Source organism: Lytechinus variegatus, chromosome 9 (genome assembly GCF_018143015.1).
Source record: "Lytechinus variegatus isolate NC3 chromosome 9, Lvar_3.0, whole genome shotgun sequence".
In the NCBI taxonomy this organism is placed as follows: Eukaryota; Metazoa; Echinodermata; class Echinoidea; order Temnopleuroida; family Toxopneustidae; genus Lytechinus; species Lytechinus variegatus.
The window spans coordinates 674,066-746,154 of NC_054748.1; the positions used below are offsets into that span (position 1 = coordinate 674,066).

A 72,089-nucleotide genomic window follows, 5' to 3' on the forward strand; every position below is an offset into this window, starting at 1 on the left:
AAGATACGCAACGAGCACAAACTTTACACAGGCACTACATAGACAGGTATTCATAAAAAAATCCGACTCAAAATGGTGGAAAAATAATGAATTCAGGGCATTTCATGTGACAGCCTCAAAATACAGCTTTTGTCATCAAAATCCTCGAATCGTGTGCAAAGTGAATGAGTGCGCAGACATGGGGTACCATTTTTTTTCAATCTGAAAATGACTGCCCGAGATTTTTTCCAAGAAAATTATATATTTCTTTCAAATTTTTGTCTCACCTGCGAAGCAGAGTGAGACTATAGGCGCCGCTTTTCCGACGGCGGCGGCGGCGTCAACATCAAATCTTAACCTGAGGTTAAGTTTTTGAAATGACATCATAACTTAGAAAGTATATGGACCTAGTTCATGAAACTTGGCCATAAGGTTAATCAAGTATTACTGAACATCCTATTAAAGTTTCATGTCACATGACCAAGGTCAAAGGTCATTTAGGGTCAATGAACTTAGACCATGTTGGAGGAATCAACATCGAAATCTTAACCTGAGGTTAAGTTTTTGAAAAGTCATCATAACTTGGAAAATATATGGACCTAGTTCATGAAACTTGGACATAAGGTTAATCAAGTATCACTGAATATCCTGCATGAGTTTCACGTCACATGACCAAGGTCAAAGGTCATTTAGGGTCAATGAACTTTGGCCGAATTGGGGATATCTGTTGAATTCCCATCATAACTTTGAAAGTTTATGGATATGATTCATGAAACTTGGACATAATAGTAATCAAGCATCACTGAATATTTTGTGCAAGTTTCAGGTCTCATGATTAAGGTCAAAGGTCATTTAGGGTCAATGAACTTTGGCCGAATCGGGGGTATCTGTTGAATTACCATCATAACTTTGAAAGTTTATTAGTCTAGTTCATTAAACTTGGACATATGAGTAATCAAATATCACTGAACATCCTGTGCGCGTTTCAGGTCACATGACCAAGGTCAAAGGTCAATGAACTTTGGCCGATTTTGGGTTTATCTGTTGAATTACCATCAAAACTATGAAAGTTAATGGATTTTATTCATGAAACTTGTACATAAGAGTAATCAAGTATCACTGAACATCCTGTGTGAGTTTCAGGTCACATGAAATCCGCGAGTTGGCTCAAGGTCAAAGGGATGTTGGGGTTTTTTGTTGAATAACCATCATATCTCTGTAAGTTTATTGGTCTCGTTCATAAAAAGTGGACATAAGAGTAACCATGTATCACTGAACATCTTGTGCGAGTTAGAGTAGTATTCAAAGTCAGCACTGCTGCTATATTGAACCGCGTGATGCAGGTGAGACGGCCAGAGGCATTCCACTTGTTATGAGATATATGGCACACTAACTCATTATGATGTAAGGAACATTATCAACTGAAAGATTTTGTAAAATAAGGAGAAATTCATGTTAAATCTGAACTCAAATTGTTAGGTGCGCAGACTTGGGGCCCACCATCATATCACAAGCAATATTGTTGCTGTTTTGCTGCTTTACTATCATTTTTCTCTGTCAAGACCAATCCCCTCCTCATACATAAAATTGAGAACAAGGTACATAGAAAGCTATTTGGCAACAAGTTCCCATTTGTCAACTTTTTTTTAAACGGAAAGCATAGTAGAACTTACAAATGAAATGTCTGTCCACATCCTCTATAGTACCAATTAGAGCAGTTGAATGCCGCGCATGTAGGCATGATTTTATTAATCTTTGAAGCCCCTCTCATGAATCTCTATTTTCTTCTGATGTCATCAGCTGAAATTCGTTGAAAGGTACCGCTTATTTTCGGAATATTCTTTGTTGATGAGGAACCCTACTGGGTTCCTCGTCTATTTCACATTCGGCAATAATAGTGAATAGTTCCAGCAGGAAACGTTCCGAATGGCTTTATTTGGTCTTCCCATCCACTTTCCTTTCATTATCCTACTCTTCTATGACCGCTGTTGTAACACATGTACATTGGCTATTAGTAGTGAATCTACACGTACCTACACGTACCATCTCCTATGATCTTGTGGTCCTTTCATTCTCTTTCCATTCATTGTCCCATTCCAACTTGTATATTCTTTCCTGACTGAAGTTGCTTCTACCAAGGAGATATCTCCTTGCTTCTAGCTAGTATATTTGGTAATGATTATGATCTTGGACAGGTCTACTCTAAACCCAAATGATGTGATCTTGAGTGAGTTAGATCTAAGGTTTTCAAAATTTTTTTACTCACTCCGTGACTTGTCCCCTCAAAAACTTCATCCACACGGTGGATGCACTTATCCTTTTCATGCCTTGAGTGGTGGCAGTGGAGTCAAGCATAATTCTCAAGATATCCATGGAGTATGACGCAGCAATATAGTTCAACCTTGTAATTAGATACTACTTCATTACATCAGCTATTAGCTCCAATACAAATGTATGGTGATCAGTGAAAACAATTCTATGGATTAGGTGTTAAGGTTTAACCACTTTTGTTAGGTGATTAGGTTTAACTACTATTGCACTTATTCTTCCTCTGATTTTTCTCCTGTGGAAGGTTTACGTCCTTTCTTATTCATCATCTCTGCTACCAGTGTAATGACCAACACTACCTGTCCTCATAGTACTTCATTACATCAGCTTTAGGCTCCAATCCAAGAATGTGGTGATCAGGGAAAACATTCTGTGATTCAGGTGATCAACTAATGTCACTTATTCTTCCTCTGATTTTTTTTCCTCCTGTGGAAGGTTTACTTCCTTTTCTTAATCATCATCTCTGCTACCATTGTTACGGCCAACACTACCTGTCCTCCTTTCCGACCTTAATTTTGAGCTAAAATAAGCTTGCTCTCAAAAGTCACAGACTGGGATGAATGATTGTGATCTTGCAGTGGTTTACTCTTGACCCAAACAATGTGATCTCAGGTTTTCCAAAGTATTTCACACACTCCGTGACTCGTCCCCTCGAAAATTTCAGCCACATGCTGGATGCACCTTCATGCACTTAGATGTATCCTTTCCATGCAGTGAGTGGTGGTTGTGGAGTCAAGCATAATTCTCAAGATATCCATGGAGTATGACGCAGCAATATAGTTCAAAGTTGTTATTAGATAGTACTTCTTTTTAAAATTATCTCATTATGAGTTCACTTGTTGTAGCACGATGTACACATATACACTGCATGTTCGCTACAGGTAGGTTCCCCACACAGTTTGCACTGGCTCCTGATCTTTGGCATCACTTTCTTCATTTTGTGTCCCTCCCCGTGCCTTTCTTCAAGACACATCCTGCATCTGCGGCGTGTTTCAACGATGGACTCCATCAGATCTGGCTGTGGTGGTTGCTGCTCTGGCATTCCCAGCATTCTGTGGATTTTTTGCGTGACAGAGGTAGGCAGTCCATTCAGTGATTGCTGCTGGATGAATGGCCTCGTCAGCTCTTCGGCCAGCGTAAAACCAAAGTCAAACGAGTCCACCTTTCTTGGGTCATTTCCTTGGTTGAGGGCTAGGATTGTTGACGCGTTTACCCTGCAGGTGTCGAGTAGGAAGGAAAGGGCAACAATGGTCCAGTGGTTCATCTTCGGCTTGCAGGTATAACTCATGGCACGCTGATCGACAATATCAGTTCCACCTTTAGTGTAGTCGTACAGCTTCAACGCTGCCGGCTTCTGCTTTCCATCGTCTTTTGTCACCCCCAGGATTGGCTTTATTATTGTGACGAGGAGGACGTTCTTTGTGCCAGAGGATTTAGTGTTCACAACATAGGAGTGAAGAGTTATGTTCTTGTTTTCTTTCTGCCAGGCAACTTTGTATGAGTGCTCATCCCGCCCTTGAGTGCTTTTCATCTCCGCTGGGATGCCTTTCCTGTTCTGTGAGTATATGCCTCTGGATAATGGTGCCCATCACTGAGTGAGGGGAAGCGACGTGTACAATCTATCAATCGTCAGATTGCTACCTCGTAGCTGCCCATGCTGTTCCATTTCGGTCACCAAGTACTTTACAACTTCCTCTGGTCCAGTGATGTAGTGTCGTGTGGGTTCTCCCGTTGGTTTTCCAGAGTACACTGAAGTGCAAAATGTGTATGAGTACCTTGCATCATTCAGGGATCGAAAAACCATGCCATACTTGGCAGGCTTGCTTCGATTGTACTGGCGAAAACCAATTCCGGTGCACATGGGATAGAGGGTCTCATCCAAGGTGATGAAGTCATTGGGGATGACTGCCTGGGCACAGTTCTTGTTATCATGTCGTGTAGCTCCCGGAAGGCTGCAAACCAATCATTTTGCCACCTTGCTGGTCTCGTGTCTTCGTCGTCAAACGAAAGTTTAGTCATCAGAAACTTGAAACGGTTTTTGCTCATTGTTGCTCCAAATATGGGATGACCCACACACTCACCAAAGAGCCAGTTTACATGCAGAAGATTCTGGCCAAGCATTCCCCGGGCGTACAGCATTCCCATGGTAGCACGTATTTCACATGCTGTAGTCTCATGGAGGTAAGTTATCTTGTCTGAATCGAGGATGTTAGGCGAGAGAGTTGCGCGAAACTTATTGATTTTCTTGTTTGTGTTGGTGACGACCAACTGGAGCATTTTGTCAGTAAAAAGGCATCCCCAAGCCTTTACTGGAGTGTCAGCATTCCTCGGAGGGCCATTCACACCAGGAACTCCTGCCAGGACATTTGCGATATTTTGGCGCCCTCACTGCTGTGGCGGTGCTGTTATCCACTGCACAGTTTTCTCTGGAGTGTTGCGTTTTGGCTTCTCTACCACAACTGTGTACTCTTCTGTTTGGTTGGGGAGATTCCAGGGGTCGTAATTGTCAGGGTCCAATGACGTATCAATACTCCTGACTGCTCTGTGGGCTCGTTTCTGACGTACAGGAGGCAAATCTTCCGGGTCTTGTTCAGGGGGTTCCAAAGGTTCAGAATGATCATCATCGGACTCAGACTCTGGGTCAATCATGCCCATTAGTTCATGCAAATCATCCCCTTCATCGCTCTCCGTCTCGAAATGCTGCAGCAGCTGCATTTCAAAGTCAAGTTGAGGCTGGGGGTCAGGCTCGAGCTCGGACTCAGGCTCGGGCGCAGGCTCGGGCTCAGGCTGAGGTTCCACATGCTTCCTCTGTGATGAAAATGGAAAAAAAAAAATGTTTATTCATTCAAAATTTACCTCCAAAATGCAAACAAATATTAGCAATGGGGAAAAATATATAAAATATATTATAATGGTGTCAAAATAGGAATATAACTTTGTTTCAGTATGTTATAAAATAACTGCACAATTACCATATTCACACATGTATATACTTGCATGTAAATCAGAGTTTTATACGCTTCATGCATGATAAAAAAGTCATTAAATAAAAAATCAGGCAAAATCAAAGTCATAAAAAGGGTGAAAGAAGAAAGAAAGAAATAAAGACACTCACCTTTGAAGTTCTCTTCCCTGAAACACCAGTAGATGTTGAAGCCGTGATTCGAAATACAATTATCAATCAACAATATTAAGATTTCTAAATGCTCCTGATATAAAGAAAAAGATGACTGTTGTCTATCAGCACTAACTGTATAATGAAGCAACACTAACTTTTGTTTCAGTGCACTGTCATAGGGAAGAGACAATGCAAGTTCACCTCCTGCACACAGCAATGAATGGGGAAGGGGATTAGTAGAGGATGAGGGGATCCAACAAAGACTTATAATCTAGGGTACAAATAAACACCACTAAACCTAAACTGTTTTCTCCTTACTGCAAAAGAATTCAAACTTTAGGACATTAGATATTGCATATTGCAAATTCTTGAGTATTCTAGATATATTTTGGGTTTGTGTAATATATAACTTATTCAATATCAATTATAGCATAATCAACTAAAGTGTGACATTACTTGTCTATTCAGTGTTTCCTGCACCCAAGAATATAGTTGTGCAAGCGATTCTGGTATTTTGCACTACTTTTCTTATTTTTTTCTTTGATTTTAATTTCTTATGTATTTCTTTATTTTGCATTTCTTATGTATTTCTTTATTTTTTTATGCAATGTTTTTCATTATTTTCATATCCTAGAACTGCTACTTGAATTCACAAGTGACATAATATAGAAAGAAACAAATAAAAATGTAGTTAGAAAACAATGTGTATAACATTCAAATACCATACACTTTACACACAAACGAATACAAATTTCAATTTTTTACGTGACATGTGATACGAAAATGTTACGTAACTCTGCAACCGCGGCATGGGGGTATACAAATTTGGTATCAAAAGTTGCGCAAAACTCAAAGAGAAAAAAGTCATGAAATGGCTGCGCGAACGCTTCATGCACAAAAAAGTTATCGCGATTTATGTACAGGGGTGGGCCTAAAAGGCTCCCCAAGTCTTTTTAGGGTTAAGGGTTTCCCCTCTGCCCCGCATGACATCATGTTATGCATATTCAATACTAACGTTGCGACGTCACGATATGCATATTCATTGTTGACTTGCAGGTGCGGTCCTTATGAGGCTACCTATTACTATTGATTTTTAACCCTATCTAGGCCGGGGTATTTTGGGAGTTCATATGGCCGGGGGGGGGGCCTCCCAGGCCCCCCCTTAAGATCTCGGCCGTCGACCGCGCGATCGCGCCGAAAATCGGCACGCGGATTGCCTGGGACATAATCTACAAGATTGTATAGTTAGATTTTTCATGCGAATTGCTATTAAGTAATTATGCTAATTTATGCATAATTAGTATGCGAAATCATTCTTTTTCCTCTAACTCCCTAAATAAAGCTCCAAATGTACTAATTTTCGGTATAGAAACTCTTTGTGGTGTTCTTAGCAAGTGTACATGAAAAAAATTGCGATATCAAATCATTTTCTTATGTATTATATTGTTTTTTGCAATTTCTTATGTATTTCTTTGTTTTTGTCTCACCTGCGAAGCAAGTGAGACTATAGGCGCCGCTTTTCCGACGGCAACGGCGGCGGCGGCGTCAACATCAAATCTTAACCTGAGGTTAAGTTTTTGAAATGACATCATAACTTAGAAAGTATATCGACCTAGTTAATAAAACTTGGCCATAAGGTTAATCAAGTATTACTGAACATCCTATTAGAGTTTCATGTCACATGACCAAGGTCAAAGGTCATTTAGGGTCAATGAACTTAGACCATGTTGGAGGAATCAACATCGCAATCTTAACCTGAGGTTAAGTTTTTGAAATGTCATCATAACTTAGAAAATATATGGACCTAGTTCATGAAACTTGGACATAAGGTTAATCAAGTATCAATGAACATCCTGCATGAGTTTCACGTCACATGACCAAGGTCAAAGGTCATTTAGGGTCAATGAACTTTGGACGAATTGGGGATATCTGTTGAATTCCCATCATAACTTTGAAAGTTTATGGATCTGATTCATGAAACTTGGACATAATAGTAATCAAGCATCACTGAACATTTTGTGCAAGTTTCAGGTCACATGATCAAGGTCAAAGGTCATTTAGGGTCAATGAACTTTGGCCGAATTGGGGATATCTGTTGAATTCCCATCATAACTTTGAAAGTTTATGGATCTGATTCATGAAACTTGGACATAATAGTAATCAAGCATCACTGAACATTTTGTGCAAGTTTCAGGTCTCATGATTAAGGTCAAAGGTCATTTAGGGTCAATGAACTTTGGCCGAATCGGGGATATCTGTTGAATTACCATCATAACTTTGAAAGTTTATTGGTCTAGTTCGTTAAACTTGGACATTAGAGTAATCAAGTATCACTGGACATCCTGTGCGTGTTTCAGGTCACATGTCCAAGGTCAAAGGTCAATGAACTTTAGCCGAATTGGGTGTATCTGTTGAATTACCATCATAACTTTGAAAGTTTATGGATCTGATTCATGAAACTTGTACATAAGAGTAATCAAGTATCACTGAACATCCTGTTCGAGTTTCAGGTCACATGATCAAGGTCAAAGGTCATGTAAGGTCAATGAACTTTGGCCATGTTGGGTTTTTTTGTTGAATAACCATCATATCTCTGTAAGTTTATTGGTCTAGTTCATAAAAAGAGGACATAAGAGTAACCATGTATCACTGAACATCTTGTGCGAGTCAGAGTAGTATGCAAAGTCAGCACTGCTGCTATATTGAACCACGTGATGCAGGTGAGACGGCCAGAGGCATTCCACTTGTGTGACCTTTTGTTTTTCATTGTTTTTTCAATGAAATTTGTTGGGGACTCTTCTGTGATCATAAAAAGCATAAAATAAATACATTTAGACCAGCAAAACTAAAAATAATCATGCATTTATGAATTTTGGTTGAAAACACAATTTGCATTGACTTTGTACACGAAATCACGTTTTTGAGCAATTTTTGGTCTGACATGCACTTACATAATGTTGCGTAATTTCGGAACCACGTACCCGGGTGACGCAAAATTGGTCTCAAAAGTTGCGCAAGACTTGAAAGTAAAAAGTCAGCGAGCGGCGCGGTCAAAAAAATTTGCGCGGTGAAAATATCGCGCGATTCGTTGAGGGGGGGGGGGCCTCCGAGGCCCCCCCCCCCCCGGTCTAGATAGGGTTAAAAGTAGCCATTCTTGACAGATGATTTCTGATTTTCTGTCCATGGATATTCATGAGATTAGGAAGCAACGGCATAGTTCAACCTTCCTTTATTACATCAGCTATTAGCTCCATACAGCTGCCATATTCTCTGCAATGTTGTCCTTGACATTGACCTATCGCCTATGTACAGTGGCAATCACTTCATCATCTGCTTTCCTTCTAGGTCCTCAAACAAACCATTCTTTCCTATCTCAAGACCAGCAACCATCCATCGTCGTAGAGCTGCTCCATTCTCAGCAGCTCCTGTGACCCTGATATTAGATTTCAGTGCTTCATTCTGCTGCTAGTAAATTTGGTCGTGGGAGAAGAACCAGTATTAAGACTTCTAATAATAATCATTTTTTTATTTTCCTTTTAATTAACATCAGAAATAAATATCCTCAAAAAGAAATTTGCTCAGTTGATGATGAGCACGGCAACCACTGAGCTGTGCCAAATTGATGTTGCTCTACCCCCTATAGGGGAAGTTCACCCTTGGGATAATGGTCTTAAAATTCCGGAATAAAATAATAAGTCATAGTTGTAAAGGTTTCAAAAAATCCATCAAAGATGAAAGGTGTTGGAATTTTAAGCTTTTGATTGAGATGTCATATAGTGTAAAAGCTGCTGCCACATAATTATGTTATGTAATATAAAATACTTAATTTCAATGTTAAAGGTTCATTCACCAATGGCAACAGTCCTCTAAAACCAGTGACCAAAACCTGCCTGTATGCCTAAAATGCAGTGCCTAAACTTATTCAAAATTATTTTGCAATCATTACTTTGTTGGTATGTTACAAAAAAAATAAAATTTACAATTGAAGATATTGGTTTATTATATCATTTCAAGCTCAGCAATACCTTTCATTTGCTACCTCATTTCACCCAATAGCCTCAGTAATAAAAACGTTATGCCAATTTAAAGCTCGCGAACATCATCAATATAATTCTTATGTATTCCTTTGTTTTTAAAACAAAAGCTGTGATCAGAACTGTGACCAAATTGTGACCAAATTACCCTTTTGAGAAGAAAATTTAACATATTTCTTTAGAATGAAGATTTTTGCATGAAATTTTCAGCAATGGTAGATAAGTTTATGCTGAAACAGAAAAATATATTTTAGCAAGGATAACGACATAGTTAATTAATCAATTAATCAACAAATTAATAAATATAAACATGATATCACTCATTAAATCTGTATAACTCTTAATTGCAACAAAGATCTCTGAGAAAGTTTACAGAAACATAATTATAATTTTTCTACAATTACACCGGATTGGAAATAAATTTTTGCCATCTGATTAATCAATTAATTAATTATGCTAAAATTTACAAATGTCTAAGCACTAATCGTATGCAATTTTTTTTTTTAGATTAGATATTAAAGAGTTTTTTAGGGGTTGATTAATTGATTGAATTAATGATAATTTACATAATAAAATCACATTTATTATGTAAAGTTCTGTCAAATGATTAAAATTGTGTTAGATCAACTACAGTATTTGGTCTTTTCCATGGTACGGTAATACAAAATGCTTTTTATATAATCAATTGTGAATTAACTTTTTTTCATTTCATGATATTTTCAAGTCATTGCATTTACATTTAGGAAATGTATTAACAAATACATGTACATGAATAACAAATCAACAACCTGATTATTATATTAACCTGTCTGTTTATCATATTCTTATACCTTTCATGCAAAAATAAGGTCGCCATGAAGCAAGACAGCAGCCAGCTGGAACATGGGGATGTCATAATCCTCGGCATCATCATCATAACATTCAGCTTCTCCTCAATAGGCAACTGTGTACACTTTATTGTTTTTTAGTTTTTCAATTTTTCATTTTACACTTTCAACTCATGGTTTTCATACCAAGCACGGCAGGCTTTCTTCCCAACCACCTTTCAACCAATAATGTCTTGTAGGTCATCCACTTTGGAATAATCCAAGTTTGGATACTCTGTGCGGATACTGTCAAGATCAGTTTCTTTAAGAGCCAGAAGCTCTGCCCTTGATGATGACATGAAGAGCAATCTTTTTTTAAGTTTCTGTTTTCTAGATGTTAATAACTTTGAGCTCCTTCTTGTTGGTATTGATGATTTATTTGATGATACAGATGCTGATGGAGTTGAACTTGTTGAAGGTGGATTGTCCATAATTTCTGTTTCTGTTGATGTTGAAAGTGTGCTTTCTTGAGTTTATTTAACTTCATTCTGGTGGCCTCAAGTTCCATTGCCACATCATTGTCATTCAGTTGATTTTGCAGCTCTTTGATCTTCTTATCCTTAAGGAGTATTTGTTTCTGTTTCCTTTTCAAGGACTGGTTGATCACACGTTTGGGTGTCTTCAATTTTGCTTTGAGAGCAGTGTGCTTAGCCAGAAGCTCTGCCCTTGATGATGACATGAAGAGCAATCTTTTTTTTAGTTTCTGTTTTCTAGATGTTAATACCTTTGAGCTGCTTCTTGTTGATATTGATGATTTATTTGATGATACAGATGCTGATGGAGTTGAACTTGTTGAAGGTGGATTGTCCATAATTTCTGTTTCTGTTGATGTTGAAAGAGCACTGTCTTTCATGTCGGTTGATGTTGAAGGAGAGTTGTGGTCTTGTGGAACTTGAGCAGCAGGTGATGGAGTGTGTTTGTTGCTTGTGTTCTTCTCTGGTGGGATGAATGATTCGTTACATATTACTGAAAAGACTTGAAATTCCTTGGGATTGGTAAGTTTTTTGTATTTCTCAAGAGTTCTGTTGCAAAGACCCTGCACCCTTGAAATGGAAATATCACTGGAATATCCATCCACATCAGACAGCAGATATTGTGCTGACAAACGTCTCTCAGTTTCTGAGCGATTTTTGCATGACAGAATGTACAAATTAAGGACATGTCCATTACGCAAGTCTTCCTTTGAAGGTGGCAAAGTGGAGAATTCAGCTTCCAGGTGAGCCCTCGCTATTCCTGGCTTGGTATTTATACTCAGCGGACGTTTCTTCTTCGGAGGCATCTTCATAAATTAATGAAAATTTTTTTTTAGCTCTTTTGAACTCAATTTTAAACTCTGATTGAGAGGAAAAAACATTTACATTGCACTATTGTATTTTTTGTTTGTTTGTTTGGGGAAGGGATGTAGATCAACAAATATTTTGATCCCTGCTTCTTTCAATAGGCTAAGGTTTATCAGATACAACAGACATCCACTACCCCCCCCCCAAAAAAAAAAAAAAATCCTCTTTTTTTGTGTTTTGTTGAATGATACAATATTTTGTAAATGTTTTGATCGATTGTAATTGATTTGTTAATCAAAACATATTTAAAAAAAGAAGAAAAGAAAAATATCCTGAGTCTCTGCATTTTTATCAATCTTTTTTCTTCCTGTTTTTTGTTTTGTTTTGTTTAATGATGCAATGATTTGTAAATGCTTTGATTGATTGTAATTGTGTGATTTGTTTTGATTTGTTCAATAAAACATATAAAAAAGAAGAAAAAATATATTGAGTCTCTGCATTTTTATTAATCTTTATTTAACTGGTGTTTGTATGTGTGCGTGTGTTTTTAAATGGGGGGGGATGAAAAAAATGACACCCCCAAACAAAAGGTAATCACTATCAAATCGTTCTCATTTGTTGAAAAAAAATGACAATTAAACAAAAGAAAAAAAGTGTTCACTATTTATCGATGTCATGTTCCAGGGAAATTTTGAAAAGCAACAACAACAAAAAAATAGGCCGGGCCCCTCATTAAAATTAGGGAAGGGGGACGCACGGGCTGGATGTCCCCCCCCCCGAATCTGCCCCTGAACTCCGAAAGTAAAAAATATAATCAGATCTGATAAAAAAATAAATTCAATCACGGCACGTTCATTCTAAAATCATTGCAACACACTAGTCTAATACATGTATATTACAGCATGTAATTCAGATTCATATGCCACAGACCATCACAACATTCAATCAAAATCCACCTTCATCCTTTCTATTTCAATTCATATCGATTCGGTAAGTGAAATTTATTTCAGAATACTAATTATAAAATTAATATTTTCCACTTTTGTTTCGGGAGAACAAATATTTTTATGAAAATATTTACTTCGAAATCGGGTATAACTTATCATTTTCGGTCACTCACAACACAATACACGACTGTGCCATAACGCAAGGAAGATGGCAAGTTGCAGCGGCAGATTCGGACCAACATCTCACTTTTTGCAACCAAAAAAATACATTTCGCAGCAATAGATTTCGCTAAAATTTCACACAACACAAGAAAAGATGTTAAAAAATCATATTACATACCGTTTTTGTCCCTATATGGTATCCAGTGGTAAAATTTCTTCAAATCCGACTTCTGTATAAAGTTTGCAATAAAATCTGGCTCTCCAATACAAAGCATAGCATGATGTTGCATATGAAACCAAAGATCGTAACTTCATCTCCCCTCTCAAAAAAAAAGAAGAAAAGTTGATCAGCCAATCAGAAGCCCACATTTTCTGGGCCGGTATTCCCCATATACAGCCTTACAATCCCTGCACAGTGGTGCGGCAGGATTCGCTGCAGCGCGAGCGCACGAATTGCAACATACCTATACTCTGTGTTCTTGCAATGCACTTCCTACGTCCATTTGAAATTGCTTAACCAATATAGGTTGGTTGACAATGGTTTTGTCTCACCTGCGAAGCAAAGTGAGACTATAGGCGCCGCTTTTCTGACGGCGACGGCGGCGGCGGCGGCGTCAACATCAAATCTTAACCTGAGGTTAAGTTTTTGAAATGACGTCATAACTTAGAAAGTATATGGACCTAGTTAATAAAACTTGGCCATAAGTTAATCAAGTATTACTGAACATCCTATTAGAGTTTCATGTCACATGACCAAGGTCAAAGGTCATTTAGGGTCAATGAACTTAGACCATGTTGGAGGATTCAACATCGAAATCTTAACCTGAGGTTAAGTTTTTGAAATGTCATCATAACTTAGAAAATATATGGACCTAGTTCATGAAACTTGGACATAAGGTTAATCAAGTATCACTGAACATCCTGCCTGAGTTTCACGTCACATGACCAAGGTCAAAGGTCATTTAGGGTCAATGAACTTTGGCCGAATTGGGGATATCTGTTGAATTCCCATCATAACTTTGAAAGTTTATGGATCTGATTCATGAAACTTAGACATAATAGTAATCAAGCATCACTAAAAAATTTTGTGCAAGTTTCAGGTCTCATGATTAAGGTCAAAGGTCATTTAGGGTCAATGAACTTTGGCCGAATCGGGGGTATCTGTTGAATTACCATCATAACTTTGAAAGTTTATTGGTCTAGTTCGCTAAACTTGGACATTAGAGTAATCAAGTATCACTGAACATCCTGTGCGCGTTTCAGGTCACATGACCAAGGTCAAAGGTCAATGAACTTTGGCCGAATTGGGTGTATCTGTTGAATTACCATCATAACTTTGAAAGTTTATGGATCTGATTCATGAAACTTGTACATAAGAGTAATCAAGTATCACTGAACATCCTGTTTGAGTTTCAGGTCACATGATCAAGGTCAAAGGTCATTTAGGGTCAATGAACTTTGGCCGAATCGGGGTATCTGTTGAATTACCATCATAACTTTGAAAGTTTATTGGTCTAGTTCGTTAAACTTTGACATTAGAGTAATCAAGTATCACTGAACATCCTGTGCGCGTTTCAGGTCACATGACCAAGGTCAAAGGTCAATGAACTTTGGCCGAATTGGGTGTATCTGTTGAATAACCATCATATTGTCGTGTTGGGGGCTGGATCGATTGCACTTTAACTTTCAACCAGACTTAAATGAAGGAGTCAATACAAAGCCTGTAGAGTTCATATATACATTTATTGAAGATGATAACTAAGGTGATGATGATGACAAATAATACAGGAACATGAGTAAGTATGATGGTGACTATACTCTGCAGTATAAAATATAAACTCTTCTGTAGCAATCTGTAAAGTAATCTGCAACCAATCTAACAATCTCTGAAGTAATCTCTAACAATCTCTGAAGTAATCTCTTACAATCTCTGAAGTAATCTATAACCGGTCTCTAACCATCTGATTTTGGTTCAGAGGTGAACCCCTTTTATATTGGTCTGGTCTAGACTCTTTACGATCAAACAGGTGTTCGTCAACCTTGGACGCTTGACCAAAACAATCTGTACGTCATAACTTTACTCTGATATAAGGGGTGTGGTGATGCTCTGTGCAAGTGACTGGGGCTGGAAGTGTGAGTCATACTTCTTCCATGAAGTTAGCTGACGTCACTGAGGGTTGGTCTTTTTATGGTCAAGGCTTAGCAGTTAAATGGTATTGGGGGTTTTGGGATTCTAAGATGACATTGGGGGAGTTTGTTTGTTTCAAAGTGCATAGGTCTGCACGAGTTAATGTATATAGTATCATTATTGGTTGATCAGTTGATAATTTACTTGTGTGTTACTTTATTTCAATATATTTATTGAATGTATTCAATGTGTTAGTTATATCTTTGGTTTAAGTTGGAATTAGTTAAGATGTAGAATAAGTTTAATCCTCTTAGTATAAATAGTACGTGTGAGAGAGAGTGAAAGTACAGTGGACAATTGAGATACACTATTCTGGTTTCACTCACTTTTCAAAATATCCTTTGTTATCTATTTGTATACATTTTCCCAAATGAGGAGAGGAGCCTCATTTTCCAAAGAAAGGGGATGTTATGTAGTATGAATATAACTTCCTGTTATCCTTTCAGTCATTCACCCTCACTTGTTTACAAACTCTCCCAATGTCATCTTAGAATCCCAAAACCCCCAATACCATTTAACTGCTAAGCCTTGACCATAAAAAGACCAACCCTCAGTGACGTCAGCTAACTTCATGGAAGAAGTATGACTCACACTCCAGCCCCAGTCACTTGCACAGAGCATCACCACACCCCATATACCAGAGAAAGTTTGATAGACAGTGAGCTGTAGACCAATCAGATCAAGTTTAGATCACTCCCACCTTAAATAGTCACACCCCCAAAACTAAGGATATAAATAAGACTTCTTGATGATTAGAATATAGAGAACACCAACGATAGAATACTAGACCCACACTCATCCAGATAGACTGACTGACTTCAAGACTTAGACGTCCATCGAATATTATATTAACTTCACTCCGAATCTTAATCTTATACTTCGAAACTATTATATTCATCGTCTCCTGTTATCTCTGAATCTTATACTTCGAAACTATTATATTCATCGTCTCCTGTTATATCTGAATCTTCATGTACTTCGAACTGTAGCTGAATATTGATGATTAAATACTTTGTGATTTGAACTGTATAACTTTCTGCAAAGTTTTCTTCATTACGCTTCCCTAATCACCGATCCCAACACGACAATATCTCTGTAAGTTTATTGGTCTAGTTCATAAAAAGTGGACATAAGAGTAACAATGTATCACTGAACATCTTGTGCGAGTTAGAGTAGTATTCAAAGTCAGCACTGCTGCTATATTGAACTGCGTGATGCAGGTGAGACGGCCAGAGGCATTCCACTTGTGATTGTAAATCGTTCACTGTCTGACCTTGTTTATCATTTGTACAGTGTTTTGATAAATAAAATAAAAAGATCACAAATCCGTTTGTATACGTTTATTTTATAATGTGCAGTGTTTGTAAAGGACTTGAATGGCAGATATCTTGCAGAGGGATGTGTTTATAAGTTTAACCCTAAATAGACTGGGATATTTCGATGCCTATAAGAAGACGGGGGGGGGGGGCTGATTCCGCCCCCCCCCCCCTTATGATCTCGGCCGTCGATCGCGCGATCGCGACGAAAATTGGCACATGCGTTACCCATGGCATTATCTACAAAACTATAACATCAAATTCTGCAAAAAATCTCATGTCTCATTAATTATGCTAAATTATGCGTAAAGTTTGCTCTAATTAATAAAACAATGCCCCTGAAATGCTAATTTTTGTTTCACATTCTCTAGATAGGCATTTGATCAAATTGATTTAAAAAAAAATCAAAATCACATTTATTTTCTTATGTATTCTATAGTGTTTTAAATTTCTTATGTATTTCCTTGTTTTTTGAATTTTTGTTTTTTATTGTTTTTTCAATGGAAATTGTCGGAGAGTTTATTTTGACCATAAACAAGATAAAAGATTTTAAGCAGTAAAAGGAAAAATAATGATACATCTATGAATTTTGGCCAAGAACACTATTTGCATTGGATTTGTACACAAATTCACGTTTTTGAGTAATTTTGGGTCTGCATGCACTTACGAAATTTTGGAACCGCATACCGGGGGCGCGTTTCCGTTTAACACCCTGGCGAATGCATTCTCCGCAAAAATAGCTAAAAAGCGACTAGTGAAGAGTCTAGATCTACGTTTGTTTACATTATCGGCTGGGCGCGCGATGCAAATGTCCGCACCGAAAATAACCGAACATTTTCAAATGCAGCTGTATCCAGGTTCAACACGAATGTTTGGCTTGATCATTTGCCTTTGCCGAATTGCAGGTAATTTGCACCCGATGGACCTATTACAACGTAGTGGTATAGTTCAGTGGTAATTTGCCCCCTCACATCATGGAAGAAGATGATATTCAACATTGTATTACACTGCATTCTATGAGTACGATGTAAAATAGACATATTAAAGTTAATTTTTTGAAAAACAATCATTATAACCTATAGGGTACACGTAAGACAATGTTTGTTGATCACTGCATTATTAATGTAAGATTAGGATTTATACAAGCTTGATGAATACAATATGTCCAAACAATTCATTCATATATTATCTATTCACTTGTTGGCAAGGAATTCTTATGTTATTTTTTTAACTTTGTTTGATGTAAAGTACTGTATACTTTGTACCTTGATTTGACGGTGGTACACATGTATTTGGGGCCGTGTATTAGTGATAAAAGACATATAAAAACTCAATAGAGTAAAATTCGCAGAGCAAAATGATGGAAAATTGATCAAAATCGGATAACAAATAACGAAGTTATTGAATTCTAAAGATTTGCATCATTCTTGTGAAACAATAAGCCAGTTCGTATTTCCTTTCTGCGCATGATCAAAAGATTCTACGCATGATCAGAAGAAGGTCATTTGTACTAAAGTGACATGGTGCTTTAAAATCTAATGATATAAGCATCAACTTTGATGTCTTGATCATTTATATATTCTTTTGAATTGTCGTTTTCATTTACATCCACAAAAAACAACAATGCTTCCACAATCGACTGGTATTTCACAGTTTGTCAAGTACGATTGTGCAACATGCTAAGATATGCATTCATGTAGGAATGCAACAAATACCTTCATTAAGTGTTCATTGGTGTGCTATTCTGTCTATTCAATTACTTCATCCTGCTATGTAAGGCAAGCTTACGTAATATCTTGCTTTGAAATCTGCCTATCATGATGAAAGAAATAAAAGGTAATTTGACCAAAATTGCCCATGAAGTAACTACGAACTGGTCTATTCTAGGCATGTCTTCATGAATATTCATTAGATGGCTGATGATGTTATATTTTGTATTTTATTTCATGAAATTAGGTTTATTCAATTGTTTTTTTTACCAAGAACTGAAATAATTGGATTGACAACTAAGTGCATTATTTATTTATTGCCGCAACTTATTTTATCATAATGGAGACAAATCATTTACAGATTTATGAAAAAATGAAAAAAAAAATATTTCATGTATAATAACATAAGTAAAAGGAAAGTGGGGATGTGACATCATCAGCCCACCTTGATGATGTGCATATAATTATATAACTGTTTTCACAAAATATTAATAAACTTCTAAAACTTGTCCTATTCTGATAAAATTGTCGGCATTGCCAAATTTTACTCTATTTCTTGAGATTTTGCCTGGACGATTCATTTAAGGGGAAACTAACTGGACAAATTATACTTTGTTGATTATAAATTGCTACAAGTAGTTTTTACTCTGTTTTCCAAATTATAACTATAATTAGTTGTAGTAGTAATATTAGCAACCGCCGCATCGTCGTCGTAGTAATAAAATCAAACTAGAATTTTAATTCGTCATGAGGACGAATTAGGTGATCTGTCTCTGATTTTCATGATCATGAATACAATCACCATGTTTATTGAGATCAATATGATGCTCATATTGAAAACTAAACTTTTATTACGAAAAGAACATGTTGAATACTCTTGAAAAGAGAGAAATGAGAATATGTGAAATACATGTAGGTGTAGGCGATACACATTGTACATGTTATAGGCCTATTAAAAACGATTTTAACCTACTTTATTGTGCGATATTTGAACTAATATACCTTGTAATGGTGATTAAGGAACATTTGCGAAAAGTTGAAAAGAAAGAAAAAAAAATATGCCCACTTTTGGGTTCGAACCCTCGACCCTAAGGATGCAAGTCTGGTGCCTTACCTATTGAGCTGCACTGTATCCCATAGACTTTCTACACAAGCAAATTAAGAGGATCTCAAATCCAATTTTGCAAGTGAAATACGGGCATGATCCCGGCATCTGATCGGAAAACGAAGACCACACTTGCGATAGCTTACAATCTCAGCTACAACATACTTCAAGCTCAGAGAAAACCAACCAATAGAAATGGAGATATGGCTCGCGAAATAGAGGAATGTAAAATCCAGTTTTGAGAAAAAGTCATTTCCCATAGAGATTGCACGCAAAATGAGCGAAAATGACATGCCTCTATAACTTGCCATTTTTCAGGATGATCCGTTCCTTTAAAAGTGAATAAAGGCATCAAATTAGAAAGAGTATGTCCTCAGCTACAACATATTGAAAACTGAGCGAAAATTGACCAATATCTACAGAGTTAAAGTCAAATTTGCATAATTATAATGACGTCATAAGTAGCAAAATGGGAATTTTGAGTTCCGACGCCATTTTGATGACGTCATGATATAATTTCGGGGATAATGACGTTAATGAGAATTATTAAAGACATTTTCACCCCGGTGAGTAATAGTGTACATGATATTCTGACATGAATATACACCGATGGTATATCATTAATTATTGTTAGTGTATACCAAGTCCCTGTGATAACTTGATCAAGTGGATTACCGGGGGTAACGGCCTGGAGTGGGTTTCTTTTCGCGTATAAAAGATGGCATATTTTTCATTCCAGGAAAAAAAAATTTCCAGGTATAAAAACTCATGTTTTGTACCAGAATGCAAACTATGAAAATACTTACCATGATTTTCTTATTTACGAGATAACTGGATATACCCATTTGATTTGCTAGTTCATTACAATGAACCTGCGTGCCGAATATAGAGTACACAACTTTTCCTGCGCGCGCGCTGCATCTCCCTACCAACGCACTATCCCAAGATCGTCGCGCAATTTGGCGTCCATTTCCTCTCATGAGCCTGCGGGCAAGACATGTCACACAAGGCGAGGGGTAGGAGGGAGGGTTCAAATGGGTATATCCAGTTATCTCGTAAATAAGAAAATCATGGTAAGTATTTTCATAATTTACATCAATAACTGGGATATACCCATTTGATTTGCTAGACCAACACGGATTCAACGTGAAGGGAGGCATGTCTAGACTAAGAAGTGCGTAAAAATAGGGAGATGAAGACACGAAGGCCGTTGCCTTAAGGACAGGGGAGGCGATAAAGCCTCATGTGAAGAAGTCCTTAAGAGCAAGGAGTGAAGGAAAGAGGAGCGTCAATAGGCGGACCTCGAGAAGTCGTGAACGACGATTCCAAGAAAGAGCCCAAGAAGAATGATACTAAGTATCATGGGCCCTCGGCCTAGTGTCAGGAGAACAACATCACCAGCTGACTAGAGCGTAAAATTCGGAATTTGTTGAAAATTTCAACAAGAATCGTGATCGGAAAACTGAAGCTTTTAAGGCTCAGTAAGTGATCAATCGAACAATCTGAGAAGGCGAGATATCTCAGAAGCCTCCGCGTGGGAGAAAGCACCCAGAATTCGATATCTGTCTCAAATGCGTGAGGGCAGAACATCTGCAGAATTCTGATAGAGAGCTGTGGCAGAACGTTACTAGCGGTCCGAAGGGGACCAGGAACGACGGAGAGTAGGGATTTAAGAAGAAAACCACTCGTAAGGCAGTCAAGGGTCGAGAAAGCGACTGAGTGCCATCCTGTTAATAAGAAATGCCGCGGACCTGCTGCCTATGTAGAATAAGGCAGTCTGGTCAAAACAGCTCAACCGGGCGTGTCAGAGAAACAGCGCGGTACACATCACGACAAAAGTGTGATAGACCGAGTGATCGAGAGAGAACTCAGGATCCCCTTTCTCCCGTACTGATTGAAGCACCGTGAGGCTAGGCTGCGATGGATGTCCGCTGGGCGGGGGAATCCCTAGCAGCAGCAAGTGTACGCCAGAGGGAGCTGGCGAAAAGTCTCTGTCATGATCTTACGTGAAAGCGACAATCAAGAGATGTTCTAACGAACAGGCATCGCCAGATATGATACCTCAACAGTTACGTTCCCAACGGAATCGAATGAGGTAGCAACGGCCCTGTCCTATCAAGTTAGGGACGGAAACTGGCTAAGAGTGTCGATGTCCTCGCTTGAAGAAACAAGCGAAGGAGGAAGGAGACTTGAGGAAAGTAATCACAAAAATTTCCATCAGTCTGCGGTGAGAACCAGTTGTTTATGAAAACAGCCACAAGGCCTGGTCTCTCAGGTGATCGTAAGAGCAAGCACCGCCGGCGCCGGTTGCGGCAGCGTGGAACAGTCCGATATCGGAGAATAAGGAGTTCCAAAAAGCTGCGGGGGGCGGCAAAAATGACGCCCTAAGCAGCGGGGGATGAGCATCTAAGTTTCTAAAAGAAGAACTCCAGTGAAGTAAATCACTTACATGGAGAGACTCATCCACAGTCGGCCCGAGAAAAAGCGGGTCGTAGTGATCGTGGTTAGGTAGGCATAAGCATACATACATCCACGGTTACATCATCCTCGGTCGTGCGGTGACCATGGCCACATGCATTGCATGGAGGGAGGATGAAAGCAGCATGCGAGGCGACTCGAGTGTGCCGAGTGAAAAGCTTCTAAATAAGAAGACGGTTCGACAAACGGGCACGGTAAGACATCCACCGTAGACCACTCCACACAAGGAGGAAACGGCGGAGACGCCCGCAAGCTTGACCAACATAGAGGGCAGTCTATAAGATAGACTGTTAGAGCTCGACCGATGGTCTGGCGGGGTACAGTTTGGTGTAAACTCGCCGACCCGGTACGGTGGGTGTGCCCAGAAAGTAGGCATAGAATGCCGACAGAGAAGTCTGGGGCTTTAAACAAGCTTGAACGCACGTACATAGCCAACAATCTCATGAGATGTACGGCGGTTTCTTTCCTCCGAGATGATGCTTACCCGACCGGGAAGGACTCGGGGAACAGCTGTGAATGTCAACAGGAGGGATATCTAGCATATGAAAAGCTGATTCCCTCCAGGTATTCGGTGCGGGTGCTGCCGGCGGTGTCCGGGGGGACGACCGGTGATGGCAGCTCGGGCAGGGCTCGAACGAGCCGCCCGAATACGAGACAAATAGGTTAACATAACCATAATGCACCGGGTGGTGAAGGCGTAGCGATTACTAAGCACAGGAGAACTTTTAATCGCCGTGACATTCAGATCCGATATACATACTCATAAGTTCGGAGAGCTATGAGGTAGTGAGACATACCGCTGAGCGGTGATGGTGCTCATATCGGAGTCGCCCTCTCTTCAGCGGCGATCGCTGGAGGACGGGTGTCTGTACTAGCCCTGACTCTGGCCTTGCAAGGGTAGGAGCTAAGTAAGACAGGGCACCCTTACTTTCGAATAGAAAGTGAGGTTCAGGCCAGAAACCGACGGTCCCGTCGCCTGGGCGGACGGTCCGCGGACTGATAGGTTGCCCTCTCAAAGCAGCCAAACATTCTCACGAGAGAAGTGCGGCATGCGGTATGTAAGAGATTCTTACCTCCAATCTACGGGCCCGCTTAGGGGGTAGAATGGAGAGAGTTACCGCTGAAGGAGTCGTCGCCGTACGTGAGCTTGACGTAGAGGGCGAATTCGGGAGTACCTGCATAATAAGGGGGAATACCCATGCAGGTAACTCGCCGATGGCTCCCCGGAGTGCGGGTTGGCGAGAGAAGTCTCAATCCGCTCAATACCCGACACCGGCAATAAGACCGCGGCGGTCTTATAATGACGGAGAACACGAGGGTAAGAACCCGTAATGCTCGGGGACGCATAGATGCAGCCTGAACGGATGCAACGTCCAGCCGTCGGTCACCGAGAGCTTGCCGACATATTGATGCTTGAAAGCCGTATGTCGGAAGCACCTGCATAGAAACGGGGGTCACCGTGTAGGTGAACAGCGTTTCAATAAATGCCCGGTGTGAGAGGACAGGTGATTGCTTGAGCCGCACAGTGCTTAGCAAGGCGGCTGAAGCTGATATGAAGCGTGGGTGAATTACCCGCACTGCTCATGGGAGTATGTGCGACGCCTGACCCACAAATATCGGGAGTCTGGTGACATAATGGAGGGCGATGCCCGTATGTCGATAACACCTGTGTATTAGCAGGGATTTCCCTTGCAGGTGCGTGAGCCGGCGAATCATGAAATCGCCGGTGACTCTCCGAGGTGCAAGATGGCGAATATCTGCTTAACCTGCCCGGTGCTCGACACGGCGGTTTTAGCTGACAGGGAGCATGAGGATAAAGATCCGTGATGCTCAAGGGCGTTCTGTTGTAACATGAAGTTACGACGCCTGGCCATCGGCACAAGAATCAGAAAGAAAGCTCTGCCTGCAAAGCGGGATTAGCGACCTAGACTTTCTTCTTGTTCTTCCTCTTCTGTGCGGCCCCCGCCGGGGGGCAGAAGAGGGTACAATCATCGGGAGTCTGGCGACATAGTGGCGGGCGACGCCCGTATGTCCATAGCACCTGTGTATTAGCGGGAATTTCCCTTGCAGGTGCGTGGGCCGGCGAATCATATTGCCGGTGACTCTCCGAGGTGCGAGACGGCGACTGTCTGCTTGACCTGCCTGGTGCTCGACACGGCGGTTTTAGCTGACAGGGAGCATGAGGATAAAGATCCGTGATGCTCGAGGGCGTTCTGTTGTAACATGAAGTTACGACGCCTGGCCGTCGGCACAAGAATCAGAAGGGAAGGTCTGCCCGCACAGCGGGGTTAGCGACCTAGAATTTCTTCTTCTTCCTCTTCTATGCGGCCCCCGCCGGGGGGCAGAAGAGGGTACAATCATCGGGAGTCTGGCGACATAGTGGCGGGCGACGCCCGTATGTCGATAGCACCTGTGTATTAGCGGGAATTTCCCTTGCAGGTGCGTGAGCCGGCGAATCATGATATTGCCGGTGACTCTCCGAGGCGTGAGATGGCGACTGTCTGCTTGACCTGCCCGATGCTGGACACGGCGGTTTTAGCTGACAGGGAGTATGAGGATAAGATCCGTGATACTCGAGGGCGTTTAATTGTAACAGGAGGTTACGACGCCTGGCCATTTATTTGAGGGCCGGCGGTTCGTGAGAATCGCTAGAGGCACCTCGGTGTGTTGGATGGCCGGTGTCTGCTTGATCCGCTCGGTTAGTAGTACCGTCGGCTGAAGCAGGCAAGCCTGGGGGTAAAAACCCGCAGTGCTGGAGGGCACTCTAGATTAGCTTGAAAAGCTGAGAGGCCTGGCCATCAAAAGAATCAGAGGACAGACCGCCCGACGGAGCGGGGCTTACGTCTGTGGTTCTCCTCTTCTTCTTCGGTTGCTCCGGCGCCGGAGCGGAAGAAGGGACAAGAGGCTGGGCTGCGCCTGTCTTCCTCTCCTTAGCTCTCCCACGGGGAGAGCTAGCCGAGCGAGAGGAGGCGTCGGCCGAATCTGACGGCGTCAGATTGAATTGAGAGTCCGACACGGTCGGACTCAGGTGCCTCTTCCGACTAGGGGCTGGTAGCCCTTTGCCGACGCTCCCTAGAGGGGTCTTACACGGCATCGAGCCTAGTCTTTGCCGGGTGGAGAGACCCGTGCTCTCCCCCCGGACTTTAGGTGACCCGATGGCCGGTGGGTCTGACAGCCCTAGAGGAGTCGTCATTTTCTGTACTAGTGCGACGCTCCCCGATAAGGTTCAGGTTCCGGGACGGAAGCCTTGGCCATCACCGTGCGGGCACGTGGTCGCAAATCCACGGTTCCACCCTTATTAAGCGGGGCACGTGAACGCGCGTCCACGGTTCCACCCCTTTGAGAGCCCACGGGGCTCTGACTCTGTTCTCGCTATCTATACTACCTGTGGTGGGGGATAAGACCCCGGTGTCGGGCCCCGAAACAGCAGTCGCCTGAGGCTCTTCAGGAAGAGAGTCCGAAAGGCTCATTATTGCCGTAGGGTGATCTAGTAGTAAGATAAAAAAAAAAAACAGAGAAGCAAAGGGGGTAGGGGGGGGGGTAACAAACCCCAACCCAGAAGACAAGGACCTCAAAAAGCGGACTTTTGAGAATCAAAAACGGATCTCACAGAAAAATTAATTAATTAATTAATTATTTGATTATCACAACAAGAATCTGCTTCCGCCAAATTTCTGAAAAGAAGGAAGGGGGGAAGCATCTAAAAAGAAGAAAACACTAAGTTTTTTTTTTTTTTTTGTGTCCACCTGTTCAAAAGAAAAAATAATTTTTCTTGAGGTGAGGATCAGCTAAGGAAAAAAGGGAAACAAGATTCCCTTTCTTTTTTTTTTATAAACAAGAAGTTTAAGAAAAAAAATTTATAAGTCCGGAGACCGGTAGCTGACCTGAAAAGGAAGGGGGAAAAACAAAGATAGCTTTCCCGAGAAGGAAGGCCGAGTCAAAGGCGACGAACGCTGACAGGAGACGGCTTCCTAAAAAAAAATTCTAAGTATTCTTGTGAAGGAAAGAAAAGAAAAAAAAAATTTAAGACAAGGTCAGAATTTTTTTTTTTTTAATTAATTGAATTAATCAATTAATAAACACAAGAACAAAGGATTGATTGAAACAAAAGAACAATCAACTAACTCGAAACAAGAGACAAAGAACTTGAATCGAGGCAAAGGAGCAAGTCAAGAATTAAAAGAATCAATTAATTAATTAATTAATTAACCAATTAATTCAATTAATAAATACAAGAACAAAGGATCGATTGAAACAAAAGAACAATCAACTAACTCGAAACAAGAGACAAAGAACTTGAAACGAGGCTGGAATACGACGCTCCTGACGTCCTACAGAACCTATCTGTGGAGAAATAAATCAATTAAATTCACGACGAGTCGTATAAACGAAGAAGTCAGTGAATAAAAAGAATTAAAAAGGAGCGAAGACAACGCCCGAGCAGGAAGGCGCGGAGCTATGGGGCGGAGAGGTGAAGACAACCCGCCTGTTGAGAAACGTATCTTAAAAAAACAAACTCACGAAGAGGGACAAGAAACGTTAAAATAATATCACGGAAGCTCCGCGCGACGTGATAATCCTACAACAATCTTAGATGAGAGAAAATAAGATTGAAATAATGGAAGAATTGCACAATAAAGTATCCAAACGGAAAACAGAATTGCAATTTTGAGAGTGTACTTAGCTTGCGACTGCACTCGACCGCAGGCGAAAGTAAAAGAGGAAATGGACGCCAAATTGCGCGACGATCTTGGGATAGTGCGTTGGTAGGGAGATGCAGCGCGCGCGCAGGAAAAGTTGTGTACTCTATATTCGGCACGCAGGTTCATTGTAATGAACTAGCAAATCAAATGGGTATATCCCAGTTATTAATGTAAATCTCAGTTTGCGTTCTGGTACAAAACACAACAAACGAAAAAGATAAAAATGGTTCACATGGTAACAGCGTTCTTGTCCCTTGAAAAAAAGAGTGCGAAACCCAATTTTTTAATACTCACGCCTATTTAGTATATCTTCTACAACCATGCCAATTTTGTGAAAATTACTTGGGTTCTGAAAAAATGCAGCATGTACTGTGCTTCTTAACTTTGTAATATAAATTGCGATTTTTTTTTTAGATATGTTTTGTCAATTTTCACAACTTGTTTTCAACATTTAGGGATGGTCTCATACCACTTGGTCTACTTATAAGTTCGTCCAACTTCACATATTCTAAACTCATTTTGACTACAAGTTCGTCAAATATAAAATTCTTTTAATTCCCGATTGGTCTAATATCCAATTTGTCTAATTTCCATTTGGGCTAGTAACCAGTTGGCTAATTTTCACTTGGTCTAATATCAAATTCCTCTAAATTCCACTTGGTCTAATATACAATTTGTCTAATGAGCAGTTGGGTTAAAACCTTTTAGTCTAATTTCCAGTTGGTCTAACACTACTTGGTCTAATTTCCATTTCGTCTAATTTTCACATGGTTTAATGATCTTGTTTTTGTTTTATCATCCCCGCGTATTTTGACCCAAAACACGTATATTTTTCTGAGCGAAATATATACCTTTTCAATATTTTTGTGTTTTTGACACCCTTATCACGTTACGTACCTACACCGCGGCCCCTCAGCCATCCCCTCAAGGACCTGGTGACCTGAGATATGGGGGTAGTAACCCCACCTATCAGGGCACTGGACCGCAAGGAGATGGACAAGGGGGCCCGGTAGCAAATCAGTACCGAAACCCAGCAATGCCATCGGTAAGTCCGGGATACAGGGAGCTGCCGACACATAGCCAGCCGCCCCGCGTTACCCGGCTTACATCGGCATCTGCTGACCAATATGACGATAGGAGGCCTCCATATAGACCTACAATACTGCCAAAGACAATTTCTTTTGACGGCAAGGGAAGTTGGGCGGCCTTCTATTCGAAGTTCGTACTCTACACAGAGAGACACGGCATGTCAGAGCCAGACAAGAAGTATCAGCTGTGTCTGGCGTTGGAGGCAGAGGCGAGTAAGTTCGTGGCTCTCATAAGGGAGAGCAATCCGACTATTTCCTACTCGGCCCTGGTTGCCAAATTGAAGAAGCGGTATGCTCTCCAGGATGAGCCAGAGGTCACTTGCATGCAGTTCCAATCGGCCTTCCAACGCTCTGATGAAGATCTATTAAAATGGGCGGATAGGCTTCTGACCCTGGCAGGTCAGGCCTTCGTAGGTCTACCTGACAAGTTTGTCCAGGAGCTTGTTGTGGCAAGGTTCTGCCAGGGCGCCCAAGACAAAGATGCAGGGCACCATGTCCTGACTTCGCGGCCTGGGACGCTGGATGAGGCCATGACCAAGTTCAAGTGGTATCAGTTTACCCAGAAGACCATGCATTCGCATGGCCCTAGGCCCAAGAAAGAAGTGAGGCAGCTCTCTTTAGGAGACGACGATAATGACCTTAGGGTACAAAAGTTGTCTCCTCAGAAGGCTGCCAGCAAGGGAAATTCTAGCCTTGAGGCTAGAATTAGTGCTCTCGAGGCTCAGAACACGGTATGGGCCTCCAAGATGGATGCGATGGTCTCTGCGATCACGGATCTGTCTCGGAGCACAAAGGAACTTCTATTGGTGTCAGGAGGCCAGTCAAGGTACCCCCCCGGCCGTGCCCCTGTTACACCAGACAGATCAAAATATACCTCTGGCCGGGAACCAGCAACACCAGACAGACCAAAATACACTTCCGGTCGGACTTCGGGTACACCGGACAGGCCGAGGTATAATGCAAGCAAGACTCCAGATCGGTCAGTAGGTAGCAGGAGGTCATTTTCAGGCCCCCCGTCAACCACACCTGACCGCCAACGAAGTTTCACAGGTTGCTTCAATTGTGGGGAGGAAGGCCATTTCAGTAGGGCCTGCCCCAGAGGCAGATCACCTGCAAACAACAGACAAGTGAGGGCTGTCACCTTCGAGGAAGGGGGAAATGGTCAGGGATCGGAGGAGATGGGGAATCCCCGATCCGCTCACGGATCCCCGTCCCAACCACCTCTATTCCACTAAAGGACAGTCAAAGTAAGGAAGACCATGGAAGCCCAAGGCCACTGGACGCGAATGCAAGTCTAGGGGGCCTGGAATTCTCCGAGGTGACCGAGGTCCCTTGGAGGAATCCGCCATGGCCACCAGACATTCCTGGTGAGCGTAAAGATCAAGAGGTAGAAGTAGTCGTTTGTAGGATTGCTTCGACTTCAACATTAAGTGTTCAATTGACAGTTGGCAAAGAGTCCATTACCTCTGTTCTGGACACGGCGGCAGCTGTAACTATTATATCTGATAGGCTATTCCATCGCCTCCAGCCTCGGCCGCCCATCCTTAAGCGAAGAGTTCTTAAGGGGGCTGGCCGAGATATGACAATGGACGGTATTGTGATAGGGCCTATAGATATCCAGCTGGGTAATCAAATACTCAGCGAGGAAATCCACGTAGCTCCGATAGCAGATGAGATGCTATTTGGTGTTGATTTACTAAGGAAACACAATGCCAATATTAGCATTCCAAATGCTATTTTAACCTTGAATGGTGAAGATATACCAATCATACAACGTGACGGTTCGGGGAACACGGCAAGGGTGTGCATAAGTAAGGGCGTCTGTGTTCCTCCATGTTCGGTGCGGAGGCCCTGATAGCAAAAACTGGGTAAAAAGACGTCATATAGACGTCATTTTACGACGAGTATCACGTCGTTTTGACGTCGTAAAAAGACGTCTTAAAGTCAACTATTTGCACCAACGCACGTCGTCATATCAACGTCATAAAATGACGTGATTATGACGTCTTAATAAGTCGAATACGACGTCTTTATGACGTTTTTACGCCATATTCCTGACCAGTATTACACGTCTTTATGACTTGATTATGACGTCATTAATGGTTACGTACAACGTCTTTATGACGTCTTTATAACGTATTCATTACCAGTATTATACGTCAGATTGACGTCGTATATTGACGTGATTATGATGACATTAATGGTCACTTATTACATCTTTATGACGTAATTAATAGTCACTTTATAACATATTTATGACCAGTATTAGACGTCATCTGGACATGATTTTAAGGTCTTTAATAGTCGACTACGATGTCATAATGATGGAATTTTGACTTATTTTGACGTGATGATTTACATATGAAATTGTACATGAAAACACAACTCGAACGTACAGTTAACCTAGCTTAGTTCAAAATATTAAAGAAATCAAATCATGGGTTGATCAGTTCCAATATTTTTACGATTGCAAGATTGACTGTAGGTCCAAGACTTGTCAAGAACAGACAAAACACAAACACCCATACACACAGTCACACACATTAAACAATAAATCAAATACACATTTCAATTATGAACTCATTTACAAATATTTTATTAATAAATTCAAGAAATCGCATAACAAAACTTTTTTTCCTTTAAGAATACAGTGTGTGGTGTATTCTTGTAAATACAACATACAACAAGTTGGATTTTACTCTTACAGGGTGCGGATTGCTTTCCCAAAAGTTTGACAAGCTAAAAAAAGTTAATTTGGCTTTCAGAATTGGCATCCCCCCCCATTCCGTGTCTGGTCAAAGAACTATGAAACCAGTTACAATGTCTGTTAACAAATACAGAGATACAATTTGGATAAATTGCCTATTCATCTATTGCCAACTCGTCCACTGTGATCATGGCCTACCTCATTTAGTCAAATGACAATTGGTCCATCAACGAAATATCTAACAACCATTTGGTCCAATAATCTTCTAATCAACAGCTTGTCTATGACCATTTCATCTCATAACCAGTTGGTCTAATACCAATTTTCTTTTCCTTCATTTTGTATGATTAACACATTAAACTTAGTCAAATTAGACCAAATGGTATGGCAATTAAACCAATTGGTTATTCAGAAAAAATGGTGGGTGGACGAACTGATGGTAAACCAAATGATAGTGTTAGACTGATAAACCCATGTAGAGTCTGAGATATTAAGGTAAATACAATACTGATGTCCAAGAAATATGGCTTCCAAGTACCTTATTTTAAACAAGAAATGGCTTACCCTGAACAATATGTCTGTGAAAATAACACCAGATTTGCAGCGATACTCAAATGGAAGCTCATATTTATTTGGATGTAAGCAACAGGTATTCATTTTAACTAAGTATGGTTTGTGATTGTCGCTTAAAAGTTTCACCCTGGTAACAGCAGTTTTCCATATATACATAATAATGAAAAACACCCAAGTTTAAGGTGAATACTTCACTTGCATACATGAGTGAAATTCCTGACACCAGAGCCTGACCCAGTTAAAATATTTCTCGATATTGTGTAGCATGAGTTGTACTGCATGAATATAATGCTGATATATAAGAAATAATTGCTTACAAGCATCAAAAATTTAACTAAAATGAGTAAGTCAAATACCACATAAAATAAATTTTCTCTTTTAAAGGGGAATGAAACCTTTGGAACAAATAGGCTCGTGTAGAAACAGAAAAATCAAAGAATAAGAATAAAGAAAGTTTGAGAAAAATCGGACCAATAATGAGAAAGTTATGAGCATTTAAATATTGCAGTCACTAATGCTATGGAGATCCTCCCATTGGCAATGCGACAAGGATGTGTGATGTCACTGATGAACAACTTTTCCTTTGTTGGACTATAAAATACCCTCAAAATGTCTCTTTTTGCTTTTTCTTATGATACAAACTCTTTATCCATGATGTATTCTTTAAAAATATGTATTACATGCCCTCATGTAGAAAGAACACATGATCTATGGATAGATGTGATAAAAGAGGCAATTCAAGTGAAATATATACTAAAGTAATGGGGAGAGTCGTGCACAAGTGACATCACACATCTTTGTCGCATTGCCAATTTGCTATCTCCATAGCATTAGTGATCGCAATACTCAAATGCTCATAACTTTCTCATTATTTGTCCGATTTTTCTCAAACTTTTGTTGATCTGTTTCTTTGATTTTTCTGTTTTCACACAAGCTATCTTGTTCCAATAGTTTCATTCTCCTTTCAGTGAAATCAACTTTTTGTTGGCGTGGACTTCTCCTTTAAAGTATGTAACAATGTAAGGATCAGTGCAAACGACCCATCATTTCTCGTGCTACAACCCGCCCTTTTCTCTTTTGTTTTGACAAAAATGGGCGTGACCTTACTTTCAAACGGCCATTGCGCCATACGAGTTGACCAATTGAATTAAATATGAAAAAGGTTGTATCATTTTGACCTTCACTTTGACCTCCGGGCGAATAGTTGTCAAACTTGACATTGATATACGTTAATTATCAATCTAATTTTTACAATTCTTCATCTTCTAAATCTTCTCCAATCATACCAATGATCTACGTTATCTTTATTATTTTGTTTTAGTAAAGCTTGTAAAAGCCTCACAATGAACATGACGAATTCCCCCAACTGAGATTATAGTAGAAATAGATCAAAAGAAATCGACCTTTTTCAGATGAATGAAATGAAACATTAAACTCATGTTCTAGGGGGAAGTTAAAGGTCAAGTCCAATTCATTCCAATGCCTGAAAATTAATTTTCATATTATGAAAATTAGTAATTAAAAATAGAAAATAAGGAAAATAATCCAAAGATTATAAATTAAATGTCAAAAGTAAGTAATTTGAACAAAAGTTCATGATGAATATGTAAGTACAATGTTTTTATTTAAAGGTCAAGTCCACCTCAGAAAAAATGTTGTTTGAATCAATAGAGAAAAATCAGACAAGCACAATGCTGAAAATTTCATCAAAATCGGATGTAAAATAAGAAAGTTATGACATTTCAAAGTTTCGCTTATTGTTAACAAAACAGTTATATGAACGAGCCAGTTACATCCAAATGAGAGAGTTGATGATGTCACTCACTCACTATTTCTTTTGTCTGAATTAGACAATATTTCAATTTTTACGAATTTGATGATTAGGACCTCCTTGCCTGAAGCACAAAATGTTAAAATAATGGAAATCCACGTGTTCAGGGAGGAATGAAACTTCATTTCACATGACAATGTCGAGAAAATCAAAACATTTCATATTTCATATAATAAAATACAAAAGAAGGGTGAGTGATGTCATCGGTCTCATTTGCATACTGACCGAGATATGCATATAACTGTTTTGTGAAATGAAGCGAAACTTTAGAACATCATAACTTTCTTATTTAACATTAGATTTTGATGAAACTTTCAGTGTTATGCTTGTTGAATTTTTCTCTTTTTATTCAATTCAAGTTTTTGTCAGGTTGGACTTGTACTTTAAATTAGGCAGGGGCTGCGGAGGCTGAGGGGCTTCCCCACTTTCTCCTAAAACCATGTACAAAAAAATTAAAATTTATGATTGTGTTTATTAGCATGGTCAGCCCCCCCCCCCCTTGAAAAACCGGTCCGTGGCCCATGCTTGGTCAACTTTGACGGGAATCAAATTTTGCCAATTGAATTGCCGGAAGACCTGGGGGACGTTTCATTAAGCTGTTCGTAAGTTACGAGCGACTTAACCCTAAAAAGACTGGGGGGCTGATTCAGCCCCCCCCCCCTCAACATTTTTTCCCGATAAACCCGCCGCTTGAAATCTTTTGACCGCGTCGCTCGCTGAATTTTTACTTTCAAGTCTCACGCAACATTTGAGACCAAAATTGTGACTCCTGGTTATGCGGATTCGAAATTACGCAACATTTCGCAAGTGCATGCAGACCCAAAATAACTCAAAAACGTGAATTTATGTACAAATCCAATGCAAATAGTGTTTTTAGTCAAAATTCATAAATTGTATCATTTTTCCATTTACTGCTTAAAATCAATTAAATTTTTCTTTTTTATGGTCAAAATGAAGTCCCTGACAATTTCCATTGAAAAAACAATAAAAAACAAAAAGTCGAAAAACAGAGAAATACATAAGAAATTTAGAAAACAATAGAATACTTAAGAAAATAAATGTGATGTTGAAATTTTTTTACAGTAAATTTGATCAGATGCCTATCTAGATTATGTGAAACAAAAAGTAGCATTTTAGGGGCATTATTTTATTAATTAGAGCAAACTTATGATTTTACGCATAAATTGGCAAATTAATGAGCAATGAGATTTTTCACAGAATTATATATATTAAAATTTTGTAGATAATGCCATGGGTAACGCGCGTGCCAATTTCCGTTGCGATCGCGCGATGGACGACCGAAATCATAAGGGGGGGGGGGGCTGAATCAGGCCCCCACCAGTCTTCTTAGGTGTTGAAATAGCCCAGTCTATTTAGGGTTAATAATCAATTAGCACAAAGGAAATGTTCACTAGTCGTTCTTAAAATCAATCTTAACTTACTAACAGATTTATGAATCAGCCCACTGTACTCTAATGATGAGCAGACCAAGTTGCTCCTGAAAAATGTATTGTACTACATAATTATTTATTCCTATGTAAAGCATCTCTTAAATTATTACCCCCCTAAGTATAAGATTACCGGTAGACCAATTACTCTCTGCCAAAGACAATGGATCTGTTCTATGTTTCATATGATAAAATACAAAAGAACGTCTTTGATCCTCATTTGACCTGTGTTTTGCATATTAATGTTTTTTGAAACTCAAAATTTCATAACCTTCTTATCTTAGTCAGATTTTGATGAAATTATCAGTGCTTCTATGGTTTTTCTCTATTTTAATATTCAAATTACGTTTTGGTGGACTCTACCTTTTCTTTGATAGGCTCCATTGTAATTTGGCAATGTAATTGGTCTAATGTTATATATTGGGGATAGCACAGATACCGTTTATAATATGTGCAAGCTTTATGCACTCTCATTGGCGTTACGCCAATGGCGTATGAAGGATACCTGCAGGGTTGCTAGAAACCATATTCTATGTTTGATTGATCATCCATCTCTGAACTCATCAAGGAAGTACTTTATCTTGTGACACCTGTAAAAAATAAAAGGGGTGTATTGAGAAACTTATAATAAACATAGCCAAACTATTTCATCTGCATGCAAAACTGAATGGTTTCAATTATCAATTCTTTTTATCACATGTATTGCCAAAAGTCAGTGATCTACATTATCACTATCGATATCAATATCCATTGATATGAATATCAACATCAGGTGAGGGAGGACATTTGCTTATTCAGTTTATTTCATTCCATTCGCTCAGCTGAAAACTTTTATATTCTGTAATATGAAATATGTAAAAATGAAAGGGTGCTAATTGCATTCACCTTTGTTTACCAGTCTAAACATTTAGAAGTAGAAAAAAAATAAATGAGGGCATAAATGGGCACTTAATATGAGGTGAAAGAGGGGACACTGCAGAAGAGACATTTCACTATAAAAAAAGGAGCGCAAGAGTGCAATAAAGACAATTTGAATCAATATTCAATTAAAGGAAAAACTCATAGAAGGGAACAGGGGTAGTATTTTGAGATCCATTTCATCTCTGAAAAAAGAATCCCTTAAAATCCCTTTGAATTGATATTCTTCTAAGAACAATTTCATCTTCATTTTATTATCTCTCAAAGACACACCCATTTGTGAAGCAACATCCAATGAGAAAGGCTGTAAATAAAATGCAGCAGTCTCATCTCATTCATCCAATGAAAATCTTTTACGCCAGATGTGGATTTAATCTTTTAATGAGTTACATATGTAAAATTGCATAATTGATGTGTACTGTCGTTTTGATAGTGTCCCTAATCCCCGAAAGAGTGTAACATGGGTCCAATAAAATCATTGTCATTGTCTTTGCAAAAGCAAACAATACTCTTATTCTTATCATTGTTTAGATGTCTATTTCGCATCATAAAAATTGTCTAAGTTTCAAAAACAATACTCTTATCTTTGTTAAGATGTCACTTTTGCATCATTTTATGCATAATTTCAGAGAAAAATTTATTAAACTACAGTGTTTTGAATTTTTTCATTAACCCTAATTCTGCCAGGGGAGGGGGGGGGGCCATAATGCCCCCCCCCGACAATTTTTGCAATATCTGCTGTGCAAATTTTTTTGACCTCGCCGCTCACTGACTTTTTACTTTTAAGTCTCGCATAAATTTTGAGACCAAATTTGTGACATCCGGGTGCGCGGTTACGACATTACACGTCAAAATGTAAGTGTATTTTTCATGTACAAATCCAATGCAAATAGTGTACCGGGTATTTAGCCAAAATTCAGAAACATATCATTATTTCTACTTTTACTGATTAAACATTATTCATTTTGCCTTGTTTATGATCAGAATTCACTCTGGAACGATTTTTATCGAAAAAAAAGTAAAAAAAAGAAATACATAAGAAATTAAAAAAGCAATAAAATACATAAGAAATCGGTCTTGGCACCAGGATTTTTTCATGCACAATTGTTAGGAATGCTATAAAGAATATTTCACCAAAAATAGCATTCTATGAGCTTTATTAAGTGAATCAGAGCAAAAAGTATGATTTCATGAATAAATTAGAAAATTAATTCCTACAAAATAAAAATGTATGAATTCAGTGAAATTTACCAATGCAACTGCGTAGATTATGTCACTCTCTACCATCATGCAAATTTTCATTGTGATAGCGCAATCCGTGGCTGAGATCTTAAGGGGGGCCCTAATGCCCCCAAGAATCAAAATACCCCAGGAGATTTAGGGTTAATCTACAGGAATAATGTTGGAGTTTCAGTCACTGTCAATGATTACATAACTTTCCTTCATTCTCATTTTAACTTTGGAACAAATAAACTGAATCAAACATGGAGCTCATTTTCATGTAAAAAAATCCCTTCCAAAAGTGATAATTGTACTCACCACTACACAAAACAGCATATTTGCATGACTTTTGTTCCATCAGTCCATGTTGATGAAATCAGGATTGACACTGAATTAAATGTGGAGCGTAGAGTTGTTCCAACTGTCCCAGATGATGTCACTGAAATTGAAATGATTATTTATTTAGTCAATCGAGGTATACATGTCCTAAAGCTTCAGGTACTCACCACTCATTGCACATGCAATTTCAATGGCAAAAGCACAATCTTCGTGACTGTAGTGTGACAAACGACTCCTTTAGTATTAATATTTTGTACATAAAATTGCAAATTGTAGAGAAAACAAAAAATGCAGTTTTATAGTTGTATGCACCTTCATTTATATTTTTCCAACAATAGAACATGTTTTAAAAACTGAGAACTGAGGAACAAGAAAAAAAAATTGCATGATAAATCGAGTGTGTAGTAGCTATAAGGACACCTTCAAAATCGGGCGGCAAAATTTAAAGGTGTTTGGAAAAAGATGGAAGCGATATTTTGGTTTGAGATATTTTCTAATCATAGTAAATTAATATATGATTTGCCACTTTTGGTTAGTGTCCATCACTACCAATTTTCAGACAGGGATTATTTTTTTAGAAAAAACACATCTCTTCTGAATAGGGTCTATGTACAATTACATTTATAAGCAAGGCCAAGCCTACCTCAAGTGATGTTCGAGCAGGCTTTTCTCCTCTTCATTACCGCTCCACTTCCCCGAACTTCAAGGCGGTGAACTCGTTCAGATACTCTGAGTGGCAAAGGTGGGGAAAAATGCATATTTATTGTAAAAAATATCCCCCAAAAGACATCAACAATAAATAAAAGCTAGATTTCTTGCTCTAATCCTCCGGTTACCTCAATAAGACAAAATGCTATGCCTTGGAATGGAAATTTGAGTGTAAAAAAGGGGGTCCCCACTCTGGCACATACCCACCACACATTATGTACTAAGTACCTTGGCTCTAAGACCAAGTCTAAGTCAAGAGTAAGAAATTAAACTTGGCGCTAATGCAGTTTCGCACCGGCCGGTTACCAGCATACCTCATCACCAATATTTGTTCCCAAATGTCATGACAAGTCTCTCAGTCACATTTCGATGTCAATATATCCACCACTTTTCAAAATATCGTGATCGGGAATGGCTGTATTTCGGCTTCGATCTCAACGTCGTTGATCGACACGGCGTAGACATCGCTTCGCAGATTGCTTGGATTCACCATGCACCGTAATGTTGATATGAACTGAAGTTAGCAACCAAATCATGCGAAAATGTGGCGAACAAACTGCCAGCATGCCGCATGCGAATGTATGTTCGCATGATTTGGTTGCTAACTTCCGTTTCTATCAACATTACGGTGCATGGTGAATCCAAGCGATCCGCGAAGCGACACGGCGTAGACATCTCTTCGCAGATCGCTTGGATTTACCGTGCACAGTAATGTTGATATGAACTGAAGTTAGCAACCAAATCATGCGAAAATGTGGTGAACAAACTGCCAGCATGCCGCATGCGAATGTATGTTTGCATGATTTGGTTGCTAACTTCAGTTCATATCAACATTACGGTGCACAGTGAATCCAAGCGATCCGCGAAGCGATGTCGATCAACGACGTTGAGATCGAAGCCGAAATACAGCCATTCCCGATCACGATATTTTGAAAAGTGGTGGATATATTGACATCGAAATGTGACTGAGAGACTTGTCATGACATTTGGTAACAAGTATTGGTGATTAGGTGTGCTGGTAATCGGCCGGTGCGAAACTGCATTAGCGCCTTGAGTTGAGGTTCGGGTAGGTGGAGCGCAGTGTAGCGGTGGTGAAGTGGAGCCTGCACAAACATCACTTGAATTGAAGGTACATGTAATGTAGGCCAAGCCAAAGCCTTAGGCCTGATAAAAAGGCGAGGAGAGGGCACTGTGCAGTGCAGAGCACCACCAGGCACCACCACCATGACCACGCCATGGCTGACAACGTCCACACACACCATACAAATTAGGGTCTAAAATTATTTTTTTAGATCAAATTTAAGAAGTCATAAGAATGTATTTCAACGTTTGATGATTGGTTTTAAAGATGAAAGCAAAGAAAACGTTTTCACATGTTCACAGTCCAAACAGCAAACGCCACGGCTCGAGAGCCGTTGTCATCGCCACAACTCTAGGGTTCCACTTCACGTACCGTACCGTACGGTACTTACGCCGGCACGCACAATACTGCAGGTTGAAATAACTTCATCAGTGATAGGTTATTCTGATTTCTACTGATACTCCAGCTAATTTAGACATATATAGAATATTAGTATTCATGTAAATGCTTACCCTGAAGTGTCTTGACATGTCAAAAAAGGGCAGGCAGTCAATTGAGAACAAGTTATTACGGACGTCGATTGCACGATCCAGCACTTTGACTCGACTTCGTTCAATAACGGTTGCATTTTCAAATACACGAATCACGTGCGCGCTCTGCTGACGATCGGACTTGGCATCTAGTCTTCATTCGAAACATGTTTTATGGTTGAAGTGTCAAATGAAATGTCAAATTTCGACGACGACCTACGCGGGCGACCTACAGAACCTTTAAACATTTAGGCTAAAGAAAACACCGGGAGAAAAATAAAGGGAACATTTTGAAAACGTATTTGTTGTATTCATTGGCGGCGGGCCAAGCCAACAAGATATGGGGGGGGGGGTCCATCTGAAATTTTGGGATGCATGGTCCATCTGAAATTTAGGGATGGACGCAGGCAAAAAAATTAACATTTGAATTTAGGGGAGTGGATTACCAAAAATATTTGACAAGCAAAAAAAAGGGGGGTTATCAACCTGAATTTTAGGGAGGGGGGGGGACACAAACATAATTTCAGGGAGGGGTGGGGGCCCACGTGAAATAAGGGGGATGCATGCAGGAAACAAAGTAGACAAGCAAAAAAAATGTTATTATATCAACAAACAATTTAGAAGGGGGAACGTCCCCCCCTTCTGTCCCCCCCGCGCTTTCGCTGCCTATGGTTGTATATATAAATGTTTTCATAATGACGTCATATAAAATTGTAAATGCACTCGTCGTGAAGGTGTTGTGGCTCAGTGGATAAGTCTGCGGACTGTGAACCACAAGGACCGGGGTTCAAATCCCACTGCAGCACGTCCTTTGGCATGGCGTTTATCTACAATTGCCACTCTCGACCCAGGTGTAGTAGGTATACCCGGTAGGAAGAAATTCCTTGGAATGCTCGATGCGCCCGATCAGGGTAGCCGTGCTAAAGCCGGGGTAATGGTATGCAGCACGTAGAAACATTTGTATTAAGCGCTATATAAATGTTGCATATTATTATTATAATCACGTTTTTTTTGGTCATGCAGAATTGTAAATGTACTTGTGACTGGTTGATGACGTCAAAATCACATCATTATCTGGTCATATAAAATTGTAATATATTCGTCTTTGATTCGTCACTATATGACGTCATATTTAGGTCATATTCTGGTCATGCAAAACTGTAAATTTTACTTGTCATTGAATGGTCAATTAATAACGTCATAATCACGTCAAAATCTGGTCATGTAAAATTGTGGATAGACTCGTCGTTGATTTGTCAATAAATGACGTCATAATCATGTCATATTCTGGTCATGCAAAATTTTAAATTTAGTCGTCATTGACTGGTGAATTAATGACGTCATAATCACGTCATAATCTGGTCAAATACAAATGCAAGATAAACTCGTCGTTAAAAGTGGTCGTAATTACGTCTTAAAGACGTCATATTTATTGTCTACGACCAGTATGCCGAGAATACGACGTAATTATCACGTGATTATGACCATGTCTGCTATCAGGGGGGTTAAGTGCTCTGTTGCACTTGACCCGCAATCCTGGCCCCTTCTTGGTGGAACCGCTGCCTCGCCTGCCCGCACCTGTACTTATTCCCCGGAGCCTTCATGAAAGTGACAAAGAGACAGAGGTCTTCCTGATAAATCCCTCTGATATAACCTACAAGTTAAGAAGGGGCGATATGATTGGGAATGCTTATGAAGTCTTGGTAGTAGAACCAGACACGGAACCTTCGGGAGGCGTCCCAGTGAGGAGCGTTGGCACTGCGGATACTCCTGACGTGGACCTACCTCCACACCTCCTGGATCTCTGGGGCCGCTCTATTAAGGTGCTGGCTCCAGAGGAAAGGGAGGAGTTGAGAAGGCTTCTACTCAAATATCAATCAGTTTTTGCAAAAGACGAGTTTGACCTCGGTGGTTTCGATGAGGTAACTCATAGCATAGACACTGGCGATGCGAGGCCCATAAAACAAAAGATGAGGCGGACCCCCCTGAACTTCATTCAAGAGGAGCAGGCACATCTCAACAAGATGTTGGCCGCTGGAGTCATACAGCCATCTATGTCTGAATGGGCATCGCCACCTGTGTTAGTGCGGAAAAAGGATGGGGGAGTCCGATGGTGCATTGATTACCGCAAGCTGAATAATGTCACCAAAAAGGACGTCTACCCACTACCATGCATAGAAGAGTGCCTTGATACCTTAGCAGGCAACAAGTGGTATTCCAAACTTGATGCCAACGCAGCCTATTGGCAAATCAAGGTAACAGAATCAGATAGGGACAAAACAGCCTTTGTTACAAAACATGGGCTGTATGAGTTCGTCCGCATGGGGTTTGGCCTGTGCAATGCACCGGCCACCTTCCAACGTGTGATGAACTTAGTCCTGAGAGGTCTCACATGGGACGTGGCTCTTGCATTCTTGGATGATGTTCTGGTTTTAGGTAAATCATTCCCAGACCATATCAAGAATTTAGGGGCAGTCCTGGGACGTTTCAAGGACTACAAGCTTAAACTGAAGCCCAAAAAGTGTGCCCTGTTCCAAGAAAGGGTGGAGTTCTTGGGTAGAGAAGTGGATGCTACCGGCTTGCATCTACCAGAAGAAAACATTCAAAGGGTAGCGAACTGGCCGACTCCTACTTCCACGAGGGAGGTAGAACAATTCTTGGGTTTGGCCAATTACCACAGAGTGTTCATGAAAGATTATGCACGGGTGGCTGGGCCATTATATGAGCTCACAGGTAAAAATGCTTTTTGCTGGACAGAGGCCCACCAGGAGGCATTTGAACAAATCAAGGCTCTCTTGACCTCGGCCCCTGTGCTCACACTTCCAAATGCATATGATCCGTTCATCCTAGATACGGATGCTTCTAGCACAGCAATTGGGGCGGAGTTATTACAAGTCCAGAATGGTGAGGAGAAGGTTATAGCCTATGGCAGTTTGTCACTTTCTCCTCAACAAAAGAATTACTGCGTCACTCGCCGCGAGCTACTCGCGCTAGTGTTATTCTGCAGACAGTATAGGCATTACCTCCTAGGGAGGCCATTTACTGTCAGAACGGATCATGGTAGTCTGACATGGCTGCTCAACTTCAAAACGCCAACAGGACAGCTGTCTCGTTGGCTTGAAGAGTTAGGACAGTATGATATGCAAGTGGAACATCGGCCCGGTAAACGCCCCTGCAATGCTGATTCCCTTTCGCGCATTCCGGATACGGAGCCAATGTGCGAAGGGTTTGAGCTGGTGTGGGACTACAGGATTTGCCGTGTGGCGGGTGTTCATATTGTACCAAAAGACACAAAGAATGGGCACACTTCGTCGACTGCGTAGACGATGTCGTGCAATTAAGCCAAAGCCAACAGGTCTCAAGAGTGGCGGTCGAAGGTCATTTCCCTGTAACACACATGGAAATATCGTTTAACACAACCAACTCATTTGAGATCCGAAGTATTTCAGTTGACCCAGCTGAGGGGGCAGAGGAACTGCCTTCTGACAATTTAGTCAAGAAGGAACAAGAAAAAGACCAAGTCCTCGAGCCCCTCCGTGAGTGGTTAACAGACAAGAAAGAACTGGATGAAGGGACTCTGTTTCTCCTCCCACCAGAGGGAAAGTTTTTGTGGATGAACAGGGAACTCTTTTTTCTCAAGGAAGGAGTTGTCAGGATGAAGAAGGATGTAGGTGATGTTGTGGTGGTTCCGGAATCACTAAGGCATGACATCATCCGGCTAAATCATGACCCTCCTTCAGCAGGGCATGCTGGGGTCCATCGTACTCGGGCTAAGTTAAAGTTCAAATATTATTGGTACGGCATGTCGGAAGATATTCGCATCTACATCGCCAGATGTGCCACCTGTAACCAAAACAAGAAGGCAACGCGTCCTGGGAGGCATCCCATGAAGAGTTTTCATGCGAGCGCCCCCATGGAACGTGTCCATCTCGATTTCATGGGTCCGTTACCAAAAACAGCACAGGGTAATGAGCACATCCTGGTTATGGTAGACCAATTTACCAAGTGGGTGGAATGCGTACCCCTGCCCTCTCAAACGGCAGAAATGACCGCTCACGCCGCGGTGAACAGTTTTTTCTGCCGATTTGGGTATCCATTTCAAATCTTCACGGACCAGGGCAGAAATTTTGAGAGTACACTTTTCAAGGACATGTGTCGTGTCCTTGATATCCACAAGTCAAAAACAACCGCTTTCCGCCCCCAAGCAAATTCTCAAGTGGAGAGAGCAAATAGGACCTTGATGGATGCAGTGCGGTGCTTTGTCTCAAAGTCTCAAAGAGACTGGGATCGGCATCTCCAGCAGATCGCAGGTGCTATCCGCTCCTCCGTAAATCGTACAACTGGATTTACCCCCAACAAGCTAATGTTGGGACGCGAGGTAAATCTACCCTCTGATCTTGAATTCTCGGTTCCTCAACCTACACAAGAGCAGACTAAGGAGGTATATGTGGTCGAGTTGACTTGTGCGATGCGTAATGCTCACATTTCAGCTAGGGCCGCAATAAAATCCGCTCAACGGAAGATGAAACGAGACTACGATATCAAACAACATATGAGGGAATTCAAAGTAAATGATCGGGTGTACATTAGAGTCACGGCCTGTGCCAAAGGGAAATCGCGTAAGTTGAACCCCCCTTGGAAAGGGCCGGCGATCATCGTGGAGAAGAGATCACCATATCTGTACAGAGTGGCCTTCAGGAGAACAATAGCCACCTACAACCATGACCGCCTGAACAAGTGCACGGATCAAGGTAAGGCAATTGTTGAGGCTCCTGGCAAAGGTAAACTGTATTGTTTTTGCCGGAGGCCCGATGACGGCTCTCTGATGATATGTTGTGATAAATGCAATGAATGGTACCATGGAATATGCGTGGGTATCACAGAAACAGAAGGAATGGAGAACCAAAAGTGGTTCTGCCCCCCCTGTAGTACATAGGGGGAATAACATCTAAACCAATTATTATGCATCGCACATTGCGATAAATGATCTAATAATTTTGTTCTTGTTTTTTCCTCCCCTCTTTCCCCCCATATGTGCATTATTCTTCTCTTCCCTTACAGAGAATATGGACAGTGAAGCCTTACTGCCGCCGGGGGTGGAGGACGAAATAGAGGTAGAAATTGGTTCGGCCTCGGAGGTTAGCTCCCTAAGGGCTCCCTCTGAAGCCGAATCAACAGAAATTAATGTAGAAGAGACAGGCGGATCGGCTGCAGTGGAGGCCCCCTGTGAGGCTGCCTCTGAGGCCGACCCGCCAAGATTGCAAATGGCGCCGCAGGCTTCGGGGACACTTTCCGAGCATCTGCCCCTCGCATCGCCAGGAGCAGATACTCAGAAGAGGAAGCTCTCCGAGGCCGAGCGCGCCCAAAAAAGATACAAACTAAATAAACACAGGAAAGAACGTGGGAAGCGCGCCAAACAGGCAAAGAAACTCGCCCAAGGGCCGCTTTCCGGAACTGCTGCTGGACCCTCGACCAGTGGAGGCCTTACAGTTGGGGTTGGTCGTGGCCGTGGGCAGATGCCCACTTGGCTTAGACCACCCCAGCCTGTGGAGAGTCCTCCCACTGGGAGAGGGAGGGGAATAACCCCACAAATGCTGGAACACGTTTTGGGGAACGCCCTCGGCCACCACTGCAAGCCTTCGATTCCCATTATCATCCGGACCGTATTGACCTCAAACGAGCAAAAACACAACTTCAGGGAGAGCCCTGTCACCCAGTCAAGGGGGTCGGGGGAATATGGAATTTTTGCGACCCCGTGAGATATTCCGCCCCCGGCTTCCTCGACAGGGTATTCAGGGAACTTCCTGAAGGCTACGCAGTGGCTGTGGGCATTCATCCAAAACAGGCCTCTGGCCTGTCGCGCTATCATTTCGAGGCCCTGCGATTGGCTCTGGCTGACCCGCGAGTCAGGGGCATTTCGGAGGTGGGCCTGGATTGGAGCACTAACGACTACGAGTGGGGGGCACAGGAGCAGCTCTTCAAGCGGCTCCTGGGGCTATCCACCGGAAGAGTCCTCGTCCTCCATCTGCGGGGGACCAATGGCTCGCGGGCCGGAAATGAGCCAATCCCGCGCTCAATCCACAAGTTGGCACGCGACGCCATCCGTCGACGATGCCCGGCCACACAGAGAATCCATCTACACTGTTTCATGGGCTCGCCGGACATCGTCGATGAATGGACGTCGACGTTTGCGCATGCTTATTTCGGGGTAACAGGCAGCGCATCTTACTACTGTGGAGCCGGTGCCAGTCTCAAGAAGCTTGGCATCCGCTCCATCCCACAAAACCGTCTCCTCCTCGAGACAGACGCCCCCTACTTGCCCGTCCGCCCTCGCCAGGGTTGGCAAACGGAATCATTTATAGGCGATGTCGGGCAAGTAGTGGCGTCCATTCGAGGAGTTTCCCTCAGTCAAGTGCTCGAGGAGACAACAATCAATGCCAGAGAGTTGTATTGCCTTAAATAAACAGGCAATGCTACTCTCTGGCACCTGTCTTCGCCTGCCATTTTATTTTTTTTGGTGATAAATGATTTATGATCAATGATTGAATTTTGTTCTAATGAAATAATTGATGCCTATGATTGGCTACACTTATCAAATATTGTATTGTGTAAAATAGTTATGTATATATGTTATGCCTATGAAATAATTATATATATATATAAGTAAAACAGTTATGTATATTTATGTGTTTATTTATTTTTTTATTACATAGGGATACACAGAAGTTTAGGTTAGATAGTTCAAAGGCGGAGACAAGGTAAGGTTATTTTATTTAGTACTTTGTATTTGATTTTGTATGTTACTAGGATATTTGTACTATTTGTATGTTACTAGGATATTTGTACTATTTCGAAAATCTCCCAAAGGGGGAGCCTTGAAAAAGAAAAGAACAACAAAAAAAAAGAAAGAAAAGAAAAAGAAGAAAGAAAGAAGAAAAGAACAACAAAAAAAAGAAGAGAAAAAGAAGAAAAGAAAGAAAAGAAAAGAAAAGAAGAGAAAAAGAAAATAATAGAAAAGAACAAAGAGGCCAAAAAGAAAAAAAAAGAGGATGACAAAAAGAAAAAAAAAAGAGAAGCAAAGAAAAACGAAAATAAAAGTGAAAGTCATGTTTATGTTAAGTACTTCTGTTATTAGGCCAGGATTTAATATAAGTTTTTTGAGTTAGGCAATTTTTTTAGGGTGGGGGGAAGTATAGTGTCAGGGCGTACGAGTAACTTTAGCAGACGACAGGCAATCACGTGACTGCTCACGTGACTTCTGGTCACATGATAAAACCAGCGGGAGGCACGTCATACAGCGGTTTGTATAGGCTACGTACGTACATGTACATATCGACACTGGACTTCACTTCACGACCGACGGCAGGAAAGGACAGACGTGTAGCAAAAGAGCTCTTAAACATATCAGAGAATAAGGTAGGATCTTCTCCCGGGTTATATATGTGTATGGATGTTAGTGTTTCGGCCCCTCCACAATAAAAAAAATCATTTTTACGTGTTTTTTGGTCGCGCATAATATCCACTCGTCAGTATAAGTGCCCCCCCCCTCCAGTGTGAATTCACAAATAAGGTACATACATGCAGTGGATGAATACGATGCAACGTTTATTACATGTCGCCAGGATCCGGAAGTAGAGCCGAGGTAGGGCTGGTGGGCGCAAAACCAGCACCGTGAAAGACTATCGATGACGAGATAGTCGCTCATCAAATGAATTATTCTAATCAAATATAATTCTTATAATTAAGCCTACATATCGATTATATAGATGATGAAAATTATGTCATACTCATCACATCACTGCATGCACGGACGATACTTGAACTTGATGGAAAATAAGCAATAGTTATGCAGTTTGGGGATTCCAAAAGTTACAAGCTATTAGATCATTTGATTTTGTTATGAATATATTGTTAAGTTATGCCAATAGTTAGTTTGGAGGCAAACAGACCACTTAGACATAGTTTGATATACAGATTTATTAGGTTAGCTGCGATAACATCACGGCGACCATCTTGGTAGTAACGATATAGACGTTTTGATGAGATAGTATAGTCGATACGTCTGCGGACCTTTATCAGTTATCTCCTCATTCGGCTTTTTCTTCTACATCCTTGCCTCCTCCTTAAAACGACTTGCCATGGTTCCCAGCCCATTAAGGAAATCGGGTTTTTTTTACGTTTTTTTTTCCAATCAGGGTGCAATCGGAGAATTTTGATCGGCCCAGAAGTGTGAAAATTCGAAGCCGGCGCGTGGAATGTTACTTTAAAAAATTCACCAGAAAATTGAAAACGAGTCACCATGCAAACTTTACAAATTAGACCAAGTGGCATGTAGACAAAATGAATGTAAGACTATCTGGAAATTAGACTAAGTTGAAATTTAGCCGAAGTGGAAATTAGACCAAGTGGAATTAAGCCGAAATGGAAATTAGACCAACTGCACATTAGACCCACTGCAATATAGACCAAATGAATGGACCAAGTGAGGAGTAGACGAACTGGTATTAGACCAACTAGTATTAGACTTACCGACTATTAGACGAACTGGTATTAGACCAAATGCAATTAGACCAAGTGACAATAAAATACAATAGACGAAAACAGATTTCTGCGAGCTTAAAAAATGTAAACTCTGCTCACTCAAGTGTAACATTCTGTCAAAGATTTTACTTCCATTGGGTAGATGAGACCCAAACCCAAGAATATATGTTAAAAAGTTACCAACATGTATATTTTTCTATTCCCAGGTCTTTTTTCAAAGTCTAAACTTTTTTTTATGCGCACTATATATAAGGCGTAAATAATTCAAGCATTGATGCAAGACGTAGCTTCCAAGTATCTTTTATTGGGCTAGCTTTCGGCGAGAAGGGCCTTCATCAGGCCTATAATGCATTGAAACAAACAAAGTAGAACAAAACCATACAAATAAAATCGTAATACCAACAAAGTAAATAATATGTAACCAAGGGTACAGAACAGAATGATTACACTAAGATAACAAAAATAACAACAGAGGGGGTTGAATACAGAACAGAAGGATTACGATAAGATAACAAAAATAACAACAGAGGGGGTAATGGCTTAAACGAGATGGTGAAATACGATAGAAACAAATTGGAAACATAAATGTGTGGAAGGAAAAGATATTTACCGGCATTGAAATTACCTTTGGATTCTGTTCATCTGGAGTAGTAGTAGATCTTGTGTAGGTAACACTGTGAAAAAAAGGAGGATGTTTATCCTGTTTATAAAGGAGGACAATATATATATATATATATATATATATATATATATATATATATATATATATATATATATATATATATATAACTTTAACATTCTCATTTTCAGGCAAAAAGGAAATACAGATGTGAATTACTTTGTAATGACGATAATATAGTATTTGTTAATATATGTTTATAGTTCTAATCACGTCAGTTTTGATTCTGAACCCTTTCAGAGAGAAGAGCGGAAATATGGAACACAGTTGCCGAAAATGGAAAAGAACATCATGACATTTCGGAAGATGGCGAAGCTCCGTTATTCGTTGGAGAACATCATGACATTTCGGAAGATGGCGAAGCTCCGTTATTCGTTGGAGAACATCATGAATAAATCACCTCCATTAATAATGAAGGTGAACAAAGATATGGGTGGATTGTTAAGTTATAATCATATTACAGTATTTCGCAAGCCATGATACTATGTGTCTATCGGTCTTACATACCTAATAATCAAATCGATATTGAAGAACTTATATAGGCCTTTTCAAACAATAATTGATGCCACTTAAACTTCTACGAAATAGTTTTCGAATCTTAAATAGATATTTGTATATGTTTTATAAGTTCACCGACCTAAGATCTCAAAATATTCATTATTACGGCAGTTTGAATTAAAGTTCCGAATCCATTTGTGTTAATGGTTTACAGAGTTAAGCATCAATCAATAAATCACAGTCATTCCGAAAAAAAAAAACGAATTGGCGTGTCGAGAAAGTTGTCAGCCCTGAATAAAATTGTCAGTTCTGAATATGCCTGTAGAATCCTCGGTTTTGACTGGCTCACTACTGGCCTCCGACTGCTGCTATGGTAAATGTCTGAAAAGACATCATCGTCTGCTGACATCTTTTGTAAAACTGTCCCAAAATCGACAAAACCAAAACATGAAATGACATAACATTGGTCGTTGACTAGACGTTTAAAAAAAAAAAATCCTAAGCTGGCCATCACAAAATATAATCAATAATACATCATATGAACAAGGGAAGTATAGCAATTTTTGCACCTACATGACACTGTAGTTGGAAATTGTAAACGGTCGCGCATGAACGATTATGAATTATGAAATGTAATAATGCATAATTTACTTCAATAACTCCATACATCTACTTGATTTGCTAGTTCAGCCCTCTGGACTGCCATACCCGAAAAGAACTCCCAAGAATTTAAAAAGCGCGAGCGCGCCCTCTCCCGTTCAGGCTTACTACCCATGATCACCGCGCCATTAGCGTCCATCTTCCTCTTTTGCTTTCGGCAAGCCATCTGTCAAGACGTGCTCAGATAAGTCTCCTAAAGCTCAAATCTTTTTTGAGCTTTGGTATATTATTTTTGCTTATCTGTTGTGCATTCTCCCTTTTAAATTCAATCTTTCCGTTTGTGTGTAAGATTGTGTTCAGAATTTACACCCGGCGCGACTTTTTAGCGTGTTTTTGGTGACACTTAAATTGTTTTCCTAACGTTTGGGTTCTCGTCGCGCCGCATCGCTAGCGCGTTCGCGAGGCACCGGGTTTGGTCTGCCTACGTGGCAGCAAGCCTTCACCTCCTGCCACGGTTATTGTTCTTCACGTTCAAAGTGTGGTGGTTTTTGGTGCCGTTTTGAATTAAATTCTAGACAGCCTTTACACTTTGTTGTCGAGGGTGTTATTGTTATTTCTTTTTGCAGGTTGGGATCTTCAACTCTGTTCCTTCCTTGCTTTCCGGAATTGATTTATTAAGATTTTCGATTGATTATTGATTGATTAATTCTTCAATTCTTTTTCCTTTTTGTTCTGAATAAATTTCTTGATTGATATTTTATTCACAGGCGGATCTTAAAGCTCAATTCCTTTTCCTTCTGTTCTGAATAAATTTCTTGATTGATATTTTATTCACAGGCGGATCTTAAAGCTCAATTCCTTTTCTTTCTGTTCTGAATAAAATTCTTGATTAATATTTTATTCACAGACGGAACTTAAAGCCCTTTTTTTCTCTTCTGGGATTGTTTAATTCGACTTACGCAATTATAACTTGATTGATTGGTTATTCAATCCCCCCCCCAAAAAAAAATTTTTTTTTTTTTACAGGTGGGGTCTTCTTCCTGTTAGGAATTTTTTTGACCCTTCCCGGAATTGTTTTCTTCGTTCAATTCCCTCTCCCCTCCTAGTCTTATATTTTTTACTTCGACAGGCGGGCTCTACGATTCTTCTTTGAGGATTTACTGTGTCGTTCTTCCTCTTGGAATCGTTACTAGAGACGTTCCTCCTTCCTCCTGTTCTGAATTTCTTTACCTTTCCGCAGGAGGTTACGTTTTTCCTCTTGGAAATTATCGTAAAATTTCTCAATCCTTTTTCTTCCTGCTCTGAAAATTTTTGTTTTTGTGTTTCTTCGCAGGTGGAAACTTCGTTCCCTTCTGAGCTTGCATTCATTTTTGATTTCTATATAGGAGTTCTGACCTCCTTTCTATTCTCTTACAGGTAGATACCTAAACTTTTCTTAGGTTCTTCCTCCTCCCTACCCTTCCCCTCTTGATTTGTTCTGTTTGCTACAAACAAATTTCTTATAGGAGGAGGGAAAGACCACTCCGGTCTCCAAAGCGAGATCTTTGTAATAATAACAAAAAAAAAAAAAAAAAAAAAATTCTTGTTTTTTTCTTTTTTCAGGGTAGAGAGAGGTACCGATAAGTGGGACTAACACAGCCCCAGAGGACCTGGTGCCCTCCACGGGGACCGTCCCGATTGCAAGTTTACAGAAATCGGCCGCTTCCCCCGGCGGCGGTGAGTATGAGGTTGCGTCAATCAGCATTCCGAATTTGCGGTCGGATGCTAAGAGTAGGAAGGCCGAGACTGTGGTGCCACGGTCTCGGACAAAGAAAAAAGTGGTAGCCAAGGCTTCCAAGCCTAAACCAGGTTCTGCCGCCGCAGCACCCAAAGGGCTATGCGACCCACCGGCTACCGGGTCACCGGAAGTCCGGGGAGAGAGTGCGGTTCTCTCCCCCCGGCACAGGTCAGGCTCTCTGTCGTATAAGACGTCCTCCGTGATAGCATCGGCAGAGATCGCCCAGCCCCTGACCGCGAGAGGCGTCACACATCAGACTGTGACCACAATCTGACCCCGTCAGATTCGGGTGAAGTTTCGTTGTTGGCGGCCGCCCTGCCAGGGGCGGCAAATCGTAAGAGATCACCCGTGCCTCTTGTGCCTTCTTCTGCTCCGGCCACGCCGGCGGAGCCCGCAAAATAAGAAGAAGAAGAAGAGGTCGAAGGAGAGGTCGGCCAGCCCTGCTGCCATGGGCGTTCCTCCTTCAGACCCTTGTATCGGTGGTCAGATGTTACAGCTATTCATGCTACTACATTCTGCTACCGCGAGAGGCGTCACACATCAGACTGTGACCACAATCTGACCCCGTCAGATTCGGGTGAAGTTTCGTTGTCGGCGGCCGCCCTGCCAGGGGCGGCAAATCGTAAGAAATCACCCGTGCCTCTTGTGCCTTCTTCTGCCCCGGCCACGCCGGCGGAGCCCGCAAAAAAGAAGAAGAAGAAGAGGTCGAAGGAGAGGTCGGCCAGCCCTGTTGCCATGGGCGTTCCTCCTTCAGACCCTTGTGTCGGTGGTCAGATGTCACAGCTATTCATGCTGCTACATTCTGCTTTCGAGCAGTGCGGGTTCACCCCACCCTCGACGTCTACTCACCCCGCTGATGCCCCCGAGCATCAAGCGAGACAAGTGGGCAATAACCACCAGACACCCGGGAAATCCTCGAGCGATTCTGTTAAATCGCCAGCCAGTGCACCGGCTAACCGGGCACCTCAAGATCGCGTGTGCTTTCCAGCATTTTCGTCGATCTCAGAGCACGTGTCCCAGCCGACACGCGTGGCCACCCCGGCGCTTACTGGACTCCCTTGCCTTCATGAGAGCCGGCCGAGAGGCCGTACGGCTCCCGCGGCTCTCGGAGCTCCTCCAGGGGAGGAAACTTGTCATGGGGACAACCTCCCGGTTCAGTCCATGGAGCGAGGATAACCCCTATCCCGCGGTCGACTCTTCAGTAAGCGCTCAGGCGCTGCTTGACAAGTATCTACCTCACATCTACCCTCCGAGCGGGGGTATTGATGAAGCAGGGGAGTCCTTATTTTTCGCCCCGCCTCTTCAGGCGCTCCGAGCTCAATCGGCCGAATTGGGGGTCTCGGAGAGTGACGGGGTCGCCCTAGACGAGGCGGCTCCTACGACGAGGAAGCCTCCAGCTCCGAGGGTGCAAACCCACCCCCGCTCTGCTGCTGCCCGGAAGCGCCAGGCTCCGGCACCGCCGTCTCGAAACTTTCAAGTCTCTCGAGGCCAGCAAGAAGGCAGGGGAAGAGGGGGGCGACCCGCTTCGAGGGCGCCGCCCAAACCGAAGCAGTCGGTTTGACATGATTCCCGAGCGCTCGGGCAAATTGAGAATGATTCTCAACATGAAGAGAATCAATACGTTCATTCCGGCCGAACACTTCCGGATGGAAACGTTAGCCACGATCCTCCCCTCACTGGAGGCGTCGGACCTGGCCGTGTCTCTGGATTTACGCGACGCGTACTTCCACATTCCCAACCATCCAGCTTCGCGCCGGGCCCTCCCGTTCGGGCTGCGACCGGCGCCCCGAGTGTTTACTCGCATAGTCACCACTGTGGCAGCCTATTTGAGAAACCAAGGCCTGCGACTCTTCGTCTATCTAGACGACTGGCTTATTGTCGCAGACTCGGAGGCAAAGTTGCAAGCTCACCTCTCCTTGCTACTACGGGTGACTCAGAGCCTCGGGTTCATGATCAACTGGGAGAAATCGGAGCTCACTCCCTCCCGCGTTCCCATGTATTTGGGCGCGAGGATAGATATACCAAACCAACTCGCGCGGCCCAGTTCGGTTTCTGGCCTGAACCTCACTTTCTATTCGAAAGTAAGGGTGCCCTGTCTTACTTAGCTCCTACCCTTGCAAGGCCAGAGTCAGGGCTAATACAGACGCCCGTCCTCCAGCGATCGAGCTGAAGAGAGGGCGACTCTGATATGAGCACCATCACCGCTCAGCGGTATGTCTCACTACCTCATAGCTCTCCGAACTTATGAGTATGTATATCGGATCTGAATGTCACGGCGATTAAAAGTTCCATATACTAGATATCCCTCCTGTTGACATTCACAGCTGTTCCCCGAGTCCTTCCCGGTCGGGTAAGCATCATCTCGGAGGAAAGAAACCGCCGTACATCTCTGTTGGCTATGTACGTGCGTTCAAGCTTGTTTAAAGCCCCAGACTTCTCTGTCGGCATTCTATGCCTACTTTCTGGGCACACCCACCGTACCGGGTCGGCGAGTTTACACCAAACTGTACGCCGCCAGACCATCGGTCGAGCTCTAACAGTCTATCTTATAGACTGCCATCTATGTGGGTCAAGCTTGCGGGCGTCTCCGCCGTTTCCTCCTTGTGTGGAGTGGTCTGCGGTGGATGTCTTACCGTGCCCGTTGTCGAACCGTCTTCTTATTTAGAAGCTTTTTCACTCGGCACACTCGAGTCGCCTCGCATGCTGCTTTCATCCTCCCTCCATGCAAGGCATGTGGCCATGGTCACCGCACGACCGAGGATGATGTAACCGTGGATGTATGTATGCTTATGCCTACCTAACCACGATCACTACGACCCGCTTTTTCTCGGGCCGACTGTGGATGAGTCTCTCCATGTAAGTGATTTACTTCACTGGAGTTCTTCTTTTAGAAACTTAGATGCTCATCCCCTGCTGCTTAGGGCGTCATTTTTGCCGCCCCCCGCAGCTTTTTGGAACTCCTTATTCTCCGATATCGGACTGTTCCACGCTGCCGCAACCGGCGCCGGCGGTGCTTGCTCTTACGATCACCAGAGAGACCAGGCCTTGTGGCTGTTTTTATAAACAGCTGGTTCTCACCGCAGACTGATGGAAATTTTTGTGATTACTTTCCTCAAGTCTCCTTCCTCCTTCGCTTGTTTCTTTAAGCGAGGACATCGACACTCTTAGCCAGTTCCCGTCCCTAACTTGATAGGACAGGGCCGTTGCTACCTCATTCGATTCCGTTGGGAACGTAACAGTTGAGGTATCATATCTGGCGATGTCTGTTCGTTAGAACATCTCTTGATTGTCGCTTTTACGTAAGATCATGACAGAGACTTTTCGCCAGCTCCCTCTGGCGTACACTTGCTGCTGCTAGGGATTCCCCCGCCCAGCGGACAGCCATCGCAGCCTAGCCTCACGGGCTCTCTCGGCGATGGTGGCTTGAGCCAAGCCACCTCTTCCACCGCGGGCACTGCACCCTCAGATGGGTGCTTCAATCAGTATGGGAGAAAGGGGATCCTGAGTTCTCTCTCGATCACTCGGTCTATCACACTTTTGTCGTGATGTGTACCGCGCTGTTTCTCTGACACGCCCGGTTGAGCTGTTTTGACCAGACTGCTTTATTCTACATAGGCAGCAGGTCCGCGGCATTCCTTATTAACAGGATGGCACTCAGTCGCTTTCTCGACCCTTGACTGCCTTACGAGTGGTTTTCTTCTTAAATCCCTACTCTCCGTCGTTCCTGGTCCCCTTCGGACCGCTAGTAACTTTTTGCTACAGCTCTCTATCAGAATTCTGCAGATTTTCTGCCCTCACGCATTTGAGACAGATATCGAATTCTGGGTGCTTTCTCCCACGCGGAGGCTTCTGAGATATCTCGCCTTCTCAGATTGTTCGATTGATCACTTACTGAGCCTTAAAAGCTTCAGTTTTCCGATCACGATTCTTGTTGAAATTTTCAACAAATTCCGAATTTTACGCTGTAGTCAGCTGGTGATGTTCTTCTCCTGACACTAGGCCGAGGGCCCATGATACTGAGTATTCCTGAGTATACAGGGCATTCCTCTCGAGGACTTTTTGAGGGCCGCCTTTTGGCGCTCAACTAACTCCTTCACTTCATTCTACTTGAAAGACATTCCGTCCAGCGAGGCGAGATTTGCTGCTTCGGCGCTTAAAGCAGCTGCGGCTTTTTCCCCCTCTCCCTAATTTTCGTTGTTTTTGTTTTTTAAATTTTCTTAGGCTTACAATTGAAAACATGCCTCCCTACGGTTTGAGTCCGTGTTGGTCTAGCAAATCAAGTAGATGTATGGAGTTATTGAAGTAAATTATGAAAATACTTACCTGATTTTCTTATTTACGAGATAACTCATACATCTACTTGATACCCTCCCACCGACCCTCCGCCTTGCGTAGCAACATGTTTCAACGTATGGGCTTGCAAAAGTTGAGGAAGATGGACGCTAATGGCGCGGTGATCATGGGTAGTAAGCCTGAACGGGAGAGGGCGCGCTCGCGCTTTTTAAATTCTTGGGAGTTCTTTTCGGGTATGGCAGTCCAGAGGGTTGAACTAGCAAATCAAGTAGATGTATGAGTTATCTCGTAAATAAGAAAATCAGGTAAGTATTTTCATATTTTCAGACCTTGCGCTGCGTAGCGTGCAACACTTCGTTGATCATACCTTTTCCTCTTTTTTTTCTGAGAGATGGGATAACGTGCTTTCATTTGATATACAGTTCTTGATATTTCAGTTTGCAGTACAGATTTATTAACCGATGTAAACGAATAGATACCTGACTGCTGTTGCCCCGTTGACTTTTGCACGTTGTTGTGATTTTGCGTTATTTTTCATATTTCATTTCCTGTCGAAATGAATAAAACAAGTGCAGGGGATCTGAATTTTATATGAAATGAAAGCACGTCGTTCCATCTCTCAGAGAGAAAAGGGTCAAGAACCAATCAGAATGCCATTACTCGGCTCAACTATACATTCATGTATTCATGCCAGTCCAGCCAACACATAGTTTTTACCAATCAGATCACGAAAAGCTATACATCCATGCCAGTATTCTGCGCAACTATAAATCCACCGTCCATACCACCCAACCACTGCATGTACAGTTTTAGCCAATCAAATCACGAGAAACTATGCATCTACATTCCTACATCCATGCCATTCCAGCCAATAGATAAATACCGTTTTAACCAGTCAGATCACGATCAATTATGTACATCTATGTCATTATTCCGCGGAACTATGCATCCATGCATACAAGCCAGTCCAGTCAATGACATCATAATTCGCAAATCCATCACATCCTTCAGTGTCATTGCTCGTCCAGTTTGTACCTTGTTGTTTGGAAGTGCCCTTTCCTAAAGCTAACAAAGAGGGCACATGTCTCCCAATCGATTGGATAAAACTGTATCTATTGGCTGGATTAACATGAATGTAAGGATGTATGATTACACTAGTGGCATGTATGAATAGTTTCTCGTGATCTGATTGCCTAAAGCTATATGTATTGGCTGGAATGACATGGATGTAGGGATATATGGTTACACCAGGGAGATATCACCTCTAATATATCCTTGGTTACACTGAAATTGGGTGGATGTAAAGTTTCTCGTGATCTGATATGCTAAAACTATACACTGTATTAGCTGGACTGGTATGGATGCATGGATGTACAGTTGAGTGGAATAATGGCAGTTTCGCTCGTTTACTATACAACCATGCAACCGAACGAGATTGGGCAAGTGGGGTAGATGTATAGACGTAGAGTTTCCTGTGTAATGATTGGTTAAAACTATACATATATTGGACGAAATTCTCGAATAAAAAACGTATGCATAGAGGATACAGCGGACAAGACGAATTTCGGGGTGGCTCCATCCGTTTTCATCTGCTCCAGAAAATTACATTATTTGCGAAAACATAACGGAGAAACAGACTTGGGTAGTATATTTAGCCCGGGTGTTAAACCATGCCCCTGGGAAGAGGGGGGTGCTGGGAGTGCTGAAGCACCCCCAATATTTTCATTTGGGTGCCGTGTGTATCATTCTCCATTGGCAAAACTCCTCGGAATTCTAGTAGGTGTGAGTAGTTGACAAATATAGCACAAAGATGACACCCCTTTTATTTTTGCCTGCCAAATGTCTCGGGACCAAAATGACCTTAATTTTTCAGCGATTTATTTTCATTTCTTATTTTTTTTGGCTTGTAAAATTTACATCAGCATCCCCCAGTTAAAATTTCGTTCATCATCGGGGACATACCCAACCCTCTTGTATTTTTTTCGCCTGATCTCTAGTCCTACAAGGAGTGCACGAACTTACCATCAGCTCATGATAGATTCTGAACCCAAGAACCAGTGACTAAATAGATGTCTTTTTTGGATCGAATGTTTTCCCATAATGTTCTCGATTTCATGCTATTCCAGGGGCCGGTTGCCGAAAGAGCTGCGTTTAAAAACAACTGAAAATCAATCGCAAAGTCACCAAACGTGCATCCCCTGGGCTTAAAGTTAAGTTTTTATGAGTTACGTACGTTTGATTGCAAGTCTTTCTTCAACAGGTCCCAGATACCGAACGGGTCACGTGTCTCGACATTTCCACCAATCAGGAGGAAGGGGCGAGGTTTGTGTGTGAGGTAAGGGTCACGCCCAGGTCGTCTGCCCATTTTCTTCTCCTGGTTTCTCACTGGGTTTAATTTAACAATCGTTCGACTCTCACGTTTTTGTTTTTATTTTTCTATGGGGTGGGAGAGGGGGTTAGCATTTACACTTCCCATCCCTTCATGTACAAACTTACCTTCTGTTTCTTGTGTTTGGATGTCAGGAGAATCACGCTCCCTTGCGTTTAATATGCACCCTAAAGTTTGAAGGTGACACTAAATAGGCCGGCATAGTGTGAAGATATCAAATAGAAAGTGTTATATACATGTATAAATCGTGAGTGGTGTTATCACCATAAATTTATTACTACATTATGTCCCACGAAACTCAAATTCAAATAATTTTATTTCGCATCTCTTAAAAACAGGGTACAATATATTGTGAGTTAATCTAATATAATTTAATAAGAACAACAATGACAGTTGTACAATTTAGACAAAATTAATAACTGCAGAAAAAACAAAGTATATGAATGGGATGTGAGGGGGATGCCATTTGCCTATCTAGGCTACTCCCTTTTTGTTAATGGCACTCTAATAGTATATTCTGTACGCCCGTAAACTACAATTCATCTCCTACAACTAGATAAGTTTAATGTGGTGATATGATTCAATCATACCAAATATGATATGACTGTTCATTGCTCATCAGGAAGCCTTTCCATCCAAGTTTTGTATCAAGCACTATGTGTAGTCAGGTTCAGCTAACAAGACTGTAATCTACTTTTGCATATTAAGTGGTGCAAATTATCAGTTTTTATCCACGTGCAGCCATGGGCGCAAAACTGCAAGGATCCCTATCTTACGACTTGGGGATGACCTATTCATTCGTCTCCTATAATTATTAGAAGGTATCAAGGTGAGATTATGGATTGAAAAGAATATTTCCTTTAATTCATTTCCTTGTATCTGTCATTTAGTTGACCTAATATTCGGAAATCAACCAATAAATAAATCAATCAATTTCATGTTTGATCACGTTTGAATAAGGATAATATCATACGAATATTCTTAAACATTCAATTTCCTTTTGAATTTAAATTTTTGGCCGAAGATCTAAAAAGGAAACGAATGAGAGTAAATGTTAGACGTGATTGTGCTGCGTATACTTTATTCAACGCGATAACGAAACTTGGATAGGAAGGTTTTCTGAGTTCTGAAAGAAAGCTCATAACTCAGTGTTTGATGAAAGAATACTGCATGAAATTCAGGCCAGTTGTATGAAAAAAGAATCCGAATTAAAAAAATATATAATAGGATTTAGCAATTTTCACGTCATACTCAATGAAACTGCATTTACCTTTTTTTTCACGGACACGCTATAGCGTACAATGCTTGGTGTGGTTGTCCTCTCTAAAGACCGGCGGTGTAGTTTGAACATTACTGTTTTTGAAATAAGCACACAAACAAATCATTCTTGTTGTGGCCATATGCTCATTATTAACAACACTTCAAATCTGAAGAACAGAAATCGGATGTAAACAATTTCCTAGATCATTGTGAAAACCAATTCAGTTAAGGCTATTAATATTAACAGTACAGTGCACCCGACGTTCAAAAGTTCATAGCGAAATGATATACTACCAGTGGTTTTTAAAACCAAAGCAAAGAGTCGTTGTAAATATTGTTCACTTTTCCCTATACTGAGAATTGCGATTAAGTAATTGCAGTAGATGCGGTAGAGTGATGCATAGATGATATTCCAACAAGTAAAGTCCAAGAAGCAATCGATATATAGTGCATATCAAAAAAATTTACACTTTGAAAAAGCTCTGGGAATTAAAAAATTATACATGTGGGTATTTTTTTCACATATAATCTTGGGTCTGGGTCCCATCTATCCAATGAAAGTAAAATTTTTGACAAAATGTTACACTTGAGTGAGAACTTCATTTTTGTAAAGCTCGCTGAAATCTGTTTGAGCAGAAATGCTCGTATTCACACCGCGGCGCGCTGTGTCAAGGGGAACGAGCGAAATCAAACTTACCCTGCGAAACATTTTTTAAACATTTCCCTTATACTTTTAGTAAAAAAAAACGGATACATTCAAGCATCATGTAACAATTTGCCACCCAAATTGAAATTTCAACATTTAGTAAGCACAACTTTTACCCTTTTTGTGCCAGCTGGATCTGAGGACATAACTGAATCTGAACAAAAGTTCACATCAGACATGTCCAGCATTTTTTCACTTAGTTTTTATTATTTAAAGTGGGTTGACATTTAATTGTTTATATTATACTTGTTTCTCCACAAATTTACCAAGCTTGACAATGATTAACAAAATTAAATTCAAGCCTAATTCGTTTTATGTAAAACACAGCTCAGTGTAAATCAGATATCGTCTTGATGGCCTTGGTGTGTGGGGTAGTGGAGCGGGGCGCAATGCGCTCTTCGAAGTGTATTGGGCAAGGAAACAAGTTAAGAGTTCAAAGATATATTCACATCAATTTTACTTGGTAAATGCTACGCGCTCTTCATGATAAAGGTTTACTTTTATTCGCATAGCTATTTTCAAGTTCTGCGCAAATCATTTTTCACTAACTTTTCAAAAGTAAGTGGTGGTCACTCAAGCGGAAATATTTTTCGATAGTTATATCGTCATTCGCTTAAATGGATCTGTACCAATGTTAACATGTGGAAAATTTTTCAGGATATTACAAGTGTATATGATTTAACAGAACTTTTTTCAAAGTGTAAACTTTTTTTTGATACCCACTGTAGTGTAATATCGGGTTATGTATACTCAGCCTGGCAATATACTTAAAGATGGACGTCATTATTGCGCAATTTGAATGTTCATCTGCACTGAAAACGTATGGATTCGTTCACAAGACACTATATATTTATTTATTCGATAAATTTCTTTCTGCAATGATACACCGGAAACCTATTTTCGACTCAACTATTTTTTTCGGAACCGTCTGTAATAACGTAAAGACGATTCCATTCCACTTTGTCTGTTCATACTTTATATATAAACTTCTGTCTTGCAGTGGATTGAATATTTTATTTACACAACTTGGCCAATTTCTTTAGTGTAACAGCTAGGTTCTGTCGAATATTAGAACAATATACCTTTCCAGATTTTATTTTAAAATCAAAACTCTGCGTGCTCACATTTTATCTATATTTGTCATTCTATAAAACTACTTAAAATCACCTTTTTATGTTACTTTAAAAAAAAGTTCGGCTCTCGCTTAGCAAGCATTAACAATTAAGAATATTCGTAAACACGCGCATCCTGTTAACGATTACAGGACAATAATAATATTAGGACAATTAATTAATGAGATACATGTCTTTTTCATGAATTCCTACGAATAGTACTTGATCTGGATATCAAATAAGTTCAGACAGCATGCACTTCGCATCATTGAAAAGGTGTGGTCTGATTCATTTAAAATTGTCCCCCTTTCAGATCGGAATATCAAAATTTCTCAGCTCGTGCTCGCATAAACTATGTTGGAAGATCATTTATCATGTTTATCATTTATCATGTTTATCATGATTGCAGAGGGAAATGTAGATTAATTTATTTTCCACCTCTCGCTATTAGTGATTGTATGAAAACATCAAATGTACCCCCCCCCCAAAAAAAAAAAGGTGTGAATATGACTCCGTGAGCCTACCTATACAGTGCGTATCCGTAAAAAAAGTTTAAATTTGAAAAAGCCCTGGGAATCAACAAAATATACAACACGTGGGTAACTTTTTTACATATAATCTTCGGTTTGGATCTCATCTATCGAATGAAAGTAAAAGTTTTGAGAGAATGTTACACTTGGGTGAGAACTGTCCATTTTTGTAAAGCTCGCTGAAATCTGCGCAGAAATGCTCGTATTCACGCCGTGTCAAGGGGAACGAGCGAAATCAAACTTACCCTGCGAAACATTTTTTAAACATTTCCCTTATACTTTTAGTCAAAAAAAAACGGATACATTCAAGCATTATGTAACAATTTGCCACCCAAATTGAAATTTCAACATTTAATAGCACAACTTTTACCCTTTTTGTGCTAGCTGGATCTGAGGACATAACTGAATCTGAACAATAGTTCACATCAGACATGTCCAGCATTTTGTCACTAAGTTTTTATCATTTCAAGTGGGTTTACATTTCATTTTTCATTTAATGCTTGTTTCTCCATACTTTTATCAAGCTTGACAGTGATTAACAAAATGAAAATCAAGCCTAAACAGCGAAAACTGTGGTGTTAACCTGTGTACATAGAGGACCACACCAGTTATGTTACACCGGTGTTAAATTGGTGTTGTTAGTTTTACACCTATAGGTGTTATTACAACACATTTGGCTGTTACATTTACATTCTTTGGTGTTATGTTTAATCTTTTCGGTTTAATTTTAACTCAGGGTGTGGTCCTCTATCAACACCGATTGGTGTCAGTTTTAACACCACAGTTTTTTTTACAGTGTAAGCCATTTCGTATAAATCACAGCTCAGTGTAGGGTAAATATCGTCTTGATGGCCTCGGTGTTTGGGGGAGTTGGGTGGGGCCCAATGCACTCTTATAAATGTTTTGGGCAAGGAAACAAGTTTAAAAGGTAAAAGATATCTTCAAACTAATTTTACTAGCTAAATTCAACATGTTCTTCATGATTAAGGTCTACTTTTATTCGCATAACTATTTCAAAGTTCTGCGCAAATTATATTTCACCAACCTTTCAAACGAAAGTGGTGCTCTCTCAAGCGGAAATATTTTTCTATAGTTATATCGTAATTTTCTTAAATGGATCTGTATACAAAATGCTAAACTGTAAAAAATTCTTCAGGATATTACAAATGTATAATTCTACAGAGTTTTTTCAAAGTGTAAACTTTTTTTTAGCACTGTATATTATGACGGCTATTAAACGGATATTCATAAAGAAACCTTGCGGGTGAAAGGGGTGGAGGTGAATGACAGCTCCTATACAGAAGATTTTGAACATTTTTTTACGAGATGCACACCCTCACATCCCTTCTATTTCTCAGCTATTAACGATGTATATAATTTTTCCCCGCACCTTTTATTTTCTACCTCTTTTCGCTGTTCAGCTTTGGTGGATCTGAGTTGCGAGGATGTCCAAGCAGAGGATGCGGATAGGATATAGCGGACGTTTAACGCCCGTGAGTGAGGGAGGGGGGGGGGGGGGAGTCAAATAACAGGTCTATCACAGTTGTATGAAAAAAAGAAGCATAATTCCGATTATCAAAAATGTACACAAATGGATTTAGTAATTTTCACATGATACTCAATTAAAGTGCCATTAATTTTTTACGCACACGCTGTAGTGTACAATGATAGGTGTCTTTGCCATCTTTAAACACCGGCGGTGTAGTTTTAACGTTACTGCGTTTTAAAGAGCACACAAACAATTCTTGGTACGGCCATATGCTCATTATTGAAAACACTTCAAATCTGAAGAACGGAAATCGGATGTAAACAATTTCCTAGATTATTGTGAAAACCAATTCAGTTAAAGCCATTTATATTAACAGCACAATGCACCCGGAATTCAAAGGTTATGGTCTTACACCTTCTTCGAGATTATCTGATGAAATTTAAATTAATTTGGGCAGACAATGTGGAACACACATTATGATCTACTATCGCAGTCATGCCAAAATACATCACGGACATTTTCAAACTTTTATCTGATTATGCCGCTTTCAAAGTCTAAACTTCTTTGCCTAGCTACAGCATAAAACACATTCCCTCCAAACATGTTTATAAGGCGGCATATTTTATCTACTGTCATTCTTATAGTTTTATCCTTTGTTATCTCTCACTTTGTAAATATTTTATTTTGTCAATTCTATGTCGATTCTTCAGCAATTACCTTTCTATTTGTATGTATATATATATATATATATATATATATATATATATATATATATATATATATATATATATATACACACACATGTAGATATATTTCAATTTGTTATATAGTTAGAGGAATGATTTGTTATATTACATAGGTTATGTAGTTTCAAATCATTGATAGGTCAATACGCTATCACGTGACCATAGCTGCGAGGATCGCATTTGTTATATACCAGGTTTTGATGTCACCTCAGTGAATATAACTGCGTTGTATTGTCAATTGCGGCGTTATATTCATTAAGGTGACGTCACTCGCTGATTACCAGTTGTGTAATGATGTACGCGCTAGTGTCAACGAGTCGATTGCATGAAGAATGCGCTTGATGTATTTTCAAAGAAAAGTCTATTATGACGTAGATGGATCAGAGCTGTAGCAAGAATTTGGGGTTGTATGATGAATGCAATTTCTGATGGAGAATCCACATAGACTATGTAATATAACAGATATTGCCTGGTCTATCGTTTTAATAAATAAAATTTCAACTCCCCTCCGAAGCTATATTTTCCCTCAGGGGGATATTTTCCCTCAGCGCTGCGCGCTTCGGGGAAAACATAATTCCTTGGGGAAAAATATAACTCCGTCGGGGAGAGGAAATGTTATATTCAAACTTAAGGTAGGCAATATCTGTATAATATTGCAATAGGCTATCATTAATTTTCATTTTTTGTTACATAGATTGCAATATTTTTTCTTGGAGTAGGCATACACATGATACTAGGACATAAGCGATTATAACACAAACTTTGAAATCATGCATGCGATATTATTATTATACTATACAGCACATAATAAATTCAAGTTTTAAAAATGTACTGAGTGCGCAAAGTTGATACAACAACTGTAAAAATATAGATCGACTCTTTTGGGGGCTTGACAAAGAATTTTTTGCCCCCCTAATTTTTTTTGGCTTCCGCCGCCAATGAACCCACTGGTTGTTTATTACACTCTTTGCGCACACACAAAATGTAACATACGGCCTCTCCGCAACGCTGAGTTAATTTCTGAATAGCCAATCAGCGTGCGACCGCCCATACAGATAAGTGTTTGCGGACCCGACCTCTATTTCTTATAAATACCATGTAAAGTTTTGTGTCACCTAACTTCGAAGCTGCGAGTTGAGGACCAATCGAGGTTACCGTTCACATTTCTTCGCAGACAGTTGACTCTACATTCTAGTTTGCAACTATTTTGGGTAAGTATTTATTCTTCCTTTGGGCTTGCACTGCTTCCTTCATTCCTGAAGAGCATTGCAGTATTGTAGACAAGCTGGTGCAATACACCAGAAGCGACCGCACAGAAACAACGTTAGCGCTAACAGAGCGTTAACAGTTACGATGATGCTAACTTTGCCGCAAAGAAACATATTTGCGACTTTTCTCAAACCTCAGGGACGAGACATCAGGGTTCCGTAACACAAAAAATTCAACGATCAAGCGTTCACTCGATTTTTGCGATTAATTGTACAATATATCCAATGCAATCAATCTTAAAAAAAACCTGTTCTACAATTATTGCTAAGGTTTGTGTTACGGGCTGCATTTCGTGTGCAAAATTCTTTCATGCGACACCATCTCATTAGCAAATTGCGAGAGCTTTCACGTACGTGCGACTGCTCATCGAGTATGCAAAGGACTCCAGCTGTGCCACTGGGCTGGAGATTCTATTAGAAACCATAGGCGTACATGGTTTCTTATAACATGGATAAGAAATTATTATTTTTTTTTTCTTACAGATCGAGTACATTTTAAGTGAGGAAAAACTTACTGAATTAAGGCTTAGTAATATATCATTACAGTCCATCGAATCGATATTGCATCTAACGTGGAGTATTGGCGGATCGCTGGCAATTACATTCGTTGGTCACACTCACCTCTCAAGCTAAACTATTCCACATGTAAAGGACATTTGTTCGTAAGCATGTTGGGCATTATGTTTGATTTTCCGTCCAAAAGGGGGATTGGATTTCAAATTCCCGTCGGATTGATTTGCCTTAGGAGGAACCAAACGCTAGCGCCTTTTGAATTGATTTTTTTTTTCTAGAGAACTGTAAAGGGGGGTCATCAAAGCGGCACGTCCACATGCCACCAATAGATGTGAGTGCCCCCCTCCCGCGCTGGTTTGCACTCGTCAATAGAAATGGCACCCCCGGTGGCTTCCTTGAGCTCGGGGGGGAACCACATGTGGCTCTGGAACTCCACCCCAACAAAAACTTGATTTGAATAAAAAGAGAAAAATTCAACAAGCATAACACTCAAAATTTCATCAAAATCGGATGTAAAATAAGAAAGTTATGACATTTTAAAGTTTCGCTTATTTTTAACAAAACAGTTATATGAACGAGCCAGTTACATCCAAATGAGAGAGTTGATGATGTCACTCACTCACTATTTCTTTTGTTTTTTATTGTTTGAAATATGAAATATTTTGATTTTCTCGTCATTGTCATGTGAAATGAAGTTTCATTCCTCCCTGAACACATGGAATTCCATTATTTTAACATTTTGTGCGTCAGGCAAGGAGGTCCTAATCATCAAATTCGTAAAAATTGAAATATTGTATAATTCAAACAATAAAAAACAAAAGAAATAGTGAGTGAGTGACATCATCGACTCTCTCATTTGGATGTAACTGGCTCGTTCATATAACTATTTTGTTAAAAATAAGCGAAACTTTGAAATGTCATAACTTTCTTATTTTACTTCCGATTTTGATGAAATCTTCAACATTGTGCTTGTCTGATTTTTCTCTATTGATTCAAATCAACATTTTTCTGAGGTGGACTTGACCTTAAATCAGAAATGTTACCACAATATTTTGCACACGAACCACAGATTGAATGTTTCCTTTGCGGATGCAAAAGGTAAACAAATTCTTATTCTACACAATTCGCCTTGCGGGACAGTCTTTTACGACGGGCCTAAAAATCTCTGCCAAAATCAAGTACCGTCGTAAAGGTAGGTCCACGTTGTCCAGCGAAAAATCGCTAGTTTTAGCCGAAACCGCTAACATTGCAAAGGCGATAAGAAGTACATGTATAAGTACCGCAAATGATTCGACTACTCCCTAACAGTGCCAAGGGCACCGATAGCGTACATGTTAGTGATTTTATTTTCTTGCCGGGTCTATATCGAGTAGTCAATTAGGGCCCCGAAACCTCTTCTTTGGCTAATCCGGCGCCATTTGGATCAAATAGGGGTATTCATATCTACCGAAGATGGTTCGTCTGTGTTGGCTCCCAACATGGACAGGGGCGTAACAGGTGGAGGTGGAAGGGGGGGGGGGGGAGTTAAAGCCAAAAATTTCCGGGTCTTGTCATGGTATGAACAGGATGTTTTTATGATTGTTACCCGAGCATTATATAAGGCGAAGCTCAATGCGTGATAAGTACAAAGAAGTGGGGGCGGCGTGCAGCATGGCGCGCGGAGCAAAAAAAAAACCCTCTTCATGAGAACTTTGAGATTTATTTGACATGGTATTCAGGAAAAAAATCTTTATCTTCATTTCCTTTTTTTTCATCTTTTCCTTTTTTATATCGGTTGTATAACTTTGGGGGCCAGTGCTATGCGGATCGGGTCCGGCGCAATGGGCACCAGGATTTTTAACCTAGGGGGAGGCAAAACAATATGGGGGGGGGGAGGGGCAACACACACAGTTTGACTTTTTCTCAAAATCGAGCGAGAAGCCGCTCGAGCTAATCTTTTAATGTAGACCCCACTAACTTGAAAAGGGACATGTTATGAAAAGTTGCAATCTTATGAACTGAAATAGTATTATAGTACTTGCTTGTACGTCATGTACGTGTTCCTACATTTTATACCGTTGTGTTAGTGTTTTTATTCTTTTAATAAGCTTCACTTGTATCTCTTCGGCAGTTGGTAGTTTGTGATTCCTCCCTCCTACATATATGCTATATTAAGAATCGAATAAGTAAAATTGTATAATTTAATAGTTCTATTTTCTGCTGTCTCTTCTAATCAAACATCGATATCCTTCCATTGTAAGTGGTTAAGAATCGGGGAATCTAATAAATTGCTACAATTAAGCTCTGTACCGCAGATGGAGTACACTGAAATTCTCTTAACTTATTATCCAATGTGCAGAATATTGCACTTTCAAACTCCTTTTCAATTTATTTCCAAACATGTCAGATAATGGTTGTTACTCTAACTCTCCTTTCTCCCACCGTAAGGCATATCTTAACAAGTATAACTGTTACAATGATTCCTACAACCTGCTAAGTCTACACATATTTTCTCGCGGGCCCGTCGTGGTATAGCGGTTGTGACTCTCGTCTTTAATCCAGAGTGCTCGAATCCTAACCATGGTCTGTCCTTCAGCAAGAAGTGCCACAGTGCTGCACTCGACCAACTTGAAGTGAATGTGTACTGTACCCGCCAAGATTATCTCCTTAAGTGCACTGCGCGTCGGTATGGTAGCTCGAGCTACAGCTGGGGTAGTTATAGCCAGGGATTTGTACATGCAGGCCTATCCTCGGGCAAAAAGCGCTATATAAATCCATTTATTGTTGTTATTATTATCACTTTTATTGTTATAATTATTGGTATTTACTACGGAATGGGAACATACTTTTTTATTTGTACTCTTTGGAATCTGAAGGCCGAATGAAAGTGTAAGCTGGGCATCAACCGGAGGGGGGGGGGGGTATCGAATGCTGATTTGCCAGCGACACATCACCGTATTCCACGCTACTTTCAATTTTTGCCTAACCCTAATCAGATGTTTACTTACCCACTTTGTAACAATTAATATGAAAATAACTTTCCTTTGTTTTTACAGATATCATTCCATCGTCGTTTGACCTTAGTAATTAATCATGACTTCCAAGATGCTGCTGCTAATCTTTACTGTTGTCCTGGTAACTGCCATCGCAACTGCAGAAAATCTCAAAGAAGATGACGTTAATGAGAATGTTTATGTGGATCTCGGTGAGTAATTGTGTACATGATAGTCTGATGTGAAATAGAACCATGAAATAGGCATATTATGATTAGATATTGTTAATGTTTACAAAGCCCTTTTTATATCTTGATCAAGTGGATTACCGGGGATAACGGCCTGGAGTGGATTTCTTTTCGTGTATAAAAGGTGACCAATTTAACATTCTTAGGAAAATAAAAAAAAATAAACGAATATACTACCTTTTTTTAATAAGTGTCCAGTCAATGAATTTATACGTTTTCATTGCAGACAACCATTCAACATTTGCAATTTATTATGACGACCATCTTCAACTTTTTATGGATTTTTTTTTACCAAGATACCATGGATATTGTCTGTATACATTACTCGATATCGCTCTAATTTTTATGAGACCAGTGTGCCTTTGACAAGATATTAGCTAATCTCTTGTCACAGGCACACTACCAGAATTGCTTCTTGGACTTTAACTGTTGGAATATCATCTATGCCTTCTTCTACCATGTCTACTGCAACTTACTGCTAAATCGCAATTCCCAAGCTAGGGACAACTGAATATTCAAAACGACTCTTTGCTTTGATTGTAAAAACTCAGACACCAATAATAATACAATATTTCGCTATGAACTTTGGACTTGGATGCATTGTTTTGTATTTATTAAAAACATGGATGTTTAACTGAATTGGTCTTTACAATAATATAGGACTTTGTTTACTACCAATTTCTGTTCTTCAGATTTGAAGTGTTGTCAAATAATGAGCATTCAGCCACATAAGGAATTGCTTGTTTTTGTGCTCTTTAAAGAAACAGTAATGTTAGATATACACCGCCGGGTGTTAAAAGAGGACGACCGCACGAAGTTTTGTACACTACAGTGTGTCCGACAAACAATTTAATGGCACTTTATTTGAGTATAATGTGAACAACTACTAAATCCTATCGTTCATGATTTTTTTATAATCGTAAATTGGCATTTTTTTCATAAAATTGGCTTGAATCTCATGCGATTTCGTGTTGAATGCTGATATTTTGCATTGATTGCTGATATTATTGACAAACAGAAAGATACCAATGATATCAGATGTTGGCATGATATCAGAGGTCAAGAAAATGTGTTGCTGCCGGGTCATATCCTGTACGGAAGGCCCAGAGGACCCCATTTTTGTCGGCCATCTTGAAATTTTCATGAAAATCAATTATTTTCATATGTTTGCACAAAAAATGAGAAAAATATTAAATAAATACGCCTTTCACATTGATTTAGACAGTAGAAATCGATTGCGAGTGTTTTCAGGACAGTCCTTTCAATATTTTTTGAAAAATATAAGAATTTATGCCAAAATTTTCATGTTTTTAGGCAAAAATTTGGATGTGCATTAATATTTTTCTGTTTGCCAATAATATCAGCAATCAATGCAAAATATCAGCATTCAACACGAAAGATAATATATTTACGAGAACAGTGATATACTTCATGACAGTATTAATGTCTTAACTTGCTTAGATATAGGGAAAATACCTCCAAATGCATTCCCCGATATTGACATAAGATGGCACCAAAAAGCAACCTCCGTCACTAGTCACACTAGTGATACCGAATTCAATACACTCGCTAGCTTGCCTTTCAAAAGAGTGGAATAGACCCAATCGGTCTCGCCTCGCATTTGTTGGTGTGACTAGTACGCGTTAATGCATGTAATGAGTGTCGCGATAGAAAAGTGTATGTTACATATATGGCTATGAGTACAAAAGGCGTTTTTCTGTACATATTTAGGCAACTTTTATGTTAATGAAACCTCTTGGAAAAGTTAGGGAAGAATTGCTTTGCATGTCGCAAGTGTTAATCGTCAATCAATATCACAGTTGTGCTGCAGGCATTTTTAAGAAGCCAGCTTGTATGTGCTTCATTTCAATAAAATCTTGAAATTCAAATCGCAGAATATACCCCCTCTGTTATTTTGAGTATTTTGTTTATTTCCTCTTTTCACTGGGTCAGACGCATAAGAACAAACCAAAAAATATTGGGTAATTGTGTGCTTCATTTCAATAAAATCTTCAAACTCAAATCGCAAAATGTACCCCCTCTGTTGTTTAGAATAATTTCCTCTATTCAGTGGGTCAGATGTATAAAAAGTAGCAATTGATGGCCAGCAATTGCCTTAGGGACAAGCTATTGCTAGCCAACCAAAATATCATGTCTCAGCAATTGCTTTATTTCATCTGCACAGGGGCGGAAATGTTTCCCAAAAGGTAGGGGGGACAAGGGTCTGGAAAATCTCGTCCCAAAACGCACGTTTTATTCCCATTTTCAGTGATATATTTCTTAGCATCACCAAAGACCCAAAATAGTAGGGGGGACATTTGATATTGTGTCCCCCTACTATTTCGAGTAGGGGGGGGGGGGGGGGGCACGACCCCCTGTCCCCCCCGCTGGGATTTCCGCCCATGCATCTGCATAACCCTTGGCTCGTGCTTGAAACCCTTTTTTGCCTTCAGAATTAGTAGCGTTTTTCATAATAACGGCGTCACGCTGGTGCGAACACTACTCACAGAAAAGGCAGGACTCGAAGGCAAAGGTGTGGCATTGCAAGTTATCGTTTCTTTCATGAAACTTCTTTTCTTTAGACGTGGTGTGAAACTAACTTGTTTCTTTTTATTTATGTATTTGACATTCAGTTTGCAGATTCTAGAATGAAGAAAACATGTTTATGTAGACTGCACCATGGGGTTATCTCTCTGGTGTATAAAAAAATGCGAAAACCCTGATGAAGCAAATTCCCATTACTGTTGTTTTTAGAGATACTCATAACTTTTTATTGGATAATCACACACCCAAAGGAATGCGTGTAAAATCAAGGAGCTAAGTAAAATTGTGCAGTGTAGCGTCAGTTACCGTGCAAATGCCCCATAGGTTTTAAATATAACAATAGAAAGTACTAAAATATTTTTAGGCAGGATATTTACTCTCTCATAGTAACAACATATTTGTTAGTCTATGTGCATACTTCTACTTATATCAATGTTGATTCTTAACTTTTTCAGGAGGAAGAGGGAGGACAGGGAAATCAGTTTCCGAACAAAGAAAGGATCAGCATGAAATTTCGGAAGATGGCGACGTACTCCAAAATGGAATTTCGGAAGATGGCGAGGCTCCGTTACTCATTGGTCAACATCCGGAGATCTCGGAAGATGGAAGTGAGCAAAACAATATCATGTCTCAGCAACCCCGGGGGGGGGGGGGCACTTCCATTCACGAGTGGATACCATGCGACCATGAGGTCTTGAAAAGTACCCTTAATACGTAATTTCCATATTCTGAAAATGCACCACTTAACAAGTATCGGCGTGTGAACCTACCCTTAACAAGTATTGAAAAAAAACCGTTCTCTTGGCAAATATACCCTGAAATGAACCCCTAAACAAGTACAAGAAATGTTTTATTGTTACGGGTCCTTCGGCCGTCGGCTTTAACTTATTTGGTTTAGTACGACCCCACCTTCTACACCTCGCGCAAATCGGACTCTAAACACGAAGTGTAAGGGCAAAAAAGGATATCCTTTATAAAATATTTTAATTTTGTTTTATCATCTCCGCTAATTCGACCCTAAACACGTAGTTTCCTAGCGAAATAGATACCCTTTTCTCATTATTTTTGTGTTTTTGGCACCCTTATCAGGTTACGTACGTAACGTGCCCTATCGTGAAAAAGACATCCTTTTTACGTGTTTTTTGGTCGCGCATGGTATCCACTCGTCAATGTAAGTGCCCCCCCCTGGCTCTTCAATTGCTTTATTTTATATGCATTACCCTTGGCTCGTGCTTGAAACCCTTTTTCGCCTTCAGAATTAATAGCC

General features: G+C 40.6%; 1 protein-coding gene and 2 long non-coding RNA genes across 4 annotated transcripts; 1 reads left to right on the top strand and 2 right to left on the bottom strand.

The window, feature by feature from the left end:
• Positions 1-10,504: 10,504 nt before the first annotated feature.
• LOC121421479 lies at positions 10,505-11,610 on the bottom strand. The gene is made up of 2 exons (XM_041616196.1): positions 11,156-11,610; positions 10,505-10,775 (listed from the first exon to the last, which is right to left on the bottom strand). The coding sequence occupies exons 1-2, from the start codon at positions 11,608-11,610 to the stop codon at positions 10,505-10,507; spliced, it is 726 nt and encodes a 241-aa protein (XP_041472130.1).
• Positions 11,611-34,238: 22,628 nt separating this feature from the next.
• Positions 34,239-38,768, bottom strand: LOC121421771. Of its 2 annotated transcripts, XR_005971039.1 has the most exons (4): positions 38,640-38,768; positions 36,982-37,067; positions 36,318-36,438; positions 34,239-34,450 (listed from the first exon to the last, which is right to left on the bottom strand). It is a non-coding gene; the product is annotated as an uncharacterized LOC121421771 (long non-coding RNA). The 2 variants fall into 2 exon arrangements; XR_005971040.1 differs by lacking the exon at positions 36,982-37,067 and having other exon boundaries at positions 38,640-38,761.
• Positions 38,769-64,318: 25,550 nt separating this feature from the next.
• Positions 64,319-71,316, top strand: LOC121420971. The gene is made up of 3 exons (XR_005970912.1): positions 64,319-64,488; positions 68,094-68,242; positions 71,278-71,316. It is a non-coding gene; the product is annotated as an uncharacterized LOC121420971 (long non-coding RNA).
• The last annotated feature ends 773 nt before the right edge of the window (positions 71,317-72,089 follow it).

Coding starts and splice junctions, on each gene's coding strand:
- LOC121421479 (XM_041616196.1), bottom strand. CDS start 11,610: ATGAAGATGCCTCCGAAGAAGAAACGTCCGCTGAGTATAAATACCAAG. Junction 10,776..11,155: donor AAAGACAGTGCTCTTTCAAC/ATCAACAGAAAC, acceptor CACACTTTCAAC/ATCAACAGAAACAGAAATTA.